At 40.1% G+C, this 68,725-nt stretch overlaps 1 protein-coding gene and 1 pseudogene across 2 annotated transcripts; both read left to right on the forward strand.

The window, feature by feature from the left end:
- Positions 1–16,767: 16,767 nt before the first annotated feature.
- SLC19A3 (solute carrier family 19 member 3) lies at positions 16,768–24,696 on the forward strand (the record flags this gene model as incomplete). Its single annotated transcript, XM_079710663.1, has 5 exons — positions 16,768–16,917; positions 19,169–19,982; positions 21,540–21,732; positions 23,358–23,499; positions 24,538–24,696. The coding sequence occupies 5 exons, from the start codon at positions 16,768–16,770 to the stop codon at positions 24,694–24,696; spliced, it is 1,458 nt and encodes a 485-aa protein (XP_079566789.1).
- Positions 24,697–54,400: 29,704 nt separating this feature from the next.
- On the forward strand, positions 54,401–59,275 carry LOC307057452 (thiamine transporter 2-like; annotated as a pseudogene). The gene is made up of 3 exons: positions 54,401–54,529; positions 55,755–55,892; positions 58,705–59,275. The product of its transcript is annotated as a thiamine transporter 2-like (transcript).
- The last annotated feature ends 9,450 nt before the right edge of the window (positions 59,276–68,725 follow it).

Raw genomic sequence — 68,725 nt, forward strand, 5'->3', positions numbered from 1 at the left:
GAAATTCCTAAGAACCATCACCCAAGACAACAGCTGTTAACACATGGCTCATCCTTTGTTATCTATGCCCTCACCCACCCCCCTCCCACCCCTGGATCATACAGAATGGAGTCCTCACATCATCTCCTCAGCAAATATATTTAGGTTTCTATGAACGAAAGAATTCTTCATCATCTCTCTCTGGCTTAGACTATGGCTAAGAGATTCGGAGAAACACAGCAGTAAACTTCTCAAGGTCCAAGGTGAGGAGGTCTCTCAGGGAGATGTGTAGAGGAAATACATGACACCCTCACCTTTAAGAAAATTTCAGTTTTCCCTGGGAGGGCCCTACAATTTACTCATTGCCACTCCTGTGGTGCATCCTGGTAATTTATAGGCAGACTTCTTAAAAGTCACAGGAAGATGAGAATAGAAAATCTAAGCCAATAGGACTTAGTGACCCAAGACACCTGGGGAGACTTTTAATCAATTCCATTTTCACTAGGAGCCTTTAGAAACCAAGCAGTGTTCATCTTTGGAGAGAGTTTTCTATTTCCAGCAACAGATAAAGAAAAAAAGTTTAAAAACAAAAATCTATTTTAACCAATGAGAACTTCATAATGTTTTTAAAAAAAATCTCTGCTTAATAGAAAGTATTTAATAAATGGACTATTGTATTAGAAAATTCTCAAAGCTCCAGAAAAACACCACCTCACCACCTTCAAAAACAAAAACAAAACAATGGCTGTAAACATTGGCTCTGGAGCCAGGATATTCTGACAAAAATCCAGGCTTCTCTATTTACCAATCTTATTTCCTTCAGCCTCACTTTATTTGCAACATGGGAATCATGACTGAGCCTCTCTCTAAATTTTTGGAATAAATGGATTTATACGAAATGACATATTTATAAGCAGATCATCGACACTGCATTCTTCTCATCTTGCTTTATTTCGTTGAGTATCAACATACTACAGTGTTGGTCTTTTCAGGTACAGAGTTGTTTGCCCGCAGACCGCGGATTCCCGCCTCTAGTTCAAAGGTTCTGGAAGCTTGTAAAGAGCCCACACAAAACTTGGGGGCGGGGCCACCGGCTCCGAGAAGGGCCGGCCACGCCCTTCCCCCGCCTCCGGTCCCGCCCCCGCTGCTACCTTTAGAGCCTGGCTTCATCATACCCGACTGCTGAGGGTGCTGGTCCCGGGGGCTTGATATCCCGGGCTGTGAGCGAGTTGGCGAGCAGAAATCCCCTCCTGTAGGTAAGAATGTCTCCAGGAGGTAAATTAATTGAAGAAATACCTTCATCCCTCGGCCGGCTCGCCACTCCTTCCCCCAGTTTCGGGAGCTTGAGCCGGACGGGTACCTGCGCTGTAGCAGGCGGGTTCAGACTGGCCTGGGTTACATCCCTGGGCCCTTGGCGGACAGCCAGCTGCTTCCTGCTGCTGCTCCCCCTAGGATCCATAGCTCTGCCATCCACAGTGCTGAGACTCGCTCAAGTAGGTTTGGCTAGAATTGCTACTTTCAACCATCTGGAAAAGCAGATTAAATAAAACCTGAATTCTGGTAAAGGGCCAGCATTCCCCATAGTTACATCCATGGTCACAGCTTTTAACTAAAAAGAAATCTTAGCGCACAATTCCAAATCCCCATCCAAGAATGTCGAAAAGGTCCTAGTGAGGAAATCAAAGGAGACTTTAAAGGTAAGAGATCCGGGACCCTATTGAGACTACTTTAACGGAAATTTTAAAATAATACAGTCATACCTTACGATAATACTTCTGGAAAGGATACCTAATTCATTAAAAACGTGTAACAATTACTTATCAAGTCCATGTTGCTGCCGTAAATATGCAAAAGGTTTGAGCTTGTGGAGCGCTTAAAATTTGAAAAGGGTGAAGGAAATAATGTTTTCTAAAAATACACAGAAGTGTTTTGCTTCTGCAGACAACAGAACATATTGGTGTATCGTAAGGCAAAAGGTATGTTTTCGTTAAGGTACGTATTTTAAGTAGACCAAAACATAACTTCCAAATACAGACATACTTCCCTTTATTGAGTTTTTTAAATACTTTTGTTCACTTCTGTGTCTCTGTGTCACATTTTGGTAATTTTCACAGTATTTTCAACTTTCTTATTATTATTGTATTTGTTATGGTGATCTGTGACTTTTGATGTTACTACCACCACTTGCTGAAGGCTCAGATGATGGTTAACATTTTTTAGCACTAAAGTATTTTTAAATCAAGGTATGTACATGGGTTTTTTAGACAACGCTATTGCACACTTAATAGGATACAGTATAGTGTACACATAGTTTTTATATGCCCTGGGAAACCAAAAAACCCCTGTGACTCACTTTATTGCAATATTAGCTTTATTGGGATGGTCTGGAACCAAACCCACAGTAGCTGGGAAGTACGCTTACATGTTTGTTTGTTTTTTTCAAACTGTCTTAGTGGTAGCTGAAATGGACAAAAATACTAATTTCTTTTGGTCATTATTGGTTATGGGCCAACAGTGGTTTCTCAAGGTTAGGTAATGGTAAATGCAATTCAAGCCTAAGTATTTAAAGATGAATTGATTTGGCTCACTGCCCCTTGGAAGTTTAGGTGAAATTATCTACTGTGTACCTTTCTGAAATTACTGTCTCTGAACTATGAGGGCCCAGCTGTGTTCATTCTGGTTGGATATGCAATGCATGCTTGCATGAGGGAGACGGGAAGGAAGCTGTGTTGAGCACCTCACATGGGCCAAGAACCAGATGGAGCAGTTCCTGATATAACCTTATGGAGTGGGTGTGATTATCCCCATTTTTTAAAAAATAATTTATTTATTTTTGGCTGTGTTGGGTCTTCATTTCTGTGTGAGGGCTTTCTTTAGTTGCGGCGAGCAGGGGCCACTCTTCATCGCAGCACGGGCCTCTCACTATCGCAGCCTCTCTTGTTGCAGAGCACAGGATCCAGACGCAGAGGCTCAGTAGTTGTGGCTCACGGGCCCAGTTGCTCCGCGGCATGTGGGATCTTCCCGGACCAGGGCTCGAGCCCGTGTCCCCTGCATTAGCAGCCAGATTCTCAACCACTGCGCCACCAGGGAAGCCCGATTATCCCCATTTTTAAGAGGAGGCTGGAAAAAGTTAAATGCCTGCCATCAACAGGCGGGGCCAGGAGGAACATGGGCTTCAGACTCTAAACCTATGCTCTTTCCACGGGACCACACTGGCTACCGCAAACACAAACCTAGGGAAAAGAATTAAATAAACAAAATATGTACAAAATAGATAACTAATGAAAACGTGCTGTATAGCACAGGGAACTCTGCTTCACTTTGCTGTACAGTAGAAACTAGGACAACATTGTAAAACAACTATATCCCAATAAAAAAAAATTAAATAAACAAGCTTAATGCTGGGTAGTCTGCAGTGAGATGTCAAAAGATCAAAGCTCATTCGGTAATTTAACAACTAGTTGCAAATCATTTAGATTCAGAAGAATAAATTGGAGGTTATTAGCATGGGCTGGAGGCACAGTGAATACTTAAGTATTAAAAGATACTTTTCAGAAAGAGATAGTCATGACTCTCATACAGATTGAAAAATAAACACATGTTAAAGGTTTTATTAACTCATGAATGAGGAAACTGGTAAGGCTGTTAGAACCAGATCAAAGGAGAATCCGAAGGATTGGTAACATTTATAGGTCAGGAATGTTGAAATGGAGGTAAAACTGGTTTTCCATGGAGGTGAGGAGAAGGTTATACCTTCCTTGGACAGAACTCATTTTCATATCTACAGACAAGAGTTATTTCACATTGCCTATGAGTTACTACAATTACTGTGCAGAGTTGCAAAATAGCTCAGACAATGCCTAGTTTTTCCTTGAAGCACTTTTTCCCTCCACCCCCACCCCACCCCGTGCCTCTGACTAGTTACCACACCGCATTTCAGTGGTTGGATGTGATGGGGTGACTTCGCCAGGGTGAGGGTTTGATAGGCATATTTCTCCAGCTGCACCTAAGACCAGATTGATCTAAGCATAGACATACAGAGAATAAACAATCTGGGAGGGGATGATTAATTCCTCAGTGTATGTTTCGTGCAAGTAAAAAAAGAGTGCCACATCTGATAAAATGGAATTCGAAGGGTATAGTTTAAAGGTCACCTGTATCTACTGTTGCTGTGGTTTTGACCAAAAGCAGAACTATTCGAGCCTGCATATTGAATATCTGGACCTAATTACCTTTTAAAGTTGTGTGGAGTTTTGAAGTTGTGTGTGTGCTTCATTTCAGTGATGATTCCATGGTTTTGGTCTCACTTTGGTTTGGTTTGGGGGAAGGGGGATACCTGAAGGATTAGGAGTGGGTGGTGGGTGATAGAAGGCTCCTTCATAGTTTCCTTAGACGCTAAGTCACTTCATACAAAATTCTAGAGAGACTAAATTCGATTACTTTACTAATAGCACCCAGAGGGAAGTGTTTTGTTATTTTTACCTCCCTAATCATCTGTGTTTTAGAGAGATCTGAATCCCTTTGTCTGTTTTATTCAATGGCATTCTAAGGAGGGTGGCTACGGAAGAGGGTGGGTTCCAGAGTATGAAGCCATCAGAAGGGGGGTGAGGTTTGGTGCATATAAAGCCACTGCTTCTGACAGCTCCATTCTGAAGGAGGAGGGCTTGAAACGCCAATGAGAGGAAGGGGCATTGTGACAGGGACTCGCCGCAGCTGGCAGCAGGAAGGAGCCGAAGTTGGATCTGAAGGCAGGAAACTGTACTAGGTTCAGGGCACAGAAGCAACAGGTAACTCTGATTCTATCTGTGTTATTTTGAAGGATGTTATATGTGCCCAGACTTACAAAGTTTGTTGGCCTGTCCTAGATTTGATTTATGGGCACTGTTTCCATTCTAATATTCTAGGACAGACCCAGTTTCAAAGATGATGCTCTTTTTTCGGATTACATAGAGGCCTTGCCCCGATGTAGAATTTGGAAAAACCTTAGTTGTTGCACCAATAAGAAAAGTCCAGGGCTTTGGGGAGTCCTACACAGTAAAATGCTCTGATGGGGGGAAAGGAGGTGTATTTCTTTTAACTGAGGTATAATGTATACACAATATAAAGTAGAGATTTTAAGTTTGAGTGTTTATAATTGTATACACCCATGTAACTATAGCTTATCAAGATATAGGATATTTCATCACCCCCAGAAAATTCCCTCATGCCCCTTTACAGACAGTTCCCACCCCACCTGCCCCCAGAGGTGACCACTGTTCTGATTTCTCTCAGTAGTAGAATCATATAAGGGTGTCCTTTTTGTGTCTGGATTCTTTTTAGGCAGCATAATATTTGAGATTTATTTTGTTTTATTCCATGTATCAATGATTCATTCTTTTTTTTCAAATTATCTTTATTGAGGTATAGTTTACTTGCGTATAATAAAATGTACATAAAATGCAAATGAATTTTGACAAATGTAAGTTTGTAATCACCACTACAATCAAGATGTAGAGCATTTTCATCACTCCAGAAAGTTCCCTTGTATTCCACTGCAGTCAATCCCTCCCTTATCATCTCCTACCCCAGGCAACCACTGATCCAATTTCTACCACTACAGATTAGTTTTGTTTGTTTTAGGACTTTATATGTATTAATGGAATCATACAGTTTTAAGTCTTGATTCTTTGGGACAGCATAATGTTTTCCACATTCAACCAAATTTTTGCAATAGTTCATTCCTTTCTATTGCTGATTAAATCAGTATTGGTTGCTTAAATATACAGCATTGCTAATTCATTCACCTTTTAATGGACATTTCAGTTGCTTCCCTTTTTTTTCTTTTGCTATAATGAATACTTGAACTTTATTATATAGATTGCCAAAAGGTTTTCCAAAGAGTTGGTACCATTTCACATTCTCACAAGCTACGTGTACAAACCCAGTTGCTCTAAATCTTTGTGAACATTTGTATGCTAGTGTTTTTGTACTTAGAACTTCTAGTGGTTGGGAAGTGTTCTCTGTGGTTTTTCTTTCCAGTTTCTTAATGGTATCTCTTGAAGAGTAAATATGGTTTTTTTTGATGAAATTCAATTTATCACTCTTTTTCTTTTAAGTTGTGTCCTTGCTGTCACTGAAATGAAATATTTGCCAGCCCTTAGGTCACAAAGGTATGTTTTCTTCTAGATGGTGCTCTATGATACTAGAGTTTATGATGTCAAATTAGTTTTTCTGCAGAGAGTGAGATAGAGATAAGTAAAATGCATTTTAAATACGATGAAGTCACAGCTAAAATGCAGTAGCTCACTAGAAACTGGTGCAATCACCCTCCAACCCTGATTTTGCAGCAGATAACAGTAATTAAGCGATTCCCTGGAGTCACTTCCCCAGCCCTTCCTCCAGCACTGCCTTGCCTTGACTTAAGCAGACTGCAGCTCTTTGATCTGGATGTTTTACTCAAAATCATATTTTCTTCTAGTTTAGTAGTAAGTAGATTAAAAAGCATAATTAGTTGTTATACTCAATCAGCAAAAAGCGAATGTTTCAGTTTTCGGTGGTTAAATTTTTGATTTGCTTCTAGCTGGTGAGAAGCTTGGCCTGGCAGTGTTGAAAACCTAAAAGGGGAGCTTGAGCTTTTTGGAAAATGTAACAAATATTGGTTCTACCTCTGTTTTTACAAAAACTTTGGGCCTTCGGGAGTGAAACCTTTTGCAAACGTCATCTACGTGCCCCGCTGCCCAAGCCCTTTGGAATTTAGAGACCATGAGATTCATAATTATTTTAAATGATCAGTCTCTTGCTCTGTTATTTGAGATGGGTGTTCTGACTACAGTGAAGGTTCTGGAAATTATGCCAGCCCACTTGTCAGGTGCTGGTCATCTTGTCAAGCACCTTCTCTGAGATGAATGGAATGATTAGTAAGGAGGGGTGGATAGAAACTGGGTGGAGACTGAGGCTTCTAGATAGTTTCCTTCAAAATTATTAGCATCTCAGTGAGTTCTGGCCGCATCTTCTAAACAAGCATGGAAGAGGATATGATAAAATGATTCCTTTCTGCTGACCTAGTCCCTTATACTCCAGGCCCTCTGTTGTGGGAACCATTGCAAAACCGGTTTTGGGGAAGGTCTTTGCTCTAATCAGGTCACCTTGACCCCTGCCTCAGGGAGCCCCGCAGCTCTGAAAACTTCGGCTCTGGGAACAGAATTCCATCTTCTGGGAGTGGGTGGGGGGATGTGATCAACTAAGGTCCTTTTTAGCTAGGAAATCCACCCAGATCACAGAGCCAGGAAGCCTGCTGGTGTGCGTCAACTTCTACAGTTCTTGCGTTTTAATAGCTGCCTGTCCTATGCCACTGGAAATATGTATTTAGAAATTTGTGGCCATAAGAATTTTTATGTATGTATACACAGCCTATGGATTAGGAAATAGGACACTGTCCATGCCTGAAATTTAGATGAAGTCCAAGTTGTCATAGGCCCAATATGGGCCCCTGTGGTATACAGGAATAATACATGAAAATTTTTACGTGCACAAACATGGAAAAGGTTTCTTTCACGCAATGAGTCTACAAGTTAAGACTAACTGAAGGACATACAGCAAAGTGGAGAACTCTGGACTCCCTGGTAGAGGAACCAGGAAATGTGCATTCTAGGTTAACCTTGAAACTCACTCAAAATGGGATCCTGGCAACAAAATCAATATTTTTTGTTTGCTTTCCATTAAAAAAAAGTTTTATTTTCGCCATACCATAGAATTATAATGACAAATGAACTTCTTTTGCAGTCAATATAAGAAAAATGGGAGTTTCAGGGATGATATTATAAATTAGGGAAACACTTAGGATTATTCCTAAAGCTATGCACATTCATATAGAAAAGAGTGTTGGCCTGAAACCAGTTGTAAAGGTTTAAGGATGTGATTAAAGAACAAAAGAAATGGAAAAAGTCAACCACATAGTAATTATTGGAATAAAAGAGGAGAGGAAAAATTGAACTCTGATACCAAGACACTAAAAACAGGTAAGAGGTCGCATAGAAAGAAATTTTTCCAAGGCAGATGGAAACAACCAGCCCAACTTGATCATAGTTGACAGTAAGTCTTAATTTTTTTAGGAGATGAAGAAAAGTCTCCGAGCACCTCAAAATGAAGTCAGATTAGAAGGGGATTGTTATGTTAAGGAGGTTACTGTCTCCACATACCCTGAAGAAAAGGAAGCAGCAGTAAAAATGTGGGATCTTCTAGGACTAGATCCAAATTAGAGATTGAGAGACGCTGAAGACTTCACAGTAGAATATGAAGGATCCCTGGTGGGAGGGCTGTGGACTTTAAAGAAAAAAAAAAATCATTATCTCCCTGCCAGCAAAAAGAGAAAGGAACACATAGATCCCAAAGTAATTTAGGTGGGTGGCTTCCCATCGCAAAGGTGTTGGTGGTCTTTGGGGTTCGTTCCAGGTCACATGGGCTGGCTGGTCACCCCCGTGGTGCACATGGCAGTGTATGCCCAGGGCCCGTGTGATGTGCCCCCCGTGTGTGCAGATAGCACAGCTGGGTCTGGCCTGAGGGGTAGGAGGCACAGGGAGACTGCACCCTGCCTGGGGCCACCGTGGCTCAGGAGTGACGCAGAGGCTAAAGCTCAGGGTTCACCTGCTCCATCTGCTGTGTCAGCTGCAGTTCGCCCTCTGAAGAGTGCTCCAGGGCATCCCAGGCCACCAAGGAAGTCTCCATGGTAGATGTAGCTGCTCCAAATCTCTGCTGATTCATACAGCCTCTCATGTTACTTGTGCCGTCTTCATTGTAGATTTCGAGTCACGGTAGCCAGAGAGGCTGACTTTTGTTTGGAGACTGTCCTTTTTTTTTTTTTTTCTCCTTTAACCTATTGCCCTTTAACCTTTTTTTTTTTTTTTTTTCTCCTTTAACCTATCAGGCTGACTTTTGTTTGGAGACTGTCCTTTTTTTTTTTTTTTCTCCTTTTAATCTATTGCTCGCACAGTGTCCTTGTACCTTTTTTAAAACAGTGACGGAGCATGTGTGTAATGTGTGAGAATTACTGCCACAGGAGCAGCTTTGGAAATGATTATCTTATTTGGAAAGTGCAGAAAGGGGAAAGAAAAACATCTTCTTTCAAAAGTGCCAACTCAGAAAATCAACCTGATTCATGTCTTCAGGTTAGATTCAATGAAGCAAAGGGAAGCTTAGAGTACTCTTTAGGAGGAGGATAATTTTATGAAGTTCAAGTGGAATGATAAGTGGTCAAGTAGCAAAAAAAAACAGCCTGTTCCAGAATGGTGCGTTGCCCTGAAGGCTGTGGTCCTTCCAGATAGAATAGGTGTTCTATCATGACGTAAACAGGTGTGCTTATGAGGGATGCCATTCAATATTTAGTCTTATTCTTTCCTCTGAAACTTCTAACCCAGTGGCTGTATCCACAGCAATATAATGTAAAATGTGGTCATATATATATACAGTTGACCCTTGAACAACATGGTTTTGAGTTGCTTATTTACAGACTTTTTTCAATACTAAATACTCCAGTAGTACCCAAGCTGGTTGGTTGAATCCGTGGATCCAGAATCATGGATAGGGTGAAACTGCGGGCACAGAAGGCCGACTGTAAGTTATACTTGGATTTTCAACGGCGAGGAAAGTAGGCACGCCTAACCCCCCGTGGTTCAAGGGTCAACTGTATTGATATATTCCAAACAGAAGTTTTGGAAAAAACAGGCATACTCTGCAGTGAGCTTTGATATTTAATGTTTTTCTGAAACATTTTTTTTAATCCTGTTGGCAACCCACTAAAATTGTTTGATACTGACAATCTGAAAAACACTATTCTAAAATAAATTTGAATTGGAATTTTGAGGATATAGCCAGACACTCTCAACACAGTGTAAGAGGAAAGATTACTAAACTTGTAATTAGAAAAACTGAGTCCAAGTTCAGGTTTTAATGTTGGTTAAATGTGAAAACCAGCACAAATCTTATTTCCTCTGGCCCTCAGTTTCCTTATATATAAAACAAGGACAATACCACCTCCTCTATCTACTTCACAAAATTGTCAAAGAAAAGTTAAAATAATTTGCAGCCATTGTGGAAAACAGTATAGAGATTCCTTAAAAACTAAAAATAGAGCTACCACATGATCCAGCAATGTCACTCCTGGGTATATATCTGGAAAAAATGAAAACACTAATTCGAAATGACACCTGCATCCCAGTGTTCATAGCAGCACTATTTATAACAGCCAAGACGTGGAAGCAACCCAAGTATTCAGCAACGGACAATTGGATTAAGAAGATGTAGTAGGGGACTTCCCTGGTGGCACAGTGGTTAAGAATCCGCCTGCCAATGCAGGGGATACTTGTTTGAGTCCTGGTCCGGGAAGATCCAACATGCCACGTAGCAACTAAGCCCATGCACCACAACTACTGAGCCTGCTCTCTAGAGCCCGTGAGCCACATCTAATGAGCCCACGGGCCACAACTACTGAAGCCCACATGCCTAAAGCCCATGCTCCACAACAAGAGAAGCCACTGCAACGAGAAGCCCGTGCACCGCAACGAAGAGTAGCCCCCCCCCTTGCTACAAATAGAGAAAGCCCGCATGGAGCAACGAAGACCCAATGCAGCCAGAAAGGAAGGAAGGAAGGAAGGAAGGAAGGAAGGAAGGAAGGATAAGTTAACATGTTAAAAAAAAAAAAGATGTGGTTTGTATATACACAATGGAATGTTACTCAGAATGAAATACTACCATTTGCAGCAACATGGATGGACCTAGAGAATATTATGCTTAGTGAAATAAATCAGACAGAGAAAGACAAATACTATATGATATCACTCATATGTGGAATCTAAAAAATAATACAAATGAATGTATATACAAAACAGAAACACACTCGGACATAGAAAACAAGCTTGTTTTTACCCAAAGAGAGAGGGAAGGCGAAAGGGACAAATTAGGAGTATGGGATTAACAAATACAAACTACTATATGTAAAACAGATAAGCATCAAGGACCTACCATATAGCACAGGGAACTGTTTTCAATATCTTGTAATAACCTATAATGGAAAAGAATCTGAAAATATATATATATATATATATATATATATATATATATATATATATATATATATAAACTTAATCACTTTGTTGTACACCTGAAAGTAACACAATATTGTAAATCAACTGTACTTCAATTTAAATTTTTAAAAAAATTTTCCAAATGTAAAAATTGTAGAAAGAAATTGCATAAGTAATTTGATTATCATAGTCATAGTCATGATGACAGAAAGAGCAGCATCTCCTCAATAAGATAAAAACAAAAGATGATAACTGGTACTTCCAAGCATTGTGAGACCAGTAGCCTCAGGCTTCTCCAATAAGAGAGAGAGGATTTGGGCGGGACCCAGGTTGTTCAGTTGGAATCCTAGAGCCCATATTGACAGCGCTTTTTGGGGTAGCTGACAAGGAAATGAGAAGAAGAAAATGTCGAGATGGTGGGCATGGTGCCACGGAAGTAGGAGGCATCTACCCCTTAGGGAAAAGTAAGATAAACTTGGAGCCAACAGACCCAACCCTGAACTCAGCTTTAAACTTTTTAGCTGAGTGGCCATGAGCTCTGGGGAGGTTCAGTTCCCACGTCTGAGAAATTGGGGGCCATATATATATATATATATATATATATATATATATATATATATATATATAAAATATATAATATAGTTGCTTTATATAATTATTTGTCTCTAATCCTTAGAACAATCCTAATTTTATATAAATTTTGTATATATAATATATTGTATACAGATCTTCCTTGACTTACAAAGGTTAGGGTTAGGCCCCAATAAACCCATCAGAAGTTGAAAATATCCTAAGTCAACAATACATTTAATGCACCTAACCTACCAAACATCATAGCTTAGCCTCACCTACCTTAAACGTGCTCAGAACACTTACATTAGTCTACAGTTGGGCAAAATCATCTACTACAAAGCCTGTTTTATACTAAAGTATTGAATGTCTCATGTAATGCATGGCATACTGTACTGAAAGTGAAAGGCAGAATGGTTGTCAGGGTCCAGAAAGATGGTGTGTCGGTTGTTCACCCTGATCGCCTGGCTGAGTGGAGGCTGCCTCTGCCCAACATGACGAGAGGGGATGGGACAGATGACGTGTCACTAGCCTGGGAAAGGATCAAAATTCAGAGTGCAAAGTACACTGTCTACTGAAGGCATGTCACTTTCGCACAATCATAGAGTCAAAATATCCTAAGTTGAACCATTGATAAGCTGGGGATTACTGTATTACATAATATATAATTATAATTAATTATATACCATATTATATAAAAATATATTGTATTTTATATGTAATATGTAAATATATATAAATATATTTTATGTAATATATAAACTATATATTATATATAACATAAATATATAAATTTATAAATTTTATAATATATAAATTATATTTATATATAATACAAATATATTATAAATATAATATAAATATAACTTATGGATATATAATATAATTTGATATAACATAAATATATAATAAAATATATTAACATTATATTATAATTTAACATAATATATATAAATGTATAAAATGTATAATAAAAATATGTATACATATTTAAATATATATTAATCGCTGTGGTGACTGAAGGAGGCAGAACCATGGTGCTTTGTTCAGCGCTGAACACAGACACTGTCAGATAAGCAGTTTAGGTTGGATGGGACAGGACAGGTCACAGACGGAGTGCTGTGTGCACGTCAAGGGGATAGTGGGTGGGACAGGATTGGAGAGTCTTATCTGAAACGTCGGAATCCCCTGAGGATTCCTCCACCTGTCCTGGACTCTCCAGGGCGTAGAGGTCCAGCAGAGAATTTGGGGGTAACAGGTGTATGTGTAGGTGTGGGGAAGCTCCCTGGATGATTTCCTCCCCTTCCCCCACCACACTGTGGCATGGAGCTACTCAGCCCAGTGCATGGATAAGGGAGGAGGGGTTCTTGGGCCTCTGGCATCAGACTCACTCAGCGCCTATAAATGCAGATGCCCAGGCCTCACCGTGCCTACTGAATCACACTTTAGGGCTGGAGTCCCGGAAGCCATATTTTCACCAAACCCCCGGTGATGATGATGTGAGTCAAGTTCACAGTCGTAGTAACTGGCCAGGGTTGAGAAGGGCTATGCAGTGAGGCAAGTGCTTGACAAGGAGACCCTGGGTAGAGGGTGGGGGGAGGGAGAAGAACAGCCAGACATCAGCAGCCCAGAGTGTCAGAGTCTCCCAGGGGGCAGCAGGCAGCGGGTGGGGACAGGGGCCGTGGCCCTGGAGGCTGAAGAATCGCCAGCAGGTGAGACAGGGTCTCAGAAAGGGTGTAGGAGCTCCTGCTGCTGCTAAGCCAGGAGACTCCAGCTGCTCTACTCAGCCTTCCTCGGTTAAGGGACTCCTGCTGGTGCTCGCTTAGATGTCTTCTTTCATTTTCTCTGGCAGAAAAACTAGCTTTGGAGCATGTGTCTCTTTCTGTGGGAAGGGGCTGGAAAAGGAGGAGGGAAGGAAGCCCAGCATCCTTGGGCTCACGCATGACCCCCTCACTCAGGTGTTTCTCAGTTGTTTTCAGCTAAACCCAGACACCCTCCCTCATTTTCTCCACATTAAGCCCAAATCACAGTGGGGCCTGCCACGTGGAGAGAGCCGAGGGAGGGAAAATGACATGTTTGAGCGGCAGCTCTGTGCCCAGCAAGGCGCCAAGTCCCTGCCAGGTATCAAAGCCCTTGGTACCCACAAACAGTCCACACATGCAGGTAGCATTGTTATCCCACTTTACAGACGAGCAACTGAATGCAAGGTGCTTGTACAGTTGAAAACCTCCTTGGCCTTTACCTGATGCAACTAGGAAGGGCCCTCAGGAGATCCAGACAGAGCTTTCCTGCTTCTCAGAGGTTCATCCCCTTCCTTCTACGAGACTTACTGTGTGGAGAGCTCTTCTAGGCACAGGGATAGAGCAATGACCCAAACAGACAAAAGGCTCTGCCCTCCTGCTTACATATACTGTCTTTCTCTGCTTGACCTTCCCAACTAAATCCAGTGGGGCAGCACTATTAGAACAGCTCTGTCTATGGCCCTGGCACGCTGAACGCACCCCATCTCACCTGATGTCGGAAGCTAAGCAGGGTCGGGCCTGGTTGATATCAATACTTGGATGGGAGGACAGTTATCAGATGGAAAAATAGATGATCCAGGGGTCTCTTAGCAGCCCAGGGGCCACAGGCATAGTCCTAGGTCTCTGAGATGCACAGAGAGGACAATGACTTGTGGAGTTAGTCCACGGTCAGCAGATGGAGAGAATGTTCTAGATGTAGAGTCAGCAGATGTCACCCCATTAAGACTACCTTTTGAAAGATGGCCAAGTCTCAGTAATTGCCTACCCAGGATAGCCCTTTCTATAAGAACATTACTCACAAACCCTGGTAGCAACTCAGGAAGAAGATAAATCCCGTGCATTCTAGGCTGAGGCAGGAGGTGGAGGACCGTCAAATCCAATACGCTGTTGGCAAGAAGTTCACATTGTCACGTTGCTCACATTGTTGTAATCTACTTCCATGTCCATATCCTTCCCCTGATCTCTGTGCAGCCTCATCAAGGGTTTTGTTGACAGAAACAAACTTATTTAACTTAAGAGAGGAACGACGCAGCTGTCTGGGACCACCTTGTGAATGGGTCGGGTGGGTGGCAGGCCAGTGGTGTGACTCAGCAGGCCCCCCACCTCCTCAGCCCCTAGCAGAGTTCCCACCCCACCCAGGTGACTTGCTCTTCTGGAGTGAGCATCATCTCCCCTCTCTCTGGCCCACTTTCAACCTGTAATTGCCCCTGGAAGCTCTGGGTATTAAGCCATACTCTCCAGCATGAATGTGTTCATAAGAACACTTCCCTCACTGTGGGGAGAGGATGTCATTAGGTTAATAACAGAAGCCAAGGAAGAAGGCCACCAGAATGAGGCCAGGTGGAGCAGGTGACAGGACCCTGGAGCTGGGAGCCAGGAAGACCTGGATTCAAATCTTGACCATGTGGTTTGAAGCCAGGTGTTGGACATCTTGGATCTCCCATATCCTCACCTGGGAATTTGGGAAATTATTGTGTGTTATAGTTATTATGAGGATTTAGTTAGATTAGATACAGAAAAGCATCATACAGCAGGTTAGTTTCTTTCCTAGGACTTATCTCAGAGAACTTAAACATGCCCAAGACCACCAAAAAATGTGTCCCCTTTACAAAGTAAAGCTTGATCCAAACTATGAAGGCATAAGAGTGAGTTTTCCCGTTGCACATTGTAATCCACATGAAAAAGCAAGATGTTTTCAAACGTGGCCACCATAAAATAAGGGCTTTGTTGTTCTTGTTTATCTGTGCAGTGATAAATGAGATCCTCTACTGGAGTTTTTGTCTGAAATTTGAAGTTCAAGCAATTTTATTTCCAGGTTAGGAAAAAAGTATGAACTGAGTATGAGCTGTTAATGAGCTACCTGCCCCACTGAGTGGTGTGAAACTTCAGACTTAGAGATGAGATGGGCCCAGTCAAAAAGAAAGCAGAATAACAGTCTAAGACGTGACACCTTCTATTCCCAGCCCAGAGTTAGCACCAGGATGGAAAAGGGGGGAAATATGGAAAAGATGGCAAGTCAGAGCTTTATCCAGTTTAATTTTTTAACTGAAGAATTATAAATTCTCAGATCATAGACCCCTAACAAAAATAACTTGGAGGTCTATTATGTGTCAAGCGCAATACTAAGCAAGGGAGAATCTGATGGAGGGAAAAGTTGTAAATAAATACATTCACTGTATTAAGATTTCTGAGTCAGAAGTTTCCATGCAAAATAAAGTGTGCAGACAGAAGAAGCCTTGACCAACTCAGTCTCTGTTCTCTTGGTTTTGACCTCCTAGAAGGTCATGTCCAGACAGACCTCGTTTTATTGCACTTGACTTTATTGCCCTTCACAGATACCACAGTTTTTACAAATTGAAGATTTTTGGCAACTCTGCCTGGAGCAAATCTATCAACACCACTTTTTCAACAGCATTTGCTCACTTCGTGTCTCTGTGTCACATTTCAGTAATTCTCACAATGTTTCAAACTTTTTCATTTTTATTATGTTTGTCATGGTGACCTGTGACTAGTGACCTCGGATGTTAACACTGCAAAAAGGTTACAAGTCACTGAAGGCTCAATTGACGGTTAGCGTTTTTTAGCAATAAAGTATTTTTTAATGAAGGTACGCACATAGCTTTGTTAGACATGATGCTGTTTCACACTTAATAAACTACAGTACAGTGTAAACATAATTTTCATATGCAGTAGGAAACCAAAAAATGTGTGCTATTTGCTTTATTGTAATATTTGCTTTGTTGCAGTGGTCTGGAACCAAACCGGCAGTAACTCTGAGGTGTGCCTGTACACCAGTAATTCACTAGCCAATGTTTTACTTACTTTTAAACATCCACTGGCCCATCGTTTACCAATTATTAGTAGCTACTTATTACCATGTTTATGATGGAGAGCACTAAAGAAGTGGGACTCTTCCCCCAGCAATAATGAGTAAGAAGTTTGTTGGCAAAGGAGGGATGACTGATTCTCCTAAGGAATATTTGAAAGCAGTTATTCATCACTCACCTTTTCAGGTCAGCTTCAGATGGATGAAACTTTGTCCTTTCATTAAACATTTAGAAATGAGATTTTCATGACATCCAGGATGCCAGAAAGAATAAACATCAGTTAATTTTTGTTTTGTTTCCATTTGATCAGCCATGAGTTGTTTCCAAACTTCAGTGAGCCATTCCTGGATTTATCCCACTGTGATCCTCTGCCTGTTTGGATTTTTCTCCATGATGAGACCCTCAGAACCCTTCCTTATGCTGTATTTATCTGGGCCAGATAAAAACCTGACCAGTGAAGAGGTGAGTTAATATACATACATACCTTGATGTGGTTTAATCTTACAGGACTCAAACAAGGACCTAGAGTGAGGTTTTCATTCAACTGGAAATAAGATTAACACACTGACCTCAATGAATCCCATCTTCATAGTATGTGTTTTTTATAGAACTGTTCAAACTACTCTTTCCTCCTCACACTTGCAAAAATGGGAAAACAAAACACATTGCATGTGTAATAAATATTTTCACCTTTGTAGACTTCTAACATTAGGCTTAATGCGTGGGAACATGTCAAGTCTTCATTGATTCTATTATACTAATCCTAAAATAAAGTCAATGCCAGGCACAGGATCTAGTCCTAATAAACTTTTAGCCTGCTGGGGTATAAGCAGAATCTGTTTAAAAATTGTAGCATTTCTTTAGGACACTAACTCTGCTTTGAAAAACTATTTATCAGCAGGTGAGACATTAACAGCTTTATCTCCCAACTTTATCTTCCCCAGAAGTCCCAATTCTCTTACTCAAAGGATCCACCTCTTTTTTTTTTTTTTATGACAAGTGCAACAAGAAAGTGCACTGACCCAGTCGGAGAATTACCCTGGGCTGGTTTTATAGTCTCCAGCCATAGCTAAGAAAACACTGTAGAGTGTGTAGCTTCACCTGAAAGGCTCACTGATGCTGCTTTATTTGTTGATAAGGTGGTATGGACGGAAGGGCAAGCTTATTCTGCTGTAGTGTAAAATCACTTGGGGGCAACTCTGCTTCAAATTTTCCCAGATGGAAGCATGTCACTATTAAGACAAAGCAAACAACAGATAGACATCCAGAATCAACCAGTGAGCCCCAGGGGTCTGCTTCCTTGACCACTATGGACCAGCTGGACCTCAAAGGTGCAGCCCAGTTACATTAGCCTTTCAAATCACTGAACTTTCCCCTGATTGAAACAGGAACCCACTGAGGTTGCTGGAGAAAGCAGGGGGGCACAGAACAAACTCTAATGCAGCTGACCTGCACCTGTACCCATCATGCCCCAAAGATCAACAACTTCTTCAGTCCTTTCTGTGAATGAACCTTGAGGTGCCGTGCATTTCTGACTAAATCCATGAGATGACCCATATTAAACTGAGGCCAGAATTGAGTAAGCAGAGACAAATCTGTAGAATTGGAGGGAAACGGGGTTGGGAGCCCAGCAAATTTGGCCAAGAAGGAGAGAAATGCATTGCTTGTTCCCACACCATAATTCTGCAAGATGATTTACTCTGTGCTGTCTTCATGTGGGTGTTCATCCAGACTTGCAAGGGCTGAGATTTTTGTCATAATGATGAATCACATAAAGGTAAAGGTTGCTGGATTATTCTAACACTGTAGCTGCTTTATCTAGTGTTGTTATCTCTGAACAAGAAGAGAATAGTATTTTTTAATAGCCTGAAAAACCCACAAGTGTCTGTTGAACAATTTTTAACTAGTTTACAGGCACACCTCAGGGATATTGCAGGTTTGGTTCCAGACCGCTGCAATAAAGTGAACATTACAATAAAGCAATCACACAAATTTTTTTAATTTCCCAGTACATAAAATAGTTATGTTTTCACTCTACTATAGTCTATTAAGTGTGCAATAGCATTATGTCTAAAAAAAGTATATACCTTAATTGAAAAATACTTTATTGCTAAAAAAACGCCAAAACAGTTACAATAGTAACATCAAAGATTACTGATCATAGATCACCATAACAAATATAATAATAATGAAGAAGCTTGAAATATTGCAAGAATTACCAAAATGTGACAAAGACATGAAGTGAGCAAATGCTATTGGAAAAATGGTGTCAATAGACTTGCTCAGTGCAGGTTGCCACAGACCTTTAATCTGTAAAAAACAAAACAAAACAAAACACGGCATCTGCAAAGCACAATAAAGCAAAACACAATAAAATGAGGTATGCCTGGACTCTAGTGTACATACTATTATAAATTTAATATAGTTCAGATTGCACATTAAGCCAATATATTCTTCTACTAAGACGCATGTAAGTATATGAAGTGGGTTTTTTGTGGGGGGGTAGGGGGGAGCTCTCCTTTCCTACTGGTTTCCTTGAAAATCAGTTTTCTATTGTGCTTTCTCATAATATGAAGAATACCCTATTTGATTGGATGCAGAGTTTTGTATCGGGCAAGCGACATGTACCTTAGTAACACACAAATCTGAGAAAGGTAACCCTCCTCGCTTCCTGGTGCTTCATGGTCACAGGATCCATTTTTCAACTCTGCAGATCACAAATGAGATCTTCCCCGTGTGGACATACTCATATCTGGTGCTGCTGTTCCCGGTGTTTATCCTCACCGATTATGTCCGCTACAAGCCAGTCATCATCCTACAAGGGATTAGCTTCATCATTACCTGGCTGCTGCTCTTGTTTGGCCAAGGAGTGAAGACCATGCAGGTTGTAGAGTTCTTCTATGGGATGGTCACTGCCACCGAGGTGGCCTACTATGCCTACATTTACAGCATGGTCAGCCCAGAGCACTATCAGAAAGTGAGTGGCTACTGCAGGAGTGTCACGCTGGTGGCCTACACGGCGGCCTCAGTGCTGGCCCAACTCTTGGTATCCCTGGCCAGCCTATCGTACTTTTACCTCAATGTCATATCCTTGGCCTCTGTTTCCATGGCCTTCCTTTTCTCACTTTTCCTACCAATGCCTAAGAAGAGCATGTTTTTTCATGCAAAACCCAGCAAAGAAGCTCCTCCAAAGCCACCAGGAAAGGATGCTGTCTTAGAGGAACCTCAAAAAGATCACGAACCAGGTGGACAAGAAGTATTCACTGTTTCAGGGAACCCATATGATGGCCAGTGGAGCAGCCCAAAGCCAGAAAATGTAGCTTTGAGAGTTTTTGTGCAGTGGTTACAAGATTTGAAGGAGTGTTACTCCTCAAAACATCTTTTTTACTGGTCCCTATGGTGGGCTTTTTCCACAGCAGGTTTTAACCAGGTTTTGAACTATGTTCAAGTCCTGTGGGATTACAAGGCACCAGGCCAGAGTTCCGTAATATATAATGGAGCAGTAGAAGCTATTGCAACCTTTGGAGGTAAGTAAACTTTGATCTTCCTTTGATGGGCTACCCCCCACTAAGTTCATTTCTCCAGTGGCTAAATTCTCCATGGTGGTAAATTAGGTCTGTTCAGAAGGCATATAAATCTTTTCCAGGAATAGAGGGCAGTGGGACAAAAAGAGGGACATGACATTTCTATTTAATGTGTTGCAGTTACTGGTAACTCAAGGGCTCAGAATTCAGCACCAAGTGATTACATTCTAGCCAGATTCCTAAGATTCCATTTCATCATCAAGAAAAGTGTTAATAATGCCCCCTGTTCTTTCAGGATTGTTTTTAATATCAAAGAGAACACAGGCATCTTGTATATAAACAAGGTGTTTTTATTATTTTAGAAAATGAACTGAACTATTAAGACTTCCAAATTATCACTGGAAGTGTTTATGTTAATAAAGAATTTGATTTAGCTAGTGCCCATCTTTAAGCAATTGCAGGCTCTACACCACAAATTTTCAAAATTAGCTTTCTTATGAGATTTAAATCAGAAGTGGAAGATGTTATGTGAGTCAGGATTCTAATATCAGAGGAAAATCTGCCTTTGAAGTTCCCTCTTCAATAAATATTTATATCCTGGCTAATAGAAACTTAAATTCAACTAAGACTTTGAAGGTATTTTTCTAGGAAGTAGGAGATTTCCACACCCTCTTTTACATAAATTTTCAGAGACCTAATGTGGTGTCTGTTTTATTATTGTCTTCCTTTTAGGAGATTTCAGTTTAACTCCTGGAAACCAAGACTGTATTAGAGTTAGTTCACTGAAATTATCTCTCCTACATTCCAAATTATGGGAAGAAAAGTAACTTTATTTCTTTTGCAGTGTGGTTCTTGCCTAGATCACATGTGGAAAAGTTAATCAAATCTCAGTAATTTGAAACATAAATATCTCTCACTTTGTTAAAGAGAACTATAATTGCTAACCCTAATTACTGTCAATTATTCAATCTCTTAAACTCTGTAAATTGTTCACCCAAAACCTCAAGTAAATTAAGCCAGATCTTGAAGACATTAAGATGGAGATTAGAAGTAAGATTAAGAAAGATTAGTAATAAAGACTAAAACTTACTACCTGATGCAATGTATCTGTTACCTATCACTGAGAAAAACAATAAAGAAAGGCAAATATGAACAAGCTAGGTGTACTGCCAGAGCAGTTGTTTCACCTTTATCTTTCCCTGCCCTGAGCATGTTGTATTAAGTGACTGAGTTTATGTATCATTTCTCCCAACTCTGTGGGTGGTTAGGAACCTTTCTAGTTCCTCTGCATAGAACAGTGCTTGGCATGTAGTTGATGCTAATTAAAAGTGTGACAACTAAATGACTGAAAAAATAGAAATTAAAGAGAGTAGCCAAAGGAAAACATGCTTGAGAAATGGATAAATCCCCATTTAGGTAGATCACACTATTTTCATGAATTGGGAAAGCAGTATGTTTATCTTTCAGAATTACCTGAGACTTGAGTTCTTAAGAGAGCATGTTGATGTTTCCCATGAGCAAAGTCAATACGTTGGATCTTCCTTAATGTTTCTCCTTTAGGGGCCCTGGCTGCCTTTGCAGTGGGTTATGTGAAAGTCAACTGGGATCTTCTGGGAGAGTTGGCTCTGGCCATCTTCTCGGTTGTCAATGCAGGCTCTCTATTTCTTATGCATTACACGACCAACATATGGGCATGCTATGCTGGCTATTTGTTATTCAAGACTGGCTATATGCTTCTTATCACCATAGCAGTGTAAGTATTACTAAGCATTTCTTCCCACTCCTAAAACTAAACCATATTCTCTTTTCTGTATTCCTGTAATTCTTTTGAGAACTTTGGAAGGATTTTAATCAATTACAATATTAAATGTTGACTACTTCATATTAAATTAGGCACAATTTAGCCATTTTTCATTTAATTGCTCACCAAATGTTGCTAATATTAATCAGCAAGGAAAACAAGTTCTGTAAGTTCATAAACCAAAGGCAATGATACATTGTCAGGTTGTGATTTTTATTTCAAACAGTTTGCCAATTTGCACGGTGTAAAGCAATTTGATTTTGAATGATTAAGTTTAGATTACACCTCTGATTTCACTTGGTTGCTTGAGTAATTCCAGGCATATACTTTTGTATGAAACAAAATATTTTCAGCAAGATGGATACTGAAAAAAGTAGATGCAAAGACTACAAGAAACTATGAATCCAGAGATCATTTTTTTAATGATTAAAAACATTTGGTTTGGGACTTCCCTGGTGGCACAGTGGTTAAGAATCCGCCTGCCAATGCAGGGGACACGGGTTCAAGCCCTGGTCCGGGAAGATCCCACATGCTACTGAGCGGCTGGGCCTGGGCGCCACAGCTATGGGAGCCTGCGCTCTGCAGCCCACAAGCCACAGCTACTGAGCCCACGTGCCACAACTAAAGCCCGCGCACCTAGAGCCTGTGCTCCACAACAAGAGGAGCCCCCACTTGCTGCAACTAGAGAAAGCCTGCACGCAGCAACGAAGACCCAATGCAGCCAAAACTAAAAATAAATAAATAAATTTAAAAAATTTTTGGTTCTATATATAAGTGCAGAGAAAGCTGACTATAGGATATATGCTTTGGTATTAACCAAAAGAGATAAGAAACATTTGAATTTCAAATCACAAGAAAGAAGTAGAGCCAAAAGCTTTATAAAGTTTTGAGTTTTAGTCTGTGAAAAATGCTTGATAAGTAATTGACAAAACACGGAAATGTGGACCCTGAGAAAAGATCATGAAACAAAGGAAAGAGATGAAACTTGAGGCAAGTTCATTTTTTTCACCAAAGGTTATCTGTTTAATGTATCAAACTCATGTGTCTTGAGTTTTTTTTAAGGCGAGTATATTGTTAAGGTAGGATGACATTTTTTCTTTTCACTTTAAGAATATTCAGAACCCAAAGCCTTTTACCTGCATTCCAAGGAAGACCTATAAATAATATATATCTGCCAGTCTTTCAAAAGTGCTTTGTAATAAGATTTCAAATCTATATAATTATTTTTAAAAAGTTTCTTATGAGATTTAAATCAGAAGTGGAAGATGATTCCAATTCCAATTCCAATTCCAATTCTGGCCTCAGTTTAATATGGGTCATCTCAAAGGAAGAACATTTAGGTTTAATTTCTGGAACCATTAAATTGGATAGGAGGAATTTTGCCATATTTCATTTAAGTATATTTTAATTCAGCCTTTAAGTATATATTTTTTCCTTGTTCTGCCTGTTTGTCTATACTGGAGGAGATTTAGACCAAAAGTGCTGTTAACAAGACACTGCTTTCTCTTCATTTTCTTTTAAAGATAAGAATCCCATGTATGTTCTCGTTAAAAATCTTATTCTATTTTGAATGACAGGTTTCAGATCGCAGTTAATCTGAGTGTGGAACGCTATGCCCTGGTGTTTGGAATCAACACCTTCATTGCCCTGGTGATTCAGACCATTATAACCGTGATCGTAGTAGATCAGGGAGGATTGGGGCTGCCAATCAGCATTCAGGTAAGCTGCAGTACTTCCATTTTCCTATTCACGCAGTTGGGGGGGATGTAGAATAACTTGGTCATCTCAAAGGGTTTTTTCAACCTTACCACTGGCAGTATTTAATTTCTTGAATTTCTTGGCTAGGCAAATTTTAAAATAAACCATGCCTTAGGACTTTCATGGCAGTCCAGTGGTTAAGACGTCACCTTCCAATGCACGGGGTGCAGGTTTGATCCCTGGTCAGGGAGATAAGAACCCACATGCCTCGCAGCCAAAAAACCAAAACAAAGAATGAAGCAATATTGTAACAAATTCAAAAAAAGACTTTAAAAATGGTCCACATCAAAAAAAAAAAACAACTTAAAAAATAAAATAAAGTAAAATTAACCATGCCTTTAACTATCAACTGTAAAACCAAGTAGGTTTTGAGCAGTAATCACTATAGGTTAGCATTTGCCTTTGGTCCCTAAAACCCCATCAGGTAACACTCTTGCCTTCATGTCCCCCTTATGTCTCCTCTTTCCTCCGTGGTCCAGTACCACAATATACTAAGATGCAACTGGGGAGGGGTACATAGCTGCAGAGTTCACTTCTCTTTTAAGTCTCTCAGAGTACTGAGAGACTTAAAATGTGTCCAATTTCACATTTTACATGTGGATCTGAAAAAAAGGGGATAAGGCAGGTAAAAAAGTAACCTCCGTGTCAAAACTTCATTCCTGGAGACATTATATATAGCATTGCACTATCCTCCAAACATAGACATGTAGATCAGTGGGATTTAGTGCTTTTTTCACTATTGGTGGCATGTGCTAGAATTTGAATCCAAGCAACCCTGACTCCAGAGCCCACACTCTTAGTTACTGCATTGCTTACCCTTTCATGCCTGGTTCTTCTAAGAGGGGAAAAGAGAGTATTGTGCAAATCTAAAAGAACCATATTAAGATCCTGATTCTCGGTTACCTCATAATCCAAGTAAATCAACAGCATCACTATGTATTATCAATAACATAGATAGTCATATTTCATGTGTGTCTAATTAACTCTGTTTTTCTCTAGTTTTTAGTTTATGGGAGTTATTTTGCAGTCATTGCTGGCATTTTCCTGATGCGAAGCATATTCATTATCTACTCAGCCAAATGCCGAAAGACAGTGCAGAGCTCTGCTACAAGTCAGAATCCATATGGGTCACACCCAGAAGAACCAAAGAACAACTAATGAACAAGGCTCTAACCTCTGTCAACCACTACAGCCTCTGAGCAAGGACTCTGCTGGTCACAAAGTCACAGAGTGCCATAAATTGACACACTTCAGAAGTCTGGATTCCAATGAATCTTTTCAGAGCCAGGAAAGTTCAGCTTTGGACCAGATATCTATGTACCCAGCTGAACTGGATGCAGCTGTTCAGGTATACCAACTCAATTAAACAGCCTATGTTGGGGAACCCCAGTGAATAACAATGACTGGAAAATTCTGGTTTTGATTGTTTGCAAGGACATGCAAGTGGCATGGAAACAAACCATGAGAAAACTCCAACCATTCTAGAGTTTGATATTCCTCATTTGTGAGCAGAAATACTAACTGATATTTGTTTTATTTTACCCAAAACAGGCAACACAATGGAGTTTTTTTCTCACATGAGCCACTGTCCTTCTTCTTCCATTAAGTATATTTCTTTAAAACTTACAGTTCCTTGAGAGAATTATAGGGTTTGGTCCCATTTCTAAGGAATCCTTTTCTCTCCTGATAACACAGTATTATTCACAAGCTATTATTTGATAATATCACCACTTAATTTTTTAATCATTACTCCTCACTTTGTGCTCTACTGAGCTTTGTTGTTGAAACTCTACCTCAGGAATAACTCCAGACACTCCTGTGTGGCCACAGAATGACATTCATGCCAATTCCCAGTGGCCCCAGGAGAGGCAATGAGCTTTCTTCTATCATGACCCCAGACAAGTGTTTTAATGTCATGTCAGTGTGATGTCTGCCTAAAACAGAAAAACTTAAGTAGAAATTTTCAGGGATTTCTAGAAATATTCATAAATAAGGAAACACTGATGGGGGAAAACACCTAGTTTTTAGATGACAGAGATTGTGCTAAATAAAATAAATTTGTGTAAAAATAGTAAAGAGTTTTTCTGATTTTTTGGTGAATTGTGCTGAAAATTGTCTGAGTTTATCTGTCATTTGAAACTTCAACAAAAATCTTATTGAACAGTCTGCCACTGGGAATAATGAATGCTGATTCAAGATTTGTGTTTCAAATAGACTTTTCTCCAAATCTCAAAATTCAATCTCTGGAAAAAAAATTAAAATTCAGTCCAAAAGCCAATACAATGGAGAAAACTAATAACTAATTACATCAAAAGCAAGAAAAGAATGACCACTGTTATCCTTCTTGGTTATTGTCCTGAAGATATTAGCCAACACAGTTAGACAAGAAAAAAAAAATCAAAAGTTAGAAAGGAAGAGGCAAAACCATCACAATTCCAGAGGCTAAAAGTATGCACCCAAGAGTCTCAACTAAAAACTGAGTTAGTAATATAGAAAGTAAGTAAATAGAAATCAAAAGCTTTCATTATACAACAACCATTTAGAAGATATATGGGAGTAAAAGACCACATTTATAGTAGAATAAAAGTAAAATACCTAAGATTGCATTTAATCTATTTACTCATTTAATAAATGTGTAAGACATATATAAATGTGCCTGAAAACACTTTTGGAGATTATGAAATAACACCTAAACATATGGAAAAGCCTACCTTGTTCTTGGTTAGGAAGAAAAAAATATATAAAGACATCAGGCTTCTTAAATAAATTTATATGTTAAATCCTATCCCAGAGAAAAAAAATACTTTTTTAACTAGTAAAGGTGATTCTAACTTTATTTGGAAATTAACAAAGAAGAACGAGGAAAATATTTTTTAAGTGGAAAAATGAGATTAAATTATTTGCAGAGAATAAAATCCTACTCTAAATGCTTAATTACAGTAACATAATCAGCATGAAGAGACAGTCCAATGCAACAGAGTAGGAAGTTCTGAAATAGTCCCTAATTCATATGGGATTTTAGACTATGATAAAGGTAACATTTCATACAAGAAGGAAAAGATGGAATATTTAATAAGATTGGAACAATTTTTTTCAAAGGAAAAATTAAGTTGGACCCAAGAGTGCTAGAATAGCCATCAGTGTGGGATGTGTATCAATATGTGAAAAATGAAACTACAAAAGTACCAGGAGGAAACATGCAAAAATTATAACTTCAAAACTGTCTAAAGTAACAGAAAACCTAGAAGTCATAAAAAAGTGAATTGACAGCATAAAACTAAACATATGCATGGAAGAAAAAGCAATATAAGCAAAGCCAAAAGACAAGTGATAATCTGGAAGAAATACTGCAACTCATCAAAGCTACTTTCCCTAATTTATATAGAATCAATACAAATTGATAAGAAAAAAGGTCAAAACCCTGATGGGAAGATGGGCAAAAGATGTGAGTGGGGAATTCAGAGAAAGGGCTCAGACATGTGAAAAACTGCTCATAAGAGAAATGTGTACAAAAACTACAGTGAAGAAGATGGATTCAAGATGCCAATGTGGGAAGACATGGAATTAGCATCTCCCCACAACTAAAGAAAGAAGAAATAAAAAAGCTGCCGGCCGCAGGTAGGGGGGACTCATGCACCCAACGGAGCCGGGAGGCAAATCCCAGCCTGAACTGGTAGGACATACGCGGGCCACCGGAGGGGAAGAAGTGGAGGCCAGCCAGGATTGGTCGCCCCTGCGTCCCCGGGAGCATCAGGAGCAGCAGAGTGGCCAGGGACTCTCCAGGAAGAGCAGGAGAGGAGGGGAGGGTGATCGCCTGGCCCATTCAGGCTGGGGAGCCTGCTGAGCTCCCAAGCTGGTTCCCCCCACTCCAAAGCCCCATCCAGGCCACGTGGGTCCTGGGGGCATAGGAGGGAGGCCAAGGGGAGAACAGGAGAGGCAGGTGGGAAGGGCCCTTCGGTACGAGTGGGAAAGGAGCAGAGGACAATTGCCCCTCCCACTCAGGCCCGGGGAGTCTGCTGAGCTCCCAGGCCAGTCCCCTGCAATCCAAAGCCCCTTCCAGGTCACATGGGTCCTGGGGTCATAAGAGGGAGGCCGGGGAGATCAGGAGAGGCAGGTGGGAAGGGCCCTTCGGTACGAGTGGGAAAGGAGCAGAGGACAATTGACCCTTCCACTCAGGCCCGGGGAGTCTGCTGAGCTCCCAGCCCAGCCCCCTGCAATCCAAAGCCCCTTCCAGGTCACATGGGTCCTGGGGTCATAAGAGGGAGGCCGGGGAGATCAGGAGAGGCAGGTGGGAGGGACCCTCTGAGACCCCAGACCAGAGGAGCAGGAGAGGAGAGGAGGGCATTTGCCCTGCCCTCTCAAGCCCAGGAAGCCTGCTGGGCTCCCAGGTGAGGCCCCCTGGGGGGGCACACCTGGGCCCCTTCTGTTCCTTGAGCTTAAGCCCCAACCCCCACAGCCTGCAGGGCCTTTTCCAGCCCTGTGGGTCCTGAGCATTGGCCCCACCCACCACCCAAACCTCACCCTTGCTTAGTCCCTGCCCTCCACAGCCAAGGCCTTCCCCCCACCATTTTTCTTTTCTCTTCCCTCCTCTTTTTGACTATTGTGGTACTGATGTACCTTCCGGTTGTTGATTCATGTATATTTTTATTTTTACATTCTTTCTAACATATCTGTTAGTTTCATAGTCTAATTTTATTTTTTATTTTGTTATTCTTTCTTTTTTTTTTTTTTTTTTTGCCACCCAACACGGCTTGCGAGATCTTGGTTCACAAGCCCGGGGTCAGGCAGAAGATCCTGCAGTGGGAGCTCCAAGTCCGTACCATTGGACTAATAGAGAACCTCAGACCCCAGGGAATATTCATCAGAGTAAGGTCTCACAGAGGTCCTCATCTCAGCACCAAGACCCAGCTCTACCCAGTAGCCTACAAACTCCAGTGTTGGAAGCCTCAGGCCAAACAACCATTAAAACAGGAACATAATCCTACTCATAAAAAAAGAAAAAGAGACAGCAAAAAAATATGTAACAGATGAAGAAGCAAGGTAAAAACCTACAAGACCAAATAAATGAAGAGTAAATAGGCAATCTTCCTAAAAAAGAATTCAGAGTAATGATAGTAAACATGATCCAGAATCTCAGAAATAGAATGGAAGCACAGATTGAGAAAATACAAGAAATGTTTAACAAAGATCTAGAAGAACTAAAGAACAAACAGAGATGAACATCACAATAACTGAAATGAAAAATACACTAGAAGGAATCAGTAACAGAATAACCGAGGCAGAAGAATGAATACGTGAGCTGGAAGACAAAATGGTGGAAATAACTGCCAAGGAGCAGAATAAAGATAAAAGAATGAAAAGAATTGAAGACAATCTCAGAGACCTCTGGGACAACACTAAACACACCAACATTTGAATTATAGGGGTCCCAGAAGAAGAAGAGAAAAAGAAAGGGTCTGAGAAAATATCTGAAGAGATTATAGTTGAAAACTTCCCTAATATGAGAAAGGAAATAGTCACCCAAGTCCAGGAAGCAGAGAGAGTCCCATACAGGATAAACCCTAAGAAAAACACACCAAGACACATATTAATCAAACTAACAAAAATTAAATTCAAAGAAAAAAATATTAAAAGCAGCAAGGGAAAAACAAAAAGTAACATACAAAGGAATCCCCATAAGGTTATCAGCTGATTTTTCAGTGGAGACTCTGAAAAATCCAAGGAGGGACACTACATAATGATCAAAGGATCAATCCAAGAAGAAGATATAACAATTATAAATGTTTATGCACCCAACATAGGAGCACCTCAATACATAAGGCAAATGCAAACAACCATGAAGGGAGAAATCGACAGTAACACAATAATAGAAGGGGACTTTAACACCCCACTTACACCAATGGACAGATAATCCAAATAGAAAATAAATAAGGAAACACAAGCTTTAAATGACACAATAGACAGGATAGATCTAATTGACATTTATAGAACATTCTACCCAAAAATGGCAGAATACACTTTCTTCTCAAGTGCACATGGAACATTCTCCAGGATTGATCACATCTTGGGTCACAAATCAAGCCTCAGAAATTTAAGAAAATTGAAATTGTATCAAGGGTCTTTTCTGACCACAACACTATGAGATTGGAAATCAATTACAGGAAAAAAAATTGTAAAAAACACAAATACATGGAGGCTAAACAGTGCACTACTAAATAACCAAGAGATCACTAAAGAAATCGAAGAAGAAATTAAAAAAATACATAGAAACAAATGACAACGAAAACATGATGAACCAAAGCCTATGAGATGCAACAAAAGCAGTTCTAAGAGGGAAGTTTATAGCAAGTCAATCTCACCTCAAGAAACAAGAAAAATCTCAAGTAAACACTCTAACCCTACACTTAAAACCACTAGAGAAAGAAGAACAAAGAAAATCCAAAGTCAGTAGAAGGAAAGAAATCATAAAGATCAGATCAGAAATAAATGAAATAGAAATGAAGAAAACACTAGCAAAGATCAATAAAACTAAAAGCTGGTTCTTGGAGAAAATAAAAAAAAATTGATAAACCCTTAGCCAGACTCATCAAGAAAAAAAGGGAGAGGACACAAATCAATAAAATTAGAAATGAAAAAGGAGAAATCACAGCTGACACTGCAGAAATACAAAGGATTATAAGAGACTACTACAAACTATATGCCAGGAAAATGTACAAGCGCGAAGAAATGGACAAATTCTTGGAAAGGAACAATTTTCCAAGACTGAACCAGGAAGAATTAGAAAATATAAACAAATCTTTCACAAGTAATGAAATTGAAACCATAGTTAAAACTCTTCCAACAAACAAAAGCCCATGACCAGATGGCTTCACAGGCAAATTCTATCAAACATTTAGAGAAGAGCTAACACCGATCCTTCTCAAACTCTTTCAAAAAATTGCAGAGGGAGAAAAACTCCCAAATTCATTCTACAAAGCCCCCATCACCCTGATACCAAAGCCAGAAAAAGGTATCACAAAAAAAGAAAATTATAGACCAATATCACTGATGAAACTAGATGCAAAAATCCTGAACAAGATACTAGCAAACAGAATCCAACGACACTTTGAAAGGATCATACACCATGATCAAGTGGGATTTATCCCAGGGATGCAAGGATTCTTCAATTTATGTAAAGCAATCAAAGTGATACACCACATTAACAAATTAAGGGGAAAAAAACATATGATCATGTCAGTAGATGCAGAAAAAGCTCTTGACAAAATTCAACACCTATTTGTGACAAAAACTCTCCAGAAAATGGGCATAGAGGGAACCTACCTCAACATAATAAAGGCCATATATGACAAACCCACAGCAAGCATCATACTCAATGGTGAAAAACTGAAAGCATTTCCACTAAGATCAGGAACAAGACAAGGATGTCCACTCTCACCACTCTTATTCAACATAGTTTTGGAAGTCCTAGCCCACAGCAATCAGAGAAGAAAAAGAAATAAAGGAATACAAATTGAAAGAGAAGTAAAACTGTCACTGTTTGCCAATGAAATGATACTATACATAGAAAATCCTAAAGATACCACCAGAAAGCTACTAGAACTAATCAATGAATTTGGTAAGGTTGCAGGATACAAAATTAATGCACAGAAATCTCTGGCATTCCTATACACCAACAACAAAAAATCAGAAAGAGAAATTAAGGAAACACTCCCATTTACCACTGCAACAAAAAGAATAAGATACCTAGGAATAAACCTGCCTAAGGATGTGAAAGACTTGTACTCAGAAAAGTATAAAACACTGATGAAAGAAATCAGAGATGACATAAACAGATGGAGAAATATACCATGCTCCTGGATTGGAAGAATCAACATTGTGAAAATGACTATAGTACCCAAAGCAATCTACAGATTCAGTGCAATCCCTATCAAACTACCAAAGGCATTCTTCACAGAATTAGAATAAAAAATCTTACAATTTGTATGGAAACACAAAAGATCCCGAATAGCCAAAGCAATCTTGAGAAAGAAAAATGGAGTTGGGGTAATCACACACCCTGACTTCGAACTATACCACAAAGCTACTGTAATAAAGACAGTACGGTACTGGCACAAAAACAGAAATATAGACCAATGGTACAGGAGAGATTGCCGAGAGATAAACTCATGCACATATGGGCACTTAATTTATAACAAAGGAGGCAAGAACATACAATGGAGAAAAGACAGCTTCTTCAATAAGTGGTGCTGGGAAAACTGGACAGCTACATGTAAAAGTATGAAATTAGAACACTCCCTAACACCATACACAAAAATAAACTCCAAGTGGATTAAGACTTAAATGTAAGACCAGACACTATAAAACGTTTAGAGGAAAACATAGGAAAAACACTCTTTGACATAAACCACAGCAAGATCTTTTTTGACCCACCTTCTAGAGTAACAGAAATAAAAACAAAAATAAACAAATGGGACTTAATTAAACTTAAAAGCTTTTGCACAGCAAAGGAAACCATAAACAAGACCAAAAGACCACCCTCAGAATGGGAGAAAATATTTGCAAATGAAACAACAGACAAAGGATTAATCTCCAAATTATACAAACATCTCATGGAGCTCAATATCAAAAAAATAAACAATCCAGTTAATAAATGGGCAGAAGACCTAAATAGACATTTCACCAAGGAAGACATACAGATGACCAAGAGGAACATGAAAAGATGCTCAACATCACCAATTATTAGAGAAATGCAAATCAAAACTACAATGAGGTATCACCTCATGCCAGTCAGAATGGCCATTATCAAAAAAGCTAGAAATAATAAATTCTGGAAAGAATGTGGTGAAAAGGGAACCCTCCTGCACTGTTGGTGGGAATGTAAATTGATACAGCCACTATGGAAAACAGTATGGAGGTTCCTTAAAAAACTAAAAATAGAACTACCATATGACACAGCAATCCCACTACTGGGCATATACCCTGAGAGAACCGTAATTCATAAAGAGACATGCACCACAATGTTCATTGCAGCACTATTTACAATAGCCAGGACATGGAAGCAACCTAAATGTCCATCGACAGATGAATGGATAAAGAAGATGTGATACATATATACAATGGAATATTACTCAGCCATAAAAAGAAACAAAATTGAGTTATTTGTAGTGAGGTGGATGGACCTAAAGTCTGTCATACAGAGTGAAGTCAGAAAGAGAAAAACAAATACCACATGCTAATGCATATATATGGAATCTAAAAAAAAAAAAAAAAAAAAAGAATGGTACTAATGAACCTAGTCTCAGGGCAGGATTAAAGAGAGAAACATAGAGAATGGACTTGATGACATGGGATGGGTGGATGAAGCTGGGGCGACGTGAGAGTAGCATCGACATATATACACTATGGAATGTAAAATAGTTGGCTGGTGGGAAGCAGCAGCGTAGCACAGGGAGATCAGCTCAGTGCTTTCTGATGACCTAGAGGGGTGGGATAAGGAGGATGGGAGGGAGGCTCAAGAGAGAGGGGATATGAGGACATGTGTATGCATATGGCTGATTTCCTTTGTTTTGCAACAGAAACTAACATGGTATTGTGAAGCAATTATACTCCAATAAAGATCTATTTAAAAAAACTGTAATGTATTAAAAAAAACTACAACAAAGCACTGTTTTTCACCTGTCAGAGTAGAAAATAATCTAAATGTGTGATGACAGAATTTTTTCTCTCGGAATGGGTCAACAGTCAGTCTCGAAGATTCTTGGTGGGAGTGTACATTAATTTCATTGCTACAAGGGAAAATTCAGCATTCTTAAGATTAGAAATGTGTATATCTTTCCACCTACAGATTTCTCTGATAGAAATATATACTTCTGATATACTTGCATACCTGAGAACTGATTTGTTTAAAAGGTTTTTCATTACAGTAAAGTTTCTAAACACAAAGGATTGGAAACTATTCAAATTTCATTAAATGGGGACAGGGAAGATGTATTATGGGACACCAGTATATTCACTTGTAATAATATTAACTAGATAAAAAAAATGAGGAATATCTTTTCATAGTAATAAAGAGCTCTAAAATATATTATTATTATTAAGTAAATAATAATAATTTATTATTATTATTAAGTGGAGAAAAGTCAAATACCAAAATAATAATGAATGCAATAGCTCATCATTTGTGTAAAAGTAAGGAGAAAATATCTATATTGGCTTATATACACATACAAGTTTTCTGGACATACCAAAAAAAAAAAAAACCCAAACACCTAATAATAATAATTCCCTGCTGTGGGGTAATGGGAAATGGAGGGAGATGTCATCTCATCATGGTTTTTGATGTTCGCATCATATAAATTATCCACCCCCAAATTAAAACATTAATTTTCAAAAACACGTTTAAAGTCTTGGGAAATAAATTAACATTGGAGAATAAGGAGCTAGAATTTTTTAGTTTTTTATATGTAACCATTCTGATGTTTTTACATTTTTGGCAATATGCATGGAAAAGTAAATGTGCATTTATAATTAAAAGGAACAAACACAGAAGAAAAATCAAATATTTTTTAAATGAAAATTTTTATTTGGTATCTCATTAAAGAGAAAGATTATTATTCCTTTGAATTAAAACATAGGTTTGCTTTGTAAGGTGTAGGATTTTGTGACTGGTAAGAACGTCTTATGGAGAAATATTTTAAATGTTTTGTTTTGTACATAGAATGACTCAGAAACAACAACAGAAACAGAACTCATAGACAAATAACAGAAATAAGGGGATAGAAGTGGCAAGACAATAGCCATTTCTGAGAAGAAAAAAATAAGGTGAGAGTTCTAGCTTGTTTGGACTTGCCCTTTGCCTATATTTAGGTCTTGACATAGGTGTAATCTGTAGATCTGGTTGAGAAAGTTGTCACTGGAGAGGCATGTGATGCGCTTTTGACAGATAAGCAGGGTCACAGGGCCTTTAGGGAAGAGGTACACAAGGTAGCAGGAGTTGAATTATCTTAGGGAATCATCCATCTCATGAGATGGGAAAATGGCATGTGGCTGGGAGGCCTGGACCCCAGAGGCCCTGTGCGTGCATTGCTGTCTCTGCATGTGGGTCATTCAAATTTTTCAAGAAGATGGAAATCTGTTGTTGCCATATCAGAATAAAAGCAGAATTCCTGAGGGTCGGTTTTCGTGTTTTATTAGGAAATTTAGGCAGGAGCTATGTGATGACTGGAAACAATAGTAATAGGACTAGAGCAGGTAAGAGTAATAGACATAGTGTGCACACAGAGAGGTAGAAGTACCAAGCTGGAAGGCTGCAAAACACCCATCAGATAAAACACTCAGAGCTGTGATCCCTTTGGCTGGGTTTACAGCTCTGTAATGGCCATTTCTTGTTTGTTTGGAATGTTTTTCAAATAAAAAGGTTTAAGACCATCGTTTTGAAAGAGAGGGGCACAGAGTTCAAAAACCAGAGATATTGTCCAAAAGAGTAAGTCCCAGGAGATCCAGGTGACAGCAAGTGGGAAGAGGAAGGGAAGTCTCCTTAACTGCAGAGAACAGCTTCCAACACCTCTTACCCCAGAAGCAGGGCCAGGCCAGGCCACCTAGCAGCAGCATTGCTTCCGGCAGCAGCTCTTCTGCTGGCAACAGCCCTTCCCAAACCTGCAGCCATACAAGTTGCAGCTACAGGTGTGGCTATGGTGGCAGCAGACCACAGGGACGCTGCAGGGAGAAGAAAAGAAAGGAAAATGGCGGTAGAAGGAATGAGTGGACGTGTATCTTACCTTCTCCCTGGAGTACTCTGTTCACCTTGAAAGAGTTATGCTGAGTGTCCCCTGGCACTGAGGAAGTACGAGGAGGAGAGCTGGTTGTGCCAGCTGCTGAGGTTGCCAGGGGTCCTGAGGTTGGACAGGAGTAAAATGATCCCGGAAGTAAGGACTTGAGGGCAGACATCCAGGATTAGGATCAAATGCGAGATACAGCCCATCTTCCAGGCTTTTGGCAGCACCAGAGAGAGCCCACTTGGGGCTGTGTCATCAAGGAAGGACTACTGGGTCTTGACTGGGGCCAGAGAACAGGTTTTACTCGTATGTAGGCCACTTATCTTTATTCCATCATCATAACCACAGACTATATCTAAATCTCCCTATTGTCCTATAAATGTACACCATGGGTTGGCAGGTTGACTTGGGCGAAGAAATGTGTATTACTCAGAGCAAATCATTACCACCTCTAGACACACAATTGAAAGTACATATCCTTCTGACAATAATATGGCAATGTCATTCATCCTGTCATCCATATCTGATGTGTTGGCTTGCAAACACAAAGATGATCATGGATGGACAAAATAAAATTAAAGAAATTATGAAAATAACTTGTGCAATTGAAATCTTATTTTGTATCTGAACCAAGTTTCCCTTTGAATTTTGAATTCTATGAGAGTCATCATCTCTCTGCTTTCTCCCACTACAGTCTTAAAATGTAAGCCTTAAAAAAATGTAAGCCTTAATTCAGATGGCAGGGGAATCTGAAGAAAAAGTGCTAGATGTTTGATCGGCTTCCTGAAGTAAGTCAGAAAGAGAAAGACAAATACCGTATGCTAACACATATATATGGAATTTAAGAAAAAAAAATGTCATGAAAAACTTAGGGGTAAAACAGGAATAGAGACACAGACCTACTGGGGGTGGGCTTGGGGATATGGGGGGGGGCTGTGACGGGGCGGGGGAGAGGCATGGACGTGTATACACTGCCGGGCGTGGATGGTTGGTGGGGGGTGGCCGCGTGGCGCGGGGGGATCGGCTCGGTGCTTTGTGGCCGCCTGGAGGGGTGGGATGGGGAGGGTGGGAGGGGGGGAGACCCAGGAGGGAGGGGATGTGGGAACAGATGTATATGTATGACTGATTCACTTTGTTGTAAAGCAGAGACTAATAAAAACAAAACAAACAAAAACAAAAACAAAAATGGGTAAGAGTCTGTCCTTGCCCTCAAGATATTGAATGAAGAAGAAAATATATTTCTTTACAGAGGGGTACTGTAAGGATACTTGTCTGTCACACGGAGTCTTTTATCTTTCTTAGTGATACATGAATGAGTGGTATTTCTTATAATTAATGATATCTTGGGTTCAATGATGTATAGAAATATAAAAAGGTTAATATATGTATAAAGAAATAAAAGAAGCCAATATAAATATGACAAAGGAACACAAGGTTATCAACAATTACTAAATACCTTTACAAAAGAAGCAACTTCCTAGAATGTCTAGAAATGAAAAATAACTGACTTTTAAAACCCAATAGAAAGGTTAAACAGATCATTAGACACAGCTGAAGAGAAAATCAGAGACAGAAAACACAGCTTAATAAATTACTTACAATTCAGCACAGAGAGGCATAAAGATTAAAAATATGAAGGTGAAAAGAATTAGATGAAAGAGTGAAGATTTGTCACAGTGGTTCCCCAAGCAGAGATGCTTAGTTTTAGGGGTATTTGGGTATGTCTGAAGGCACTTTCATCACAATAATAACATTTAGTGTCTGGGAACCAAGAATGTAAAATGTCCTATAATGCAAGGAACAGTCTCACACAATAAAGAATCTCCTATCCAAATTTACAATAGTATGTTTGTTGAGAAACATTAGTTTAATAAATATCTAACTGAAGTTGGAGAAGACTTAATATTCAAAGGTAGTGGCTGGTCATTTTCCAAAGTGATGTAAGATACCAATCCTCAAATTCAAGTATCTCAACAAATACCAAGTTGGAGAAAATTAAAGAAATCCACACTTCACACATCATAGTGAAACTGAAGAACACACAAAAATAAAATCTAAACATAGCCAGTTAAAAAAAAGGGGGGGCGGAATTACCTACAAAGAAATGATTACTAAATCAAAGGTAGATATCTCAACACAATGAAAGTCAGGAGACAGTAGAAGATAAAAGTCAACCAAGAACTGTATCCGAAAGAAACTCCCTTTCAAGTGTTTTTACCACAAGGAAGAAGGATGGCCCCTCTACTGGACAGAACTCATTTGCACGTTTACAGATGAGAATTATTTCCTGTTGCTTTTAGTTATCTACAATATACAGCTCTGTGAAATAGCCCACTTGGCAGTGCAAGCCTAGAATCAGGTAACTGGAAGGCATGTGCTCTAGAGCAGCAGTCCCCAACCTTTCTGGCACCAGGGACCGGTTTTGTGGAAGACAATTTTTCCACGGAGCATGGAGGTGGGGGGATGGTTCAGGCGGTAACGCGAGCGATGGGGAGCGATGGGGAGCGGCAGATGAAGCTTCGCTCTCTCGCTCGTCCGCCACTCACCTCCTGTTGTGCAGCCTGGTTCCTAACAGGCCGTGGACCGGTACCAGTCTGTGGCCCGGGGGTTGGGGATCCCTGCTCTAGAGTCTAGATAATGTCTAGTTCTCCACGGATGCACAAATTCTTCCCTATATATCAAAACACCTCATATTCAACTGAAAAGTAAAAAAAAAGATAAAAGCAACAACATTCTAACCCCACCATTCTGTGTCCCTTTGCTTCTGCAGAGGCTGGAAAAACATCACAGGGGGATGGCGAGATGGGGGGAGTATTCTGGTGTCAGTGACTCTGGGCGGGAAGCTACCCTGGAAATCTTTTCTAAATCTGAGGTTCTAGGACTTTAGGCCACTGAACACAAAATTCCAAAGAAATTCTGAATTAGGTTTCTTTGATCATATCAGTCTGGGAAAAATCTTGGTTTATGCTTTTTTTCCCCAGCTACCCATATTTCCAGAAAGAACTGGACCCAAGAATCGAGTTTTTGTGTGACTTTACAAAAGAAGTTGACTTCAGCCGGGTGGATGCATCAGTGTCCAGACTATGCCCTTACAGTTTAGCAGTGAAGGGGGGGCTGGCTATGGGGGTCTCAGAAGCTGGGCGATCACGGATACTGGGAGCAGGAGAAGGAGAACTAAGAACTCATCCAGAAAGGAATCAAAACAGGCAGAATTGAGAAAAGGTAACTCCATCCATTTGCCAACCTCCTATCTTCCTTGACGACAGAAGAGGGAATCGGGTGATTTGATATGGTATTCTGATGGAGCTTCAGGGGGATTTGTTTTATTTGTGCAGTCAACCTGCCCAGCTTCCCATCCCTGTGCACTGAATGACTTGGGGAAAGATACTTAACATTTTTGTACCTCAGTTTTCTCACCTACAAAATGGGGACAAGAATGATCTTACATCATAAGATTGCTGTGAGGATTAAATGGGTTAAGACATACATGTCATGCACCCAAGAGGGCCCAGGACACGGTAAGCCCTGGGTAAGTCTTGGCTAATTACTGTTAATGATTATTTCTCTAAATGTGAGATGTTCAGGCATACATGTTTTCTCGAGCTACCCAAGTTTTGACTCAGAGACCACATTATTAGCATTTTTCTAGGACAGTCAAAGTTTCAAATATCTCACTGTACTGAGTAATTACATAACAGAGCAGTAGTTTGGGTTTTGGAAACTATTGTCACTGCACTAGTGGGAAAATTAGAGGTCTTGAAAGGAGACGGTCTTCTTGAGGTTGAAAATACTGAATTGCCCTGGAGAAGATCCCAACGAAAGTAAGACCTTTTATGTACTAGTAATTAATGGAGTGCTTGATATGAACCAGTCATTGTTCTAGGTCCTGCATTAATCAGAAGGCTTAAAAAAACCACCTCCGTTTTCCCATTTTCAGCAGAGAAATAGAAAACAAACAGCTCTCTTCTCTTCCCTTAGCATTCTCTTCTGCTTCAACTGGACCAGATTAGATCTTGGCCCAGATTAGGACATCATATGATGGCTTTATCTAAATGGATGGGGGATTTTCCTTGCTTTAACACTAGGAGTAAATTAGAATTTTATTTTATTTGAATGTATATGAAATTCAACTAAATCCTTAAATTTCCATTTTTAGGTATTCAATTTTTGTAGTCCCTACTCCCAGCCCCCAATCTATAACTTTATTGTCAGAATTTATTCTGGGGACAGTATAAGGAAATAGTGGGTTATGAAGAAGGGTGTAAAACATTGTTGCCAAAATAATGTGGGCATTTGGGGCAATGAAAATCAATCATTTACAAATTTCTTATCCCCAGCTTAGCTCCTCTAGAACTTTGGAATTAAAACAGAGGGAAGGAGTGAAAAAATATTGGGGCATTTGGCTGTGTCCACTCCACAGACACTATTATTAGAGATACTGTGTTTGAGTTTCTCTCCCAGGACGACCCAGGAAGATAAGGGATGAATCTTGAAGGACAAGGGGAGGCTAAAATTCCCCAAAGCAAATTCTTAAGTGTATTTGGTGGAATGTACATCCCACATCCAGTTCCCTTCTACTTTGCACAAATTGGGATCTTGGCAACACTGTTGTTCCTTTTTGTTTTCTTCATGAATGTCATTTCTCTTTCAGATCTTTCAAAATGATTACAGTCGATCCTTCACATCTGAGGATTTCACATCCACAGATTCAACCAACCTCAGAGCGAAAATATTCGAAAAAAAATCCAAAAAGGAAAAAAAAAAAAAGATCCCACATACAATGTGGTGAAGCCAAAAAAGAAATTCCAAAAAGTTCCAAAAAGAAAAACCTGAATTTGCCACTCCTTGGTCACTATTTATATAGCACTTACATTGTATTAGATATATAAGTACTCTAGAGATGATTTAAAGCATACAGAAGGATGTTTGTAGGTTCTATGCAAAAGTTATGGCATTTTATATAGGGACTTGAGCATCTGTGGATTTTGGTATCCAAGGGGGTCCTGGAATCAATTCCCTACAGATACCGAGGGATGGCTGTATAAAGACAGCTGACCAAACCTAAGAATGTTTGTGGGCTTCAGGGCCATTATATAAAATACATAGTGCTAACAGGCAAACATCTAGCCCTGTGAGCTATACCCACGTACAGACAGAGGAATGCTGGCCTGGAGCCAATGCAAATGTCTTAAAGGAGGTGATTCAAGAACAGGTTGTAAGTGTTATAACAGGAAAAATGAGGCAACACACTAATAACTTTAGTAAAAGGAGGTAGATGTCTAAATTTTAATCCTAAAAGACCAAAATGCTTTTGCAATCCTGGAAGGAAGACTTTATCAAAGAAAATGGTAGAGGAAAAAACACAACCAACTTTGGAGATAGGAATTAATAAAATGTCATAGAGAAAAAGGATAAGTGTGCAGACTTCTAAAAGTTCAACCCAATTAAATGTTCCAGGAAGAAAACTGTGACTTTAGAAAAGCCCTATGGCATAACATTAACATAGGAAGCTAGTGAAATAGTAAGAATGGGACTGTTCTTCTTGTCACTAACAAAATTAGGTGCTGAGAAAATCCAAAAACTTAACTTCTTCAAGAAGTTGTTGATATAATAGTAGTAATTTATTTTTAATACAAGGAAAAATCAATTCTCTCCAACGCAACAGCAGACGTTTCATTAACCTGTGGTAATGGAACTCTGACGTGGTCCTTCCTGTTTGCTGAGGATGGTGGCATTCCATGGCATGCTTCATTGCTCAATAAAGATTTCTGGCAAGTGTTATCCCATCTGCCCTATAGATGGGAACTTTGAGATTGTGACTGATTGCAGCTGGCCTTTGTGTTCCAATGGGGCAGAGTACAGAACTCCACATTCACCTTGTTAATTCTGTTTTGTTTTTTTTTTTTTTTTGGCTAACACTCTCCCTTTGTGTAAAGCCTTCTCTTCCAAGACCACAAAGGTAAACCCAGACAAGCTTGACTTAATCTGCTGGAAGAGGCAGCTGATGAAAGACATCTTTCTAGTTTTTGCTTCAGACATTGGTTTCACCAAATATCAAACCACGCTTGCTTGATCTTAATACGGTAAAATATAGTATGGAAAAATTATTCTTTCCAGAGGGAAGAAAAAATTTACATCAGAACAAAAATGTTACATTAGAACAGAGAGGGCAATAGCAAAACAGCAATTTGTATGAATTCTTATTTCTACTCTTCATTGGGTTTGTTTTGGAGGTCTTTACATGAGTCAAATAATGATTTAAATGTCGTTGATCTTGTAATTTGCCATAGGTTGGAGAGGGTCTACAACATATACTCAGAATTATATACCATTAGGTGCAATAATAAAGGCAAAACATTTTTGAAGCAACCTCCAAAACTCTGTTAGTAGCACCAGCAGCAGACTGGAACAGGGGTCCTGGGGGAAGGGAAGAAAAGGGGTCTTCCCCCTTCCTGCATCCCCAGGCCTCACAGACACAGGCGGCTCTCAGTGTAGATGCTCCTTCCCTTTCATCTGAACTTTTAATTTAGGAACGTTTCCAGATGGTAATTAAGTGTCTTACCACTAAAAGCCTGACCACTGGTAGATGTCACCAGCAGTATAGTCAAGTATCACTTTGGTATAAGGAACAGCTTTGGGGGATGGGGTGCTTAAACTAGTCAAAGAAGATCTTCTATAAAAGCCCACTGAAATAATCTCAAGAATGCATGCTCCACTTCTTATCAGTTGGGGTGATACATGAACATTTATGATACTCATCATTTTAGATGACAATCTTAAATTGGGAACTCATCCCAGGTTCAATCTCTAGGAGTATACAGCAAGGACAGGGGAAGTAAACAAGCTTGTGGATCGGCCTGAAAGGAATAAGAGAAAGAAACTGAGATCATCATGTCCTAACCCAGTAGGAAAAAAAAGAAAAAAGAGTTCAGGCTTTACATCCTTACAGAACTGGATTCTAAAATTCTATGACCCTGGGCAAGCCACTTTATCTGTCTCTGAATTTCTGTTTTCTCATCCACCGAATGGAGATAATAGCTACTTTGCAAATTTTTCAAAGGATTAGAGACAAGGCATGGAAAGCAAGTGGTATAAATAGCTGTCCAAGTAGGAATTAAGTAAAAAAAAAAAAAAGGGGAAACTACCAGCAGTGTTACTTTTATGAGCTTGTTCATAGTATTCCTTAGGAAGAATTGATCTGGGGTTTTTTGGGGGGGTTGGTTTTTGTTTTTCTTGTTTTTTTGCCACACCTCACGGCTTGCAGGATCTTAGTTCCCCAACTAGGGATTGAACCCGGGCCCACAGCAGCGAAAGCACCAAGTCCTAACCACTGGACCGCCGGGGAATTCCCAGAATTGATTTGGTTTTGATGGAGAATTGCATACTTGGAAGACAAGCTGAACGCTCAGAATCTCAGGAAATGTGGACAGACAGGGACAAGCAGACTGAATTAGGTTGCTAGAAGCCATATTTATAGGCGGTTATTAAAATTAAAGAGGTTTTAGAAGAAGACAAGTCGTATTTTACTTGAGGGACTTCCAGGAGGTGTGTAGGTGGTAGAAGTCTTTTGTGGGCTGAAGAATGTCAGATATTTATGTGCATGTCTCCTTTAGCCAGTGTAGCCCTGCCATACCACTTTGTGCAGCACTAAACAAGGACAGCATGCAGACCTGACACTCAGGTGATCCCTTTCTGGGAAAGCGATTTGGGCAGGGGCACCAGAGTGGTCCTCAGCTTAGGGGTGGAGCACATCAGAAACAGAAGAATCACAAAGTAGAAGCTGAAAATTGCACATAGGAGATTCTAGTACCTCTTCTTGGAAGGGCACTCCAGGATCTCCATGAGAGATGGGGAAAACGCGAAGTACAATAGTTGTAATAAACTCACCTCCTACCTTTGTGAATGGCCATCCTCGTACATACCTCAGGAGGTTGTCTTTGGGAGACCTGGGCCAATGGAGAGCATGAAATGCAGTGCCCCTTGGTCTGCTGCTACAAACTGTGACCATTCCATCAGTAAAACTACTGCTTTGTAAACGTGCAGATTCTTGGACTTCAAACTTTATCTATTCAATCAGAAGTTATAGAGATAAGACCAGGACCTTTATATTTTTACCAAGTTCCCCAAGTGAATACAATGCTAAAAGCTACTCATTACAGTCCTGGTAAATGGCCTGTGTGTGAGAGAATCAAAGGATAAGGCCGGAACATAAATGAATCAACTTGGACTGTCACCCAAACATTGGAATAAAGGCAGAATTGGAGGAGTGCCCACATCTGAGCATTTGAGAGGCAGGATTCAGGCTCAGAAGCCTCCCAGCTGATCTCAGAGCTAAGGTCGAAGGTCAAAGCCAATAAAATTGCTTCTTACCAAGGAATCCTCTGATGACTGCTGAAAACCTCAGCTCTTCTCTGCAGTCCTGGACTCTGGCCTCTTTGCCCATCCTCCCAAGATCAAAGGTCTGTTGGCTGTTCTGAGCAAATGGTCTTCCTGTCACTTCCCTGTGGCAGAAACACCTGCTCTAGGCACAGTGTACATGGTCAAGGTTCTGGAGAAATATAGGCTAAGGGAGCCTCTGAACCTCCCCAGAGGTCAACAATGAGCCCTCCACCCCTCCCTAGGCCACTACTCATTGTTTTCATCCGCCAAGACCAGGGTCTGGACCACAGAACACCCACACATTCAAGCAGGCAGGTAAGCAGTTGCTAGTTATAAAATGGGAGGAAGAAAAAGGGAGAAGAAGGAAAAGAATTGAACCAAACCTATATTGAGCAGTAACTTTATGCCAGATACTGTGTTGGGTTCCTTACAAGCACAGATCTCAGTTAATCTTCACCAGCCTTACTCTGCTGAAGTCTATATTATGATCCCTACTTTAAAAAATGAAGCAGTTGGGTCTCAGTAGATTTTCCATTCATTTAAAAAATATTTATTAAGCCCATACTCTACCAGACCATTTCCTAGGCACTGCGAATAAACATGCAAATAAAATAACACACTTAATCCCTGATGTCATGGAGCTCACAGCCTAAGGGAGAACTCAGCTATTAATCCAATAGACACAATAATGAATGTGAAATCACCAACTAAGAAATGGGCTCTGTAAAAACCCCAGAATTGGGGTTTTTCCACACAGATGTGATCAAAACATTTACAGGCAAGGGAATTTAGGGCACTGGTATGATTATTATAGAAATAATAAGGAAAAGAAAGAAAGGAGAAGCCTGGGAGATTGGAAGGAGAATAGAGGTATCTTGATGAAGAATGGTGCAATGGAACTAGTTGATTGAGTAATAAGCCAGAAGAGATGATTGTAGTCAGAGCCAGATGACCGAATTCTCTAATTCATGGGGAATAGGGTGTGACCATGAGAATGGACAGCTGAAGTCAAATGAAGAAAGAGCTCTTTGGAAATAAGAAGATCAAGGAAGTAGAAAGACAAGATACATTTCCATGTGGCTATTGAAGAACTGCAAGACAGTAGCAGGACTTGGGATGAAGAGTTGATGCCAAAGAGGTTGATGACTAAGGAAAAGTGATCAGGAGGTCAACAGATACCAGCAACTAGGAGAAAGTGGTCAAGTTAAATGAGTTACCAGAAAATGAGCTTGTTGATATTTTCTTAAGGAGGTTGGGAATAACCGTAGCAGCAATGAGTAACAAGGAGAACATCAGTTACCACATGTTAAAAGCCCAAAATCACAGCTAGAAAAGGATAAAGTTGGTATTTGAACTCAAGAACCTGAACAACCCTGGCAACATTACTGGTCTCCTTATCAACTGGGCAAAATAACTTCCATCTCCCTTCTTCCTCAAGATCATCTTCCTCTATTTCTGCCTGATCCTGGCACCTTTTCCTATTCATCCTCTCCTCTCTTCAAGGAGGCTCTGGTCCTCTCCCATCCCCATCAAGTGGGAGATTATGTTTTTTTCTGTTAGGTTTATTTCTGATTTTTTCAAGCCAAATTCAGAGGGCAAGAATGCTAGAATCAATAAAAAGATGAGAAAAGACAGAATTTCAGCATCTCCAGGACAGCAGAAATAGTCGTAGGTCCATGAGAGACATGGAGAAGAAAAGACAAGAAGTTCAGCTCAAAGTTCAACCTTGGACTTGTGCAAACAACTCATGATCAGAATAGATAGAAATATAATGGACAAAAGGAGAGACTGGGCTTCCAGAAGCACAGAAAAGAGATGACCCCAGTAAGGCTCATCGATGACTCATCAGTTACTTACACAAGAAAGACCTGGAAAACCCCAGAAGCATCCTGCGTAGAAGAGCAACTCCCTACTTTCTGTGAAATAGAGGTAGATGGAAAACAGTCACCTCCACTTAATCGTTGGCAATTTTTTTTTCATTGTCATTATTGTTCTCTAGTGACATAAGCCTGTTTCTGATTGTCATTGCCACCTACACTAAGTAAGAACTTTGTTGATATAAATTGGATCAGTATTTATTTTACCTCAAAGAAGAGGTCAGTTCATCTAATAGGTCCCCAAATAAGGCATCTTCATGTGGACCCAGCTTTTGAAAGGGTAGAGTGGGTGGTGAACAATACAAGGTGACCTGGAAGGTCCATCCCTCCCAAAGCTCTTCTCCTGTTGAGAGCTCATTCTTTTTTCAGGTGAGTATCATTTTTCATGGTGAGCATTACCTCTAACCTCCTTTCAAAGCAAAATTACCAGAGGACTAATCGACTGTCACTAGCAAGTTAGTGTAAATATATTTATAAAGATAATTTCATCTCTCATGTAGACAGGATTGCTCCAGCTAATACCAGAAGCCAGGTATTTAACAGGTGAGTTCTTTGACACACCACATCTATTTTCAAGCTTTCTTTTATTTCGGAGACCACACACACACACACATACACCCACACACACACCCCTCCACTCCTCAATTCTATTACCCTATTACCTCATGGTCAGCAGGAGAAGTGTGAGAGGGGTCTTGTGATTCAGGGAGAAAAGATAAAGCCCTTTGAGACTCAGTATGGCGGGCAAGGTAGACCTTATCACTGTAAGGCAGTTAACCTCAAAAACAACTTTGAAAGATCCTATGCTTCCTTGCTTGTTGGCAACTCAACATCATCACTACCATCACCACCACCACCTTCCGGGGGCCCCTCCCTCCTGCATCGAAGAAGCCTGGAAAGACATTTGCCTGGATTCACTTCCCTGTATGGCTGCAGGTCAGTCTGCCCGTTAGAGGCACTCCTGTGAGGTTCCGAGAGGGGAAGGTTTTAAAATGACCCATATTCTCCAAGGCAGTTATCTTTTCTTTTAAGAAAGCTGTACATTTATTGAAAAATTTGGTGCAGATTTTCTTGAACACATTGTCTTTTAAGGCCACCCATTAAGTCACAATGAGTTCTTAATCCTTTGTCATCTCTTTATTTTCTGTCTGTTAACTTCTGCTTTTAATTATTTCCAACTGTATACTTCCCTTACGTTCATACTGCTATTTTTTTTCATTGAAGTAATACTGGTTTATAACATTATTTTTAATCGCAGTCAAACCTGGTGTAGATTTCCTTCTCAGAAATGCCTTTGCATAAATGTAAATACCCATTATCTTAAAAATATTTAAATTCAAACTTCCTGAAGCCTGTAAGAATATTTTCTAACATAACCAGAGGGTATAAAAATAAAATACTAGGGCTTCCCTGGTGGTGCAGTGGTTAAGAATCACCTTCCAATGCAGGGGACATGGGTTCGAGCCCTGGTCCGGGAAGATCCCACATGCCGCGGAGCAACTAAGCCCGTGCACCACAACTACTGAGCCCACGTGCCACAGCTACTGAAGCCCGCGTGCCTAGAGCCTGTGCTCCGCAACAAGAGAAGCCACCGCAATGAGAAGTCCGCGCACTGCAATGAAGAGTAGTCCCCGCCCGCCGCAAAGAGAAAGCCCGCGCAGCAACAAAGACCCAGTGCAGCCAAAAATAATTAAATAAAATAAATAAATTTTTAAAAAATACCATTAAACTAAAAAGTGTTAGATATTGGACTTTTAACCCCAGAAATGCAAGTGGAATTTTTCCTATAAATTTAAAGAGTGTTCAGATTATCTGGATCCTGTTAGAACTATTTCATAAAGCACTCCAGTTTTTACCATTTTAACACATAATATTGAATATAAAACTCCTATTGTTCTGTTTCTCTGGAGAATCCTGATTGATACAATAATCATCTTATATACTTGGATAGCATTAGTTAATTTATCCAAAAAAGGTTAATGAGCATCTACTTAGGAATATAGCAGACACCAAGATGGATAAAGTCCCTTCTGTTAAAAAACAAGGATTTACTGTATAGCACAGGGAACTATATTCAACATCTTATAATAACCTATAATAGGAAAGAATCTGAAAAAGAATATACATATACGTATATAAACTGAGTCATTAGCTGTACACCTGAAATTAACACATATTATAAATCAACTATACTTCAACTTAAAAAAATCCCTTCCATTATGGCACTTCTATTTTAGAAGGAATAAACAGATAAAAACGATTAAGCATATTAATACGTAACAGGTGGTGACAAAGCAAGGCAAGGAAACAGAGGATGACATCAGAAGGGCCATATTGAACAGGGTTGTCTGAGAAGTTGTCTCTGATAAGGGGCATTTGAGCACAGTCTGTACCAAGTGATGGGGAACGACCTGCAGGTACCTGGAGGAAGGATAGTCCAACAAGTGGAAATGAAGACACAAAGGCCCGTAGGGAGTTGCATGTGACTGGGCTGGGCATTGTCACTGCACGCAGTCCCGTAGGTGTTTGATCCTGTGGAAAGTCCCTGCCCAGCAGTCATTTTATCTACTGGTCTGTGATTCCTTCTGGAAAAGATGAAGGATTAGGACCAGATCATTGATGCCTGTCCAAAATACCCACAGTCACCCTGCACTCTACAACCCCGTCCCAGTGGTTTCCAGTTGACAAATAAAGGCTCTGAGGAACATTCCAGTAAAGGAACCTGTATAACTTTATTTAACCCAATGTTTCCGAACTTACTTAGTCTCAAAACCCTATTTCCATTATTAATTGAACTTGGGTTCATTGAAAGCACTTTTAGAAATGCGAGCCTCCAAGAGCTAACTCATCTTTCAATTCTAAAATTGTCTGAATTTGATATCATATGATATCACTTATATGTGAAATCTAAAAAAAAGGTACAGATGAACTTATTTACAAAACAGAAATAGAGTCACAGATGTAGAAAACAAACTTATGGTTACCAAGGGGGAAAGGTCCCAGGGAGGGACCTAAGCTGGGAGATTGGGATTGACATATATGCACTACTATATATAAGATAGATAACTAATAAGGGCCTGCCTGCTGTATAGCACAGGGAACTCTACTCAGTACTCTGCATGGGAATAGAATCCAAAAAAGAGTGGATATATGTATATGTATAACTGATTCACTTTGCCGTACAGCAGAAACACAACATTGTAAGTCAATTCTATTCCAATAAAAATTAATTTTAAAAAAATTCTTTAAAAGTTAAAAAAAATAAATAAAATTGTCTGAATAATGGGACATAAAATCACACACACTCCCCCCAGAGCCCCAGCTCTCCAGATAACAGGATCTATGACTTTACAAAGAAGGGACTGGAGAGAGTGCAGCTTTTAAAGTTATTTTTAGCAGCAGAACCTTTCTTACATATATATTCCAATGTGAAACATCAATCAACAAAACAGTTAAGTCAAAGATGCCTGGGCTGAAGCAGTAGTTTAGACTAGTTGGAAATCACTAGGCTCGATTTAGTGTGTGTGCTGTGGTCACACCGCCCTCTAGTGTCTAATCTTCAAAGAAAATAAAGCTAAAATTACTACAGAAATCTCTTTCAAACTTTCAAACTAAGAGTTGACCAAGACGACTGTCTGCTAAGCAGTGACTCTCAAAGTGAGGTCCCCAAGCAGCAACATCAGCATCACCTTGGAACTTTTTAGAAATGAAAATATTCAGTATGAACCCACATCTCCCTCCCCAAGACCCACTGTGTCAGTTAATGGGAGAGGGACCCAAAAATCAGTATTTAAACACGCTTCCCAGATAAGGAGCAAAATCACAACTCAGCCTATCACTCACAGGTGGATAGCAAGTTTTTATACCATGTTGCCTTTTTTTTTTTTTTTTTTTTTTTTTTTTTGCGGTACGCGGGCCTCACTGTTGTGGCCCCTCCCGTTGCGGAGCACAGGCTCCAGACGCGCAGGCTGAGCGGCCATGGCTCACGGGCCCAGCCGCTCCGCGGCATGTGGGATCTTCCCAGACCGGGGCACGAACCCGTGTCCCCTGCACTGGCAGGCGGACTCTCAACCACTGCACCACCAGAGAAGCCCATACCATGTTGTCTTTAATTAAGAAAAAATGAACTTGGGAACAGCCTGTTGAAAACCCAAACCCTCATAAACAGAAGAGTTTCCATACTTAGCATTTGTTCAGCAGTTTTCACTTTATGCCATAGGAGTTACATCTATTCCAACAAATCACTGGACCCAATTTTTTTGTAGCACTGCCATGAATGACAAAAGAACATTCTAGAATGGACCTGATCGACTTTACTTTGAAAGAAAATTTCTGTGGTGATAACACCCATTGTAAAAAACAGGGTTTGCATTGTGAAGTAGTGGTGAAAACCCTATAAAGCTGATCTATGATAAGACGAATAAAGGATGGTATTTCCAGCATAAGTTTTTTTTTCTGGCCAGCCATCATGAATTTATGTTCTGTTCATGACCAGGGAAACCAGATAAAGCTGCATGAATGGATTAAAGCAATTTCACTACAACGACAAGAAAAAAAGTCTTTCTCCCTTCTTCCTTCCCCCAGAGGCTGTCTGAATACTTAGGATGGATGAGGGCTCCGTTGGCTGAAAGCATGAATTCACTAATGCTCTGGGAGCACCAGCCTCCCATACAAGAGGCACCTTCATTGCCACCATAGCACACTTGCTTCCAAGACTTGATTATCTGACAAAGACAACAGAGCCAGTAAAAAGCAGAGCAATGGTTATACACATTAGTCTCACAAGCAGAAAATCAGTATAAGATAACTTTACAAGTAATGACTAATTTATAAGTAAATTTATAATTTTTTATATGGAAATTATGGTTTGCTTAAAAAGGCAGGTCACCTAAAAGGGCGAGACAGTATCATTTCTGCAATTCATATAACATTAAATTTTAAAAACTAACATTTCAGTCTTTTATGAGAATTCTTAAGTTTTCAAACAACCACCATATGGGGTGTAAATGATGTTTATTACTTAGCTAAAGATATTTATCCATAGCTGTAAAAACAAACTGGGAAATTTTACTCCACATATAAATAAAGACTCATTTGTCCTATTTATATTTAACAATAATGAAAGTATGTATACATGGAAATCCAGGATAGAGTATATTTAGTGAAAATTTTTAATATGAAATACATCTTCCATTTTGTCCAAATTATCAAAAATTCAAGAAGCCAAACTATACCTTCCACAATGCTTGGAAATCTCCAAGCAAAATACCCAAGTTCATTGCTTACAAGTTCTATTATACTTTCAACAATAGAACAGAATTCAACATGTTCTCTGCCATTTTATAACAAAGATCACCTTTCCTCCAGGGTCCAATAACATGATCCTCCTTTCCATCTAAGACCTCTACAGAAGCACCTTTACCATCCATATTTCTAACAATATTCTGTTCATGATGATATATGTATTCTCTAAGACAGTAGACCCTTTCTCTATAGTCCCTCTCTCTTCTTCCAAGGCCTCATCAAGAAATGTCTTTAATGTCCATATTTCTACCAACAATCTCTTTAAGGTATTCTAAGTTTCTTCTATCACGTACCTCAAAATTTTCTAGCCTCTACCCATTACCCAGTTCCAAAGCCACTTCCACATTTTTAGATGTTTGTCACAGCAGCATCCCACTTCCCAGTACCAAAACTGGTATCAACAATTCATCAATCCTTGTGATTTCCTGGGTGCGAAGGAAACATGCTATTGAAATGAGCCCCTACAGCTAGCTCATAGCATGGACATAGTGAGATGAGTTAAGTGAGCATTGACAGTGAACTAGGAGAAAATCTGTCTAATCGCCATTAAAAAATGATGAGGTTCCATTGTCAGTGTGTATTAACCAACACTACTGGTTAAAAAGGGCAAGGCAGGGTCCAGATGGAGAATGCTGTTATGGAATGCTGATATAAGTAATCTGGGTAAAAAGTATTTTTAGCACTGAGTCATGATGAGCTGGAATATAGAGATCATTTCCTTTCAATTCTTTAAAAAGTACATACAGTAAATGTTCATTAATTTAGACTAAAAGGAGAAGAATCTAAATGAACTAGTAAAACATCTGAATGGAGAAGTATGTGTGTGGACAACATGTATTTTGAGCAAACCTAACTAAACTGACCAAGTGTTCTTGTAGTGAAAAACCATAAAGATTTGATTAAAGGGCAGATAAGTATGACTTATGATTTTTTATGTAAGTTAGTATTTATAAGGGGTTTTCAGACAAGGTAATTCCTTCCAGAAATAGTTTTCCTTGCAACCTTATTTAAACTGTAAATTTACTTTTTCAGTCTCTCCTTATTGTCTTAAAATAACCTTGACATTAATTATACATTTTGTACTAATGATCCACAATCCAAATTAGCTGGCTCTGATATTATGAGCTTTTACTTTATTAGCAATTCTTTGGCCCTTGTGATTTCCTGGGTCACTGAGACTAGATCAGATTCTCAAAGAAAGGCAAGGGAAAGACCTTGGTACTTGTTGTGTTAGGCGCTGCTCTGAGCCCTCTCCTACTGACCTCATTTACTCCTACAAATGGTAAAGTAGATCATTTTTATCTTCTTTTAATCAGTGGGACTCAGAAAGACTAAGGGATTTGAGTGAGTTCAGCCAACTATGATTAAGTACAACAGAAAAAAAGAATATATGTGGTCTGATGGCCCACATCACATAATAGCTGGGATATTTATTTAATTCCCACCCACTCATGGAGTGAGCCAGCTACGCAAACAGCCAGGACCTCCAGGTTCCCAGACGCCAGAGCTGAAATGACGCCAGGATAGATCAGTGTCCTGAACCAGAAGCCCCCGCTTTCAGTGCACCCAACTTTGCATTTTAACATAATTAGGAGCATATCAAGGCATTTGTTTGGTAACATTTTAACTGATTACCAGTAACCTTTGAAGCAACAGGTTAAAAATTAACTAAAAATTATCACCTGCTTGAAATATTAAAAATTGTACCACTAAGACAATCTGTGATTGTAAATTCAGTATCTGGCCTTTTTTAAAGTTACAACTCCACCCCTAATTTTTAAAATTAAAAAAAAAATAATGCCTTAGAATTAGAAAAAGAGCTCTAAGAAAGGTGTGTTTCATCTTTCAGGTTGAGTTTTTCTGCTCCCTTCAATCTATTTTTTTTTTTTTTTTTTTTTTTGCGGTATGCAGGCCTCTCACTGTTGTGGCCTCTCCCATTGTGGAGCACAGGCTGCGGACACGCAGGCTCAGCAGCCATGGCTCACGGGCCCAGCCGCTCCACAGCATGTGGGATCTTCCCGGACCGGGGCACGAACCTGTGTCCCCTGCATCAGCAGGCGGACTCTCAACCACTGTGCCACCAGGAAAGCCCGCTCCCTTCAATCTTAGCAGAGACAACAGATCAAGGACTACTGTACTCCTCATGTTTTCAAAGTTCTTCCTAAGAAGCCATTAGGTTTCCGCAGACCATAGGAAAGTCATTCAATTCAGAGGGGCTGTGTAGGCAGAACATGGATAGGTAAAATAAAAACACACCGTCTTTTTGCAATAAATAAAGATAACAGCAGGGGGCAAACTTGGAGCCTGTCCTAACTGGAGTACTGTAGTGGAAATCTCACATTCGAGAGGATTTGCTGTACTATTTCTCCATGCAATCACTTATTATAGGAGTCTTTTCATGGTGGTGGTAATGGATTCCATAATCTAGTCAAACCAATCCACACATTTTGAGCCCAGTATTCTGCTTTTAGCAACTGGCTGCTGACATTAGGGGTAGAATCGGAAGTTATTTTCAACATAAAAACCTGAGACATGGTTTCTTTGGAACCAAAGTCCCTGGTCTCAAAAATGACGCTAGTTCATCCCTGCCAACAACCGAGGCATAGATTCAGGAGGGGGATTTGAGATTTCCTCGATACAACCTCTATTAGAAACTATCTGATTCCACTCTGCATTTTATTAGTAGTACCCCAAGAATTACTACTCTCTCAAAAACACTTTCAAAAACTTCAATGGGTCTGACAGTGAGAAATTATGAATTTTTATAAAGTATGCAATTATTTAGTATGTTGTTCTTTAGGGGATTACTTTCTGATGAATAGAAAACTCCCCTGGCTGTTCCCCTTAACTGCCAGCAGGACTGATCTGTGTAAAAACCATCTCAATTGCTAAACTCACTCACTTAAAACCTAATTGTCCCAGGTTCTAGAACCTACCCACAGATTAAGCATGTCATACTCCAACAAAAACCAGCACAATGGTGCCAAATGCCACCACTCTCTAGTATTTTCCCTATCCATTGCCACAGAAGTTGGATGTGGATTCTCCAGGTAGAGGCAGGAATCTAGTCCATGTTATGTACCTGCAACAATGACAGGCATTATGCCAGGAAATCTCCCCACAGCTACACTCATGTGATGGACATTACAATACACCTGTGCAGGTGAAGAATACTGAGGTCCCAACACACTAAGAAACTTGTCCAGAGTCACACGACTTGAGAGGGCAGATTAGGGATTTGAATTTGCTCAACCACAAAGCCGATGTCTTCCCACCAGGAAATCCTCTTTTCCTTATTCCAAAACTGCTCTAAGAGTAACCTACATATTTTTGAAAATCAAATGGTGTGTAGTTCCCACTCCAGAGAACAACTTTAAATAACTGAACACTTGGAAAACTTCTTGTTCTTATTATTTCGAATTTTTCTGGTCAGTTAGAAACTCCTTTTGGTCCAATGGCTGTACTTAAAACAACTTTCCAGGAGACCTTCAGTGTGTCAGATCCTGTGCTAGACTCTGGGTGACAAAGATGAATCCCTGCTCCCGAGGAGCTCCCAGGCCAAGGAGCAGAACTGCACAGCCACACATCAGTGCCTTTCAAGCTATCAATATTACAGACTGTAGAGCTCGTGCTTATGAACTGGCATTGTTCTATCAGGTACTGAATCATGTAATCCTCACCATATAAGGGAGTTATTATCGTCCTCATTTTACACATGAGAAAGCTGTGCAAAGTGGTCCAGGAACTTGCCTAAGATCATATGGCTGTATGTAGCAGAGAAGGATTTGGACCTAATTGACTCTAGAGCCCTGTCTTTGACTGCTGTGCCATAATGTCTTGCCCAGGGCTGTAACTGAGATGAGACACAGAGTAAGGAGGGAGAGAAGAAGGAGAGAGTCAGGAGGCTTCAGAGAGGAAAACCCAGTCAATGACCAAGTGAGTGAGATTTCGCCTGGAGTTGTGTATTGCCTTTCTAAAGGATACCCAAGGTCTTTCCTTTTTGTCAGCCAACCTTAAGGCTTATCATCCAGAACATAACTTCTCACTTTTCAGTATTAGCAACATCAATGGAAAAAAATAGGAACAGGGCACAGGCTAAATATCAACTCCTAAAATTACTTCTAAGTGTTGTGTTTTCATTTTACCCATGACATGATATTATCTAGATGGCATGAGAATTCTTCTTCTGAAAATAGGTATTAAAAACAAATCAAATCACCTCGATGGATGACAGTTGAAATTAATTAAGCCTTTTTACACGAAATCAATGTTCACTTTGAGTTTGATACAGTCGGCCCTCAGCATCTGCGGGTTCCACATCCCTGAATTCAACTAACCTCAGATCCTTACCGAGGGTTGACTGAACTGTGCCATTTTATATAAGGGACTTGAGCACCTGTATCTGCATCCCACCCTGCCCCCCACCCCAAACCAATGCCCCAGGGATACCGAGGGATGACTGTACTTAGACAAAACAAGGGGTCTAACTGCTTTATAAATCCTTACTTCCCAAAGGCCATTTTATTCACCACTTCTAAATACTCAGTAAAATGAATTTCCAGTAAAGGAGGGTGTGGCTGACTTACTCAGGCAAATCTTGAGAGTACTTTTCTATCAGCAACCCCATCATTCCATCTGAGATGATATTTAATCCCTTACTACAGTTTCTTCCAATAATCATTAGTTTTCTCTTTAGACCAAGAAATCCAAAAGAAAAGACTCAAGTTTTGTGTTTTGACCTGTGATACATTCTCACTGTCACAATGGAGCATGGGGAAGAGAATGCAAGTTTTATGAAAAGAAGTCAATTGGATTGATGACCACTCTTCTTACCTGCTTTTCTCTTCTTTCTGCAGTGGTTTAACCATCCTTGAATTGGTGCCCAACTTCACCAAGCCATTCCTGAGTTTTTCCCCCAATCATTCTCTGCTTATTTGGATTTTTCTCAATGATGACACTATCAGAGCCATTTGTCATATTTTACTTAACAGGACCAGAAGAAAATATAAGCCTCAGTGTGGTAAGTTAGCTACCATGCTGATCTTAGATTTAAGTCTAGTTAGAACCAATGTCTAAAGCCTTGGGTAGGAGCAAAATATCAGCACTTCCTACATCTCAAATGTGAACAAATGGGCCTGAATGATTTTCATGTATTTGTCATGCAAGACTATAAACTCAAGCTACAACAAAAATAGGGTGGGTGCAAAATACCCTATTCAGTTATACAAAATATTATACAGTTATACAATAATATTTCAGTTATACAAAAATAATACTTGAGGACTTCATTGCTTATTATCATTAACCTAAAATAAAGTCGTTCTTAGTTATGAGCACAAGTCTTAGAAGGTAGTGTAAGATTTAGAGGGGAAAAAGTTACTGGAAAACCATGTGAAAAATCCTCTGAAGATTTTCCCCTCTTTATTTGTAAATATTAAGGCAGTTTTAACTGTTAGGTGATAGGATCTAATCTCAAGAAGCCCATTAGTCAGTGGATCTCAAAGTATCGTCCTCAGACCAGTGCATCAGCATCATGTGGCAAGTTGTTGGAAATATAAATTCTTAAGCCCCACCCAAGATCTGTTGAATCTGAATATCTGTTTTTAGCCATCCCCCCAGGTAAATCTGAGATATGTTAAAATTTGAGAACCACTGTTTTTTTTGTTGTTTTTGTTTTTGTTGTTTTTGCAGTGCACGGGCCTCTCACTGCTGTGGCCTCTCCCGTTGCAGAGCACAGGCTCCGGACACGCAGTCTCAGCGGCCATGGCTCACGGGCCCAGCCGCTCCGCGGCATGTGGGATCCTCCCGGACCGGGGCATGAACCCGCATCCCCTGTATCGGCAGGCGGACCCTCAACCACTGCGCCACCAGGGAAGCCTGAGAGCCACTGTTTTGAACCATTGAGCAATAAGAAGATCAGACAAGGAACTCAATCAGTTCACTTTTCTTTAGGGAAAAAAAAAAATCACTACCATCTGATTTACATCCTGGTGATTCAGCAAACGGGGCATGACAGTTTTATCTCCCTTTGCTTCCTTGCCCTGCCTGGCCACCATCCGCATCCCCCCACCCCACACCAAGGAAACCTCGCCCCCTAAACCAATCCACCATTTTTTCCTCACACCAAACACAAGTACATGTCAACCTTGAATGCCATTAACTGCAAACTGGTTTAGCTGGGAGATATCCCAGCTAAATTTAGATTCCAGACTTAGACTCCAGACTGTCATAAAAAGCAGATCTGGAATGCAGCATTTTCCCAGGTTGGTAATTACACCTAAAGGCCAGGAAGAGGAAGAATAATGTTCTACCAAACTTTAAGAACACTTAGATAAAAGTCTACCGGGGAGGGCTGCCCTGGCGGCGCAGTGGTTGAGAATCCACCTGCCAATGCAGGGGACACGGGTTTGAGCCCTGGTGTGGGGAGATCCCACATGTTGCAGAGCAACTAAGCCCCTGCGCCACACCTACTGAGCCCGAGTGCCACAACTACCAAAGCCCGTGCATCTAGAGGCTGTGCTCCACCACAGGAGAAGCCACCAAAATGAGAAGCCCGTGCACCCCAACTGGAGAAAGCCCACGCACAGCAACGAAAACCCAACACAGCCAAAAATAAATTAAAAAAAAAAAAAGTCTACCAGGAAACTCAAGAGGTGAGGACACAGGTTCTGTCAAAACAAAGGACATTCTCAGGCTCAGTAAATCAGTGGGTTTATTTCAGAGGTCTGAGAGACACTGAGATTTGAGAGGGTCTACCCCAACCTCCTCTACGTCATCTCCTGTCCACTATACATTACTCTTATGGAAATTGAAATAATCATGTGCTATTGATGGGGTCAGATAATTTGCTAACACAGCCAGTGTTCTGTGGGAAACTGTGACCCAAATTGACTTAAGCAAGAGACCTACTAAGCAATTTCTCATGGCTCTTCCATCGCAGCCCAGTAAAATAAGGCCAAGAATGTGGAAGAGCAAGATACACAAACATATTTGTTTCTTTGACTCTCAATCTTGAACTGACCATTTGTTTTATATTTGCGTGATCACCATGGTGGCATCTCGATGGTCTGTCCTTGCACACTGGTACAGATAGATCAAAGGCAAAGATGTTCAGGTTCTTCAGGACTGAAACATCCTTTTTACCCTTGTGGTTCTGACTTTGAAGAAGAGTAAACTATTAAGTGCTCACAGGCAACAGTACCTGAGCAGCCCTGAATTGCCCTGGAAATACCATGCAGTGTGAAAGATGAATGTATGCATCGTGGACTCTTTTCCCAGCCTCCATAGCTTATGCAGATCAAATTACATGTTAAAATGAAAGAAGCAGGGCTTCCCTGGTGGCACAGTGGTTGAGAGTCCGCCTGCCAATGCAGGGGACACGGGTTCGTGCCCTGGTCTGGGAAGATCCCACATGCCGCGGAGCGGCTGGGCCCGTGAGCCATGGCCGCTGAGCCTGCGCGTCCGGAGCCTGTGCTCCGCAACGGGAGAGGCCACAACAGTGAGAGGCCCATGTATGGCAAAAAAAAAAAAAAAAGTAAGAAGCACAACGAAGAGCAATAGCTGCTCTTTCTTTATACCTGGAGGAATAAATCTACATGTGATGAACATCTATCATCATTGCAGTTTGTTTCCTTGAATTTCAGTTGTCCTTTGCTTTTCATTACCCTGTCAGAAATGCATGTGAAGTATCAAAGTGGACCCACTTTGGCAGGGGCCAAGCAATGTGTCCTCAGATTGATACATTCCATCCGGATAATGCATATGTCAGAGAGCCATGGCACATTTCTCTTCCTGGGGTTTTGTCCTCACGCCCTGCCCGTTTATTCTTATAGATCACAAAAGATATCTTTCACTTTGAATTCTTACCTGGTGCTGTTCCTGGTGTTTTTCCTCACCGATCACACCCACTACAAGCCAGTCATCATCCTACAAAGGATTAGCTTCATCATTACCTGGCTGCTGCTCTTGTTTGGCCAAGGAGTGAAGACCATGCAGGTTGTAGAGTTCTTCTATGGGATGGTCACTGCCACCAAGGTGGCTTACTATGCCTACATTTACAGCATGGTCAGCCCAGAGCACTATCAGAAAGTGAGTGGCTACTGCAGGAGTGTCACACTGGTGGCCTACATGGTGGCCTCAGTGCTGGCCCAACTCTTGGTATCCCTGGCCAACCTATCATACTTTTACCTCAACGTCATATCCTTGGCCTCTGTCTCCATGACCTTCCTTTTCTCACTTTTCCTACCAATGCCTAAGAAGAGCATGTTTTTTCATGCAAAACCCAGCAAAGAAGCTCCTCCAAAGCCAGCAGGAGAGGATGCTGTCTTAGAGGAACCTCAAAAGGATCACAAACCAGTCTGCCAAGAACAAATCACTATTTCAGGGGACCTGGATGATGGCTAGTTGAGCAACCCAAAGCCAGAAATTGTAGCTTTGAGAGTTTCTGCAGTAGTTCTAGGACTTGAAGGAGTGCTACTCCTCAACACATTTTTTTTTTTTTTCGGTACGCGGGCCTCTCACTGTTGCGGCCTTTCCCGTTGCGGAGCACAGGCTCCGGACATGCAGGCTCAGCAGCCATGGCTCACGGGCCCAGCCGCTCTGCGGTATGTGGGATCTTCCCAGACTGGGGCACGAACCCGTGTCCCCTGCATCGGCAGGCGGACTCTCAACCACTGCTCCACCAGGGAAGCTCCTCAACACATATTTTTTACTGGTCCCTATGGTGGGCTTTTTCCACAGCAGGTTTTAACCAGGTTTTAAACTATGTTCAAATCCTGTGAGATTACAAGGCACTGTCCCAGAGCTCCACAATATATAATGGAGCAGTGGAAGCCCTTGCAAACTTTGGGGGTATATATAGTTTATCTTTAGGGGTACGTGTAGTTATATCTTATCATTGTGCAAGAAATGTATTCTTTCAAATTGTATTCTTGGATAATCTTGTTGTAATGATTTCAACATTGAATACCAACTACTTTGAAAAAGAAACGAGTTATTGTCACAAAATTTAACAAAAGTCTTTGATGAAGCTATACATGGAAGATAGAGTTTCACTCATCCCTAAAAACAGGGGCTGCAAATTGGTGTCCCACTGGTCAAACATGGTTTGGCCATGGCGAGTTAGGTGGTTCAAGGTCAAACTATCAAAACTCTTTCCTCTCTCTAACCTTTTAGTAACTCTAGTCTTTAAACTGTGATTTGCAAACCATTAATATGAGGTGGACAAATCATGGCCCACGGGCTACCATAGCTAATAGTTTTTACATTTTTAAAACATTGTAAGGGGGAAAAAGTATATATGACAAGGGTTTTAAAAAATAAATAACTGGGGCTTCCCTGGTGGCGCAGTGGTTGGGAGCCCGCCTGCCAATGCAGGGGACGCAGGTTTGTGCCCCAGTCCGGGAAGATCCCACGTGCCACGGAGCGGCTGGGCCCGTGAGCCATGGCCGCTGAGCCTGCGTGTCCGGAGCCTGTACTCCGCAACGGGAGAGGCCACAACAGTGAGCGGCCCGTGTACCGTAAAAATAAAAAATAAATAAGAAATAAAAATAAATAAATAAATAAATAACTAGATCCCGTCAAACAACCAAATAAAAACAAAGAAAGATATGTGGCCCACCAGCCTGAAATATTTACTCACTGGCCCTTTATAACATACAGATCTTGAAATCAACTTAGTGGATTTCTAACCAGAATAGAATAGAGTAGAATAGAGAGCGTATCAGCCTGTAAGGATAAATTCTGTTCTGTGAAAATTAGTTTACACACACATGTATATGTACTGGTCAACATACAGAAGATATTTCTTTCTCAGGCTTTAGTCAAAGAGGTTTGAAAGTTACTGCTCTAGGATCTGTCTTATCACTTCAAAGTTTTCCAGTTGAGACAACTTAAATATTTGTATCTTTCCTTAACTATACATGTGGGGATTTGCCAAAGTTTGTTGCCTTCTATTAAGACTATTTTCCATACCCATTTACCCCATTCCCTACCATATCCAATTATCTGCTAGAATAAAAGTGCATCCAGACTGGATTCTCACAACCCTCCATCCAATCTTCTCTCCACAACCAAGTTATTGTATTATCCCATATAATTTTCTCTCTGGCCTTTCATGCATATAATACTTTCATTCAATTGTCATTAGTAAGAACTGAGGACATAGTCACCCTTAACAAATAAACAGTAATACTTGATTTTGGTGAAAATGGCAGCAGAGGACAAAGAGCCTTCTGGAAAGGGAAAGGCCCTCCGAGAGGATATGGTGTACCTGAGCATTTATGGCTTTTCCTTGAGTTGGCTGGTATGTGTCTGTTTCATCCTTATTTACTACAGATTTCTGATATTGCATCTTGTCCAGTAGGAAGAAGGGAGGGAGACTGAGTGGCCTGGAGAAGCCTTGAGAAGGTCTCTAGGGGATGGAGGGTATCCAGCTTCTGCTACTGGGTCACCCTTCAACCCTTCCTGGACTTTCTGTTTTGGCAAAACTTCCCTCCCAGCTGAGAAGCTACAGTCTTTGGGGTTTTTTAGATGCATGTCCAAGCACTCTTCCTTTTTCCCAGAACATATTTTGTGAAATTTGAAACACTTTTCCAAAAGGAGGGAACTGCAGAGAGAGAGGGAAGATGGGCTGATGCAGAAGTTAGTACTCTACGGTCAGAAGGCAGAGCCCAGAGCCATCTTTGAAGTTAGCCCAACAATGCACACGGATCTTCCTGATGAAACAAAGCCTTCACATCAAATAAGACTTTGAAGATACTTACTTTTGAAGTTGGTGTGTTCCACACCCATGTATTTATTGAACATATCAGGGTCCATTGTTGAGCTCATATTCTTCTCATTTCCCTTTCTGGAAATTCTATTTTGAGTCCTAGAAAACTGTTCTAGGAATTGGTTCCCCTTCACTTATTTCCTCTGTAAGTACTTGCTCCTGGAGAGAAGCAGGAAAAATTCCTCTTCTCTCCAGGTAATGTGTAGAAAAGATAAAATTTTCATAAAATGTATTCTTGACAAGCCCTCTAAACACAAATAGTCTTTAGTCTCTTGGTAATAGTGAAGACCTTACTTAGTGTCAAATTTTTAGGCAAAACCAGGTGAGGTAGGATTGGGTTGCTGACCTAAGGCCTCACGCAAATTAAACTATGTCTTTAAGAAAGAAAGCTGAGGGTAGTAAGAAATCTGACAGTTGGCTACTTAGCTCCCAGCACATTGTGGGAACACACTGGAAGTTTGTCTATATTATGCACATTATAAAATGGCTTGTCCTGTGGCCACATATGCTCCCAAGCACTCCATTAGTTGGGTCAGGGCTTGGGTCAGGGTTTCTCATCCTCACACTATTGACTATTTTGGGCGGGGTAATTCTTTGTCATGGGGCCTGTCCTGTGCATTGTAAGGTGTTCAGCAGAATCTCCAGTCTCCAGCCCACTAGATCCCAGCAGCCAGCCGCTCCCCCAGTCATGACAACCAAAAATGTCTTCAAACATTGCCATCTGTCCCCTGGAGGCAAAAACACCCCTGGTGAGAACCACTGGGTTAGGGTTACGTTCGATTTGAGTTAGGATCAGAACTTTTACAATCTTTGTCACACTCTATTAAAACTACAAATTGGGCTTCCCTGATGGCACAGTGGTTGAGAGTCCACCTGCTGATGCAGGGGACACGGGTTCGTGCCCCGGTCCGGGAGGATCCCACATGCCACGGAGCGGCTGGGCCCGTGAACCATGGCTGCTGAGCCTGCGCGTTCGGAGCCTGTGCTCCACAATGGGAGAGGCCACAACAGTGAGAGGCCCGCGTACCGCCAAAAGAAAAAAAAAAACTACAAATTTATTGCCATATGATATCACTTATATGTGGAATCTAAAATATGACACAAATGAACTTATCTACAAAACAGAAACAAACTCGCAGACACAGAGAACAGACTTGTGGTTGCCAAGGGGGAGGAAAGGTGGAGGAGGGCTGGATTGGGGAGTTTGGGATTAGCAGATGCAAACTATTATATATAGAATGGGTAAGCAACAATGTCCTGCTGTATAGCACAGGGAATTATATTCAATATCCTGTAATAAACCATAATGGAAAAGAATATGAAAAAGAATATATATATGTATATTTGAGTCACTTTGTTGCACAGCAGAAATTAACACAACATTGTAATTCAACTATACTTCAATAAAACATTTTTCTTTAAAAAACTACAAACTTATTTGTCTCATTTCTTCAGTAGGGTGTATTATTTTCAAGAACAAGTATCCATAGTTTACTACCATGTTTTCCCACAGAGAAGCTCAAAAATGCTTGGTGGGCAAGTAAGTCAATGAATGACCAAACAAAGAAGGGAATGAACAAACACACAAATGGGGAAGAAGTGTGTAGAGAGAATTCTGGAAAGGAAGTTTGGTATCTGTCAGGGACCTTGAAAAAAATTTTAAACAATGTTAAGAGAAGAAAGAGAAAAACAGAGACAAGGACAAAGAGAGAGGCCGTTCTTACTAGAGCATCCTTACATGGCGCAGAGAAAGGGTGTGCTAGAAAGAGCTAGTGTTTTTGTTGAAGAACTTGGTACCTCACTCGGTCACCAAGGGTTAACAATTCCCCATTTCTTACCTATTGCCTTGTCTTGACCAAACTTTAATCAGACTCCTCTCTTTCCTACAGGCCTCCACACCCTGCCTTATCTGTTTCTCCCGGGAATTAGCTGACCACAGAGGGACACTTTCCTGTCAGACTCTATTGGTCACTTCCCCTTGCTTGTCCAACTTCCCCTCCAAAGATCCTGTATATCTCTGCTTGCCCAATAGCAAAGGATTCTCTTTTAAAAGAAAAACCTTTTTCAGTTTGATTTTAAGATACTTTCAGATTTTGGCAATTGTAGCATTCTCCAGATTCCAATCGTTTTTCTTATAAATAAGCCTCTCCCTGTCGAAGTCTGGATTTGCTTTTGTTTGACACCAGGCTTCTGAGCCTGAGTTTTACCTTCTGCAAAGGGAAAAGGAAGGAAAAAGTGACCTCTATGGGTACTTTCAAGTCTATGATTTATGAAAACCCAAACATAGTTGGTCTATTTCAAACGCTGAGAGAAAAAAGATATGTACAGTTTGCAGAGCTGGATCAAGTGATTTTTCATTCAATCAAAGTTCACAATAAGTCAACCTTATTTACCATAGCCTGGAAATGCTCAGTGCTTATGCAATGTAGATTTTAGCAAAACAGTACACTACTTTATTATGCATAGAATAACAGGATGATTGGGGTTTCCTCTCTTTTCAGGGGTACATGGCAGTGGGCCATGTAAACATCAACTAGAATCTTCTGGGAGAGTGGCTTTGGGAATCTTGGCTTTGGGAACCTTCTCTGCAGCTGATGCGCGTTCGCTATTTCTCATGCATCCACAGCTAATAGCTGGGTGTGCTCTGCTGGTCTTTGATATTCAAGTCAAGTTACATGCTTCTTATAACTATAGCAGCTTATGTATGTATCATTTCTTTCTTTAACCATCTAAATCTCAAACAACAAAATATGTTTCTTTCTTTATTCTTCCAGTTCCTCTAAATAGCATTTTGCATTGTTATATTTAATGCTTCGTATAAGAGAAAATGGAACTATATTCCTATTTTAACCAACTTTCTCTTGGGACTTAAAATTATTAAGCAGGCAAAAAAATATCAGAGTTCTTACAATTAATAAACAGTGATATATTTTTCAGGTTTTGATTTTTTATCTTTTTGGTATTCCATTTATTTCTTTAACAGAATCATTTTATTCATTTTTTTCATTCATAGTGCCCCCCTTTTCTTTCTTGGTATGAACACGTAACATGAGATCTATCCTCTTAACAGATTTTTCAGTGTACAATACAGTATGGTTACCTATAGAAACAGTGTTGTACATCTGATCTCTAGAATTTATTCATGTTGCATTACTGAAATATATACAATTATACAGATTAATTAGCAATTCCTCATTTTCTTCTCTACCCAGCCCTTAGAAACCACCACTATATTCTTTGCTTCTATGAATTTTATATTTTAGATACCTTATAATAATAGAATCAGGCAGTATTTGTCCGTCAGTGGCTTATTTCACTTAGTGTAATGTCTTCAAGGTTCATCCATGTTGTCCAATATTGCAGAATTTCTTTCTTTTTTAAAGGCTGAATAATATCCCAGTGTATGTATGTACTACATTTTTTTTTATCCATTAATCCATCAATGGACATTTAGGTTGTTCCCATATTTTGGTTATTGTGAATAGTGCTATAATGAACATGGGAGTACTAATATCTCTTCAAGATCCAATCTCTGAAAATTCACTCATATCTAATTACTACTCTAACTTCTAGGCAAATTTTAAAATAAACTTAACAAGTGTGGGGTAAATGTATCTATAATGCAAAAGGTTAGTGTTCAGGTTTGGAAGAAATTCTAAAAACTATTGAACATGGCTTCAACCATCATGTGATATAAAATTTCACATAAAATTATTGTGATTCTTCTATAAAAATATATTTACTTCCTATTTTCTTCATGATACAAAAACTGATAAATTTAACTAAATATTAGACAAAACAGTTATCTAGTACCAATTACTTATTCTCTGATGGAGTGCAAGCTCTGTGAGGAGCGTCAAGTGTCAAGCTTGTTTATGATTATACACCCGGTACTTATCCTGGTTCTTGCTCCATGACCAGCTTTTCTAGAGAAAAAAAAGAACGAATAAAATATTTTTAAAACTTTGGGCTATTGAATTTTTTTTAAATTAACCATTCTATTTTCATATAGGTACAAATTAATGTTCTTTAATGCTTTAGAAAGTGTTCCTATTACTTTCCTTTAAGTTACAGGGTAAGCTGGTAAATGCCAATCCCATGATTCCATATACATGGGGCATAAACAATTAAATAAAATTTCAAGGTGGTTCTATCTTTTAAATTGTAGACTATCTCAAAGGCTCACTTGTATTTAGTGTTAAATGCCTAACAGAAGAACATGAATACAGTTCTTTTTCAAAGAACTTACTAGCTGGGGCCATGTACTCTGCATGGTAGCTTTATGGCTCCACAGTGAACAAGTGTGTGCCACTGAGAAATGACCCAGCAGGAATTCTGAAATAAGGTCTTAGATAATATGATTACATGTAATTTCAGGTACCTGGGAAAGTACTTTCTGGGTTTAGACTGAGAAATCTTAGTAGTCAATGCCACTCTCAGCCTGCCATCGGAATTGCGGTTTCATCCGAAACCCCCATGTGCATAGGTCTTATCCAAAACCAAGTCATCACTGACAAGCTGTTTAAGCATCTGTACAAATTAAATCAAGATTCCAGCCCGGAATAATTTACATACTAAATGGGAATCTGCCATTTGATTTAATCTAGGTTTCAAAACATCAATCTAGTACAACATTTGTTCAAGGGAAAAATTTTTATCTTAACAAGAAATATCTGAAATTATAAGGCTCATTTGGACCACCTGTTCTGTTCTCTTTGTGGGACCTAGGGTTATTTTTGGTTTTAGCTATGTTTAGTTGGTAATTCTTTGCCCTGAAGTAGTGCATTTTCACTGAATCACATAATTTTTAAATGCTTGCATTTGTTGTTTTTTAAAAATATATATATATATATTTTTAAACATCTTTATTTGAGTGTAATTGCTTTACAATGTTGTGTTTGTTTCTCTGTATAAAAAAAGTGAATCAGCTATACGTATACATATATCCCCATATCCCCTCCCTCTTGCGTCTCCCTCCCACCCTCCCTATCCCACCCCTCTAGGTGGTCACAAAGCACCGAGCTGATCTCCCTGTGTTATGTGGCTGCTTCCCACTAGCTATCTATTTTACATCTGGTAGTGTATACATGTCAGTGCTACTCTCTCACTTCGTCTCAGCTTACCCTTCCTTTTCCCCGTGTCCTCAAGCCTGTTCTCTACATCTATGTCTTTATTCCTGTCCTGCCCCTAGGTTCATCAGAACCTTTTTTTTTTTTTTTAGATTCCATATATATGTGTTAGCATACACTATTTATTTTTCTCTTTCTGACTTACTTCACACTGTATGACAGACTCTAGGTCCATCCACCTCACTACAGATAACTCAATTTTGTTTCTTTTTATGGCTGAGTAATATTCCATTGTATATATGTGCCACATCTTCTTTATCCATTCATCTGTCAATGGACACCTAGATTTCTTCCATGTCCTGGCTATTGTAAATAGCTTGCATTTGTTTTTAATGTGAGGATTTTGGAAGGGATATAAAAGTAGTTAAAACTTCTCATTTGGTTTTATGTTTTTAAAGAGACTCAAGTTACAAACATTTGAGTAAATTGCATGGAAGTATTCTAGTTGGTATATGTTAGCTTGGCCTGACTAAATTTAAAAACCAGTAAGATTATTTAAAATGAATTAACTGCCACATATTATCACCTGTGAAAGAAAATAATCTGTGAATTTTCCAGAGAAAAATTCACCTATTAGACTCTGAAACTGCTAATTTAGACAATCAGTGATCCAGTGAACAATCTCCAAATAAGCACAGGTTCATCAATGGACCTGTGTTTTCACTCACTGATACAGCTCGTTTAAAAAGTGCTGGGGGGCTTCCCTGGTGGCGCAGTGGTTGAGAGTCCGCCTGCCGATGCAGGGGACACAGGTTCGTGCCCCAGTCTGGGAGGATCCCACATGCCACGGAGCAGCTGGGCCCGTGAGCCATGGCCGCTGGGCCTGCACATCCGGAGCCTGTGCTCCACAACAGGAGAGGCCACAACAGTGAGAGGCCCGCGTACTGCAAAAAAGAAAAAAAAAGTGGTGGGAACGTAAACTGATACAGCCACTATGGGGAACAGTATGGAGGCTCCTTAAAAAACTAAAAATAGAACTACCATATGACCCAGAAATCCCACTACTGGGCATATACCCTGAGAAAACCATAACTCAAAAAGAGACATGTACCACAATGTTCACTGCAGCACTGTTTACAATAGCCAGGACATGGAAACAACCTAAGTGTCCATCAACAGATGAATGGATAAAGAAGATGTGGCACATATATACAATGGAATATTACTCAGCCATAAAAAGAAACAAAACTGAGTTATTTGTAGTGAAGTGCATGGACCTAGAGTCTGTCATACAGAGTGAAGTAAGTCAGAAAGAGAAAAATACCATATGCTAGCACATATATATGGAATCTAAAAAAAAAAAAGGTTCTGATGAACCTGGGGCAGGACAGGAATAAAGACACAGACGTAGAGAATGGACTTGAGAACAGGGGGAGGGGGAGGGTAAAGCTGGGATGAAGTGAGAGAGTGGCATGGACATATATACACTACCAGATGTAAAATAGATAGCTAGTGGGAAGCAGCCGCATAGCACAGGAAGATCAGCTTGGTGCTTTGTGACCACCTAGAGGGGTGGGATAGGGTGGGAGGGAGGGAGACGCAAGAGAGAAGGGATATGGGGATATATGTATACGTATAGCTGATTCACTTTTTTTATACAGCAGAAACTAACACACCATTGTAAAGCAATTATACTCCAATAAAGATGTTAAAAAACAAAAAAGGTGACCTCTGAACCTCATCTACATCACATAATGTTCAATATCCTCTAGTTGTAGAGTAGTTGGAATATTTGGCTTAATTTTAGAACAGGTTAACTAGTTTTAAATTCTTATCATAATCTATCACATCCCCCCCATGGAATGTTAAAATGCAACATTTCACTATTCCATTTGTCCTTTCCTTCTTCTCTGCTAGAAGAGCTTTTAGCAAAAAAAGTGTCAACAAAAGCCTTGGCTTCCTGAGCAGAGCAACTCGATTTACTGCTCTGTATTTAAAAGCCTACATATGTGC

This window comes from Hyperoodon ampullatus (genome assembly GCF_949752795.1).
Source record: "Hyperoodon ampullatus genome assembly, chromosome: 8".
NCBI lineage: Eukaryota > Metazoa > Chordata > Mammalia > Artiodactyla > Ziphiidae > Hyperoodon > Hyperoodon ampullatus.